Here is a 72089-nt window from a genome sequence, read left to right as displayed (position 1 = left end):
AAGTCTGCATGATTTGACTTTTAAAATTCTCTTCATTCTTATTATATTAAATCCATCTTTGCCTTTACCTTTGTTCTAATAATTACTAAAATGACAGTTTCTCCCTCAAAGCTATTAGATGTATACCTAGATCCATTTATATATCTATAGTTTCTGTGTGTATAAGTGTTTTATGTTTTCCAATATGATGGTTGATATAAATAACCCAGTTAGCCATTACTAAATACAGAAGGCCAACACAGAATTTTAAAAGAATCCAGGTACAGTGGTGCACACCTATAATCCCAGCAGCTTCGGAGACTGAGGCAGGAGGATGGCGAGTTCAAAGCCAGCCTCAGCAACTTAGTGAGGCCCTAAGCAACTCAGTGAGACCCTGTTGCTAAATAAAATACAAAATAGGGCTGGGGATGTGGCTCAGTGGTCGAGTGTCCCTGAGGAGTTCAACTCCTGGTACCCTTCCAAAAAAGTTTATAAGAAAGTAGGAAGCTAACACCACTTCTTCTATTACAGCTGTACCTAATTCTGCTTTTAAAAATAAATAGTTAGATGGATAATTTTGTCATCAATAAATTAGAAATGCTTATGAGCATCAAGACATTTTCAGAAAATATGCATTCCCCACACTGTTCTCATACCAACACCATAGCCTTCTCATAACTTCTATAATAGGTGGGAGAGTTGGGACGATTTCAAATTATAGTGAGTGTTTCAATCAAACAGTGATCACCTCTATGACAGCTCCCAACTTAGTGGAGAGCTTTCCCACTGTTACCCATGCTCCTTGGCAGCACCATGTCTGTCAATTGAAGAAAAAAAGAAAATATTTTTTTTAATACAGTGGCAACATTATGTGAAAAACTGGTGGTCAGTCATTTTTTATGTACAAGACTCTGAATTTACTTTGAGATGCATTTGGAGTCAGGTTTATCATCTACATTTTTTTGTGAGAAAACAAGGAAGAGAAATAGCGTTTACTGAATGATTGTGATCCAGGAAATATGCTAGCTTTTAGTCTACCTTCATGGTGAATGGTCATCTTGGCAGGGAGGTAAACTAAAGTTTGAATCTCATTTTAGCAAATATCTGCTTGTGATTGTACACACATAGTAAAATTTCTGAAGCAAAAAAAAAAAAAAAGAAGAAGAAGAAGAAAGAAAGAAAGACAAAGGAAGATATTACCTATCAGAGATGCTAAAGTTATTAAGAACATACAAAAACTTTTTATGTTAGTAACTGAAATTTATTAAAAGCTCACAAGTGAGGAATTCTTTTTTAACTTGTGAATTCTTTTTTTTTTTTTTGCCCTTAATTCAGTTTGATAATACTTATCAAAAATGTCCTGCCAAATTAAACTTTATCCATGAACATTACTATGTATCTATAATCTACCTCCATTACTTGGGAAATTTTGTTGATTTAAGGCAGCTCCAATTTATAAGGCATTCTTTATTAAAATTTTGCTTCTTTTCCCAATTTTTGTCACCATTTCTTCACTCAAATATTCAGAAGTCTAGTATAAGAAGTAAGTGAAATTAAAATATGGCATTTCCTGTCAGAAATACTCATCTGGATGCCTCAAAAACACCCTGATCAAATGTACCTTCTCAATTCAATTTACTACTCAATGCTACTGCTATGAAAATGCATATTTTGTTGACTATATCTTTGGATTCTATATCTGGGAGTTTAAATTAATTTTTTTCTCTTTTCTTAATCTTTTTGTATAATTTTCAGCCAAGTCTTATATAAATCATAGAACTTACATGGGTGTCTAAATTGAGATCTCCACCCTTTTGCTATTAAACTAGCCAAGCCACAAACTATTCCTCCCTCTATTATTTCAGTAGACTCCTAATTATTGTCCTCTCCATTTAGACTCTTTTCTGATCTATTTTTGCACACTGTAGTGATGTTTACGTTCCTAAAACAGAAATCCAATCATGCTTCAGTCTTTAAAAAGCTTCCATAGCTGCTTTTCATCTCAGGTCTTGTCTGCATTCCAACATGAATTGAATGATCTGACATAAAAGAACTCCCAGGTTTAATGTCAATCCATTCATCTCTCGGTTCTTTTATCTGAAGGCATTTTCCATATGATTTTCTGGCAACTGTCAGAAATTCAGTAGAATTGAGTAGAATCAAATCCTTTCAGCCTAATTAATATTTAGCATGCTCATTATTCTCTCAAAATCTTTTGTCCCTTTTATATCATCATTCAGGTTTCAGATTAATTATACTTTTCCACAAATTAGTCTCAGTCTCTTCTATTTTGCTTCTTTCATTAATGTATCTCCTTAACACTTTATACACGTTCTTATCTCCTCTACTACCAAAAGATTTGGTCTATATCTCTCTTTCCTCCATGGTTTCTCAGATCCTTAAAGGAGAGTGCATTAATCATTAATATATCACAAGAACCTGGCATGGTACTTATAACTAAGAGCACAGCGTCTGGCCCCAAAGACGTAGAAAGAGATAAAAGTAGCCTTATTGAGAGAGCAGACAGATATTCTACATAGTTGCACCCCTGAATATAGAGTCCAGGCCAAATAGTGCAGATTGAATGGAGCTAAACCACTTAAAAAGGAAATCTGATTCAGTCTGGATTGCCTTTGAAACAATCTAGGACAATGACCTCTGTGCATGGTTTTTATTTGAAGACAATCAAAAAGAGCATGAAGTGGAAAGTGGGTAGTGGGGAGAAAACCCATACAGGGTGTATAAATAAGCAGAATACCACTGAAGGAACCTGAGTTTCATTCCTTCTGGGATCTTCTGGAGACCACGTGAGCAGACCTTAGAACTGTGCCATCTAAATAGTGAAACAGATATATCTGACTGTGCTCAAGGCTGATAGCTTCCTGGCACTCCCAGTCTTCCAAGTGCACTCTGACTTTGCTACTGTGATTGGAGGTAGCCCTCTGAGAGAACACATAGGGTTTTGGCCTTGGAAGCCACCAGAAGGTATGAAAACATGGAGTAACTTGGCACCAATAGCATCTGCTACAAAATCCCAGGTGATACGATGGCTTTATATTGGCTCATAATTCAAGAAATAAAGTAAATAGTGTAATATGTTCCTCAAGGAAGTCAAAATAACAGTGAAAGCCAAGTGGGAGAAGAATAAGTTGGATTCTGTACATAGAGAAAAAATTCACATAAAAATCACAGGGTTCTGAAAGGACTTAAATTCCAGGTTCAGGAATTTGGATAGTATGTGTATACCAGGACATAACCAAGTTATTAATATTTTGTGAGGCATGATGAAAATCTTCACTTAGGAAAATAATCTATCAACGTGTTAAAAAAGGAGACTGAAGAAATGTGTAATAGCAGGGTGCGGCTGGTATCTTAGGAACTTTGTGCCGCTATAACTTAATACTATAAACTGGTGGCTTATCAACTGCAGGAATTTATTTCTCAAAGTTTGGGAGGCTGAAGGTCTAAAATTCAGTGGGTATGAATTGTCACATGTCAGAAGAGGCAAGTAGCTCTCTGGGAGTCTCTTTTATACAGTTGCTAATCTCATTCATGAGGAATAATCACTTCCCAAATCTCCATCTCTTAATACTGTCACCTTGGTGGGGACGTTTTCAACACAGGAATTTGGTGAGTGGGGACTCCAATTCTCAGATCATAGCCACCAGTTGGCTAATCATTTTGTATGTAGAAAGATTCCAAAATGCTGTAAATGCCTGGAAAGAATGTATATAAAAGAACAAAATGAACAGATATAGAAAAGATTATAAATGTAGGGACAGTAGGTTGGTTCCATCATATAAAAGTAATTATAATCCCATCCACTAAGACTTCACCCAAACGTGATGTGAAAACAGAATAAAGACATTGTAGAGTTTGCCTAAATTATGCTATAAATTTAACCCATTCACTATGGTAACTTTTTTTTTCTCTCTCTCTAAAATATTAGAAAGTTCATATTTCAGAAATGCTGCTTCCATATCTAAAAAATAAAAGGAATGAAAACTAAACTTTCAGAAGAAAATTTCAAGCCAAATATCCACAAGTCAACTACTGAGGGGCACAAAGGAGCCAAGTCACCTCTAGAATCTCTCCTTGTCAATTGCAAAAGACAGTGCTCTGGAGATGTCCCACCCCATAGAAACTGGCATCTCCGAATGCTTACCTTGCGTAGGATGGGCATCCCACTCCATCTCCACAGCTCTGCCTCTCCTCATAAAGAAGAGCATCAGAGTCACCTTTGGCTGATTTTGTCTGACAAGTTGGACCAATCATTAAAGGAGAGGAAGAATGCAGCCCTATTTATTTTATTTTTGTTCTAATTAGTTATACAGGACAGTAGAATACATTTTGACAAATCATACATAAATGGATTATAACTTCTTATTCTTCTGGTTGTACATAATGTAGAATTACACCTACACCGGTCATTTAATCCTGTATGCACATAGGGTAATAATGTCTGATTCATTCCACTGTCTTTTCAGCCCCATATCCCCTCCCCTCTAATCCAAAGTATCTCTATTCTTCCCTAGCTACCCACTTTATTGTGAATTAGCATCCTCATATCAGAGAAAACATTCAGCCTTTGAGATTGGAGCAGCCCTATTTAAGTGGAAGAAAAGATGTTGGTGAGAATCTGCATTTTTAGCTAAAGAATAAAAATAGGGATGTCTTAGAGATGATGGTGCCGGTGTTATTGACCCCAATATCTCCCATGATTTCTTTTTAAATTTTATACGTATTTTCCTTGCAAATGTCTTTTTATTCTAGAGGATTTAATAATAGAAAGACAGATTAGAAAAACTCAGATTATACTCCTAGAAGACAAAGATATCAAGAGAGGAGTAGCTACTGAAGGAAAAGATCCAGTAAGCATTTTTTGACCAGTTTGATGACAGAATAACTTTAATTACAAGATGATTACTGTGAAACATCATACCAAGAAATAGCTTAAATTTCAAGGTAACCCATAGTTAGTCTATTAAATGTATAGCATAATTCAAAAGTGCAAGCCAGAGGCAACCTCATAATATTTCTTCTGTTACTTTCACATCACAGTTGGACTTGGTTCCCTCCTAAAAATTATCTCAGTTGAATAAGTAAAAGTTTGAAGAATCTATAGTTTTCTTTCACATACATGTGAAAAAATACAATGTGCAGTGATATAATGAAGGCATAAGCAAGGAGCTATGTGAGTTTATAAAAAACTATTTTGTTTTGGAAGTTAGTGGTTGGAAGTAACTTTTATTATATAAGGTTTAGATTTTGCTAACTATTTAACCTCCCTTAGTCTTACATTCCCCCCACCACTACCATAAAGTTAGAGTCATATTAAATAATGGCCTAACTTTCACACTAAATTTGCACATAACCCAAATGAAAAGAAAAGTTGAAAATAATTTATAATATATAAAAGGAGAACCATACCTATTTCAGCTAAAACATTTCAACCAAGAAATTATATTATCTTGTTTGCAAATAGGATTGGAAAATGCTGTGGAAGAAAATATGAAATTAACCAGGGGCAATGTAGGTCAATGAATGCTTGTTACAGTTTGGGTTTTTTTTTTTCTCCATTAGTGTCTCTCAATAAATATGTTTCAAATTATCTTCACTTTGAAGGTTTTGCAATCTATAATGAAAGAACTCATTCTCTCAAACAAAGTTCCAAGAAAATAAAGATCACTGCCAATCCCATCATGCACGGGATAATCTTTTCCCTGTGTTTCCTACAGATTGTCTTCTCTCTTTATTCTAAAACTTTCAGATAACATTATCAGAACCACACCAACTCTATAGAGCATGCCACTTTAATGTGCTTATGTTTTATATAGAAATGAAGGAAAAATTTGCATAATTTTAAAACTAAAAATAAAATCTATAGTTTTTTTAAAGAATATATGTTTTATAGGGATTTATCAGAAATTTGAGGGTTTCCTAGCAGGCTGATGGAAAGATTATAATAATACCAGCTACAGTAAAGGTAGCTGGTAGCACATTTCAGGTAAGAAGACCAACTCCATTTACATTAGAGAGCAAAATTTCATAATAGATAATGGTGTCCTGTTTTTAGTCACAGGATCATGTTAAACTTTGCTACAATACTCAATAGCTATGTGATATTAGGTAATCTGTTTATTTATTTAATTATGAAATTATGATAAAACTTTAATATGTTTCTTATGGTTTGACTTTGCAGCCTTCTACAAGTATTTATTTGGCAACTCTTTGTTATTCTTCTAGACACTGGATAGACAGAAGTGCACAACACAGATAAAACTCCTGCTGCCATTACACATGGTTTCTAGAAGGGGAAGAAATTAATAACCAAATAGATACTAATATAATATGATAAGGTGTTAAAAATGTTACAATTAAATATGAATCATGACAGACCTATAGATCAGTGATTCCAGGGGTTTGAAGACAAGGTGAAGCACAGGAGATTTTTATTTGGGAAGTGAAAATAAGAGATAATTTCTGTTCCCCACACACACAAAAAAAAAAACATGTTTTTTGCTACAAATAACTGTCTCTCATATACTTTGGACTGTATGTTTTTGTTTAAAGGGAGTATGAAATCTTTCCATCTTTGCATTTTGTGATACCTATTTTATTCTACATATGGTTCATAAGTGGAAAAAATAATATTCAAGATATTTTAAAAGGCAACGATAATGTATTCTCAAAATGTCCTTTCTCTCTTTACAGATTTACTACAATTTTCTTCCTCTTTGGGTCTGATATTTCACTTACAAAATTTAGGGAGTGGCATGTTTATTTCCTGGGCTCTACTCAGAGTTGTAGGCTTCCCAGCCAATCATCTTTCTTCCACAGTGAGATTGCTTAGATACCAACCTTTGATACCCTTTGTGCATTTAATGCTCACTTTGGTCACCATCTTTATTCCCCATTTTAAAAATGGCAGTTTGGGGAAAGAAAGGTAAAAGATGTTTATAATGTTATAGAAAAAAAATTGTTTAGGGTTGCATGTACAGATCAAATTCACTGTATCATGGCAACATGATTTAGCATTTTAATATCAATTGCCAATAAAATAGTAGTTTCATATATATTTAATTTAAATAATCAATTCTATACATTAAAAATTTGTTAACTATATTATAGAATGTAATGGATTATATTATATAATGAATTTTATATAGTCGATTGGTATATTCCATATTTTATATGTTATAAAATATAACTGATACATGAAATTGATATATAATAATGATGGATTTATTTAATGTACTTATGTAATATATACACGGTATTGAAACATAAAAAGAAATCTATTTTCCTTTAGGAAACATTTATTCATTATTAAAAAAAAACACAAATTTTTGACATGGTGGTGCTCTAAAAAACTTGATGAAGAAAATGTGTTTCCTGCCATGAAAGAAGGATCATTGTGGATAGGAAATACAGAAAAACAATATTAAGCGTAATTGCTAAATGCTAAAAGAAGATTTAGCTTAGGTTCTTTCTGAGAATACATAGAGTGGTCTTGTTTCCCATCAACAGAACATTAGAGAGATCTCAGATAAAACAAGGAAGACAAAATCAGCAAAACTGGGTCATCAGCTCCATGAAGAAGCCTGAGGAAGTCAGAGAGGACCTCATTGCCATATGGCGGGTGGTGAATAAAGATACCATTCACTGTGCTGGGAAGACTAAAGAAGCAGGCTCAGAGGACAAGAGGGAAATTCTTATTGGGAACAGATTGAATTCAAGATATCTTTGGGTTAGCTGACATTGAATTCATTATGTAGAGTGAAGCACCCTCAAGAGTGCAAAGTGAAGTACAATCAATCATCATGTTAGTTGAGTTGACGTAACTTGGAACTGTCCTGATCAAAGTGATCTGCGAGGCATCAGGAAGACTCTGCCATAGTTTCTTGCGGCAGTGCCACAGGTACACAAGCTCGTGAATGGTTTGGACTGCATGTTTAGTGTGCCTTTCAAGGCTCGAAAACAATCAGTGAAAATTATCAAGAAATTCAAAACAGTATCCAAGGATCCAGGTTCAGGATGTGTGTGTGTGTGTGTGTGTGTGTGTGTGTGTGTGTAATGAAAATTTTACCAATTGGGACAAAGAGACATAGGAAACAATATGAAAACCATGAATAATTCAAGACACACTAAAATCAAGAATACAAATGGAGGGATTGATGTTGAAGATTAAGGATTCTGTGAAGGAAACTCTTTCCTCAATTTTTTCCATTAAAGAGAAAGTTGAATGTATCTATGAGTGTTAAGGGAGGCTGGTATGTCCTTTGGAGTTTAAAGGGTAGGGTAAGTGTTTGAATTTTGATTGAGGTAAATGGGCACTAGGGACTCAGGCTATCAAGAAGAGACATTTAAATCCACTGGAAGAGACTATATCTTAGTTTACTGGAGTACCAGCTATATTTCTGGCTTATAACAGGGTAATTCAGTCAATAGGCTTGTAAAAATCTAATAAAAGTATCACCTATCTTCTCAATGATTTAAGAACATGACAATAGGTACAGGGATTGTGTGTGTACTCTTTCATCTCATTTTCTTTGCAAATCCAAGTTGAATTGAAGGGTATACTGATAGTAATTTTAGAAGCATTAACACTAAACTGAGATTCACAGTCCGAGAGAAATTTTATTTCTTAGAAAATACAGACCTTCCGTTATTTTCAAATCACATGAAAATTTAGCAATACATAGCAGCAATTTATCTGAGATTGGTAGAGAAATTTAAGAAATATTATATCAAAAAATGAACTTTTCTTAACCAGTGTCAAAGAAACTGAATAATAATAATTCCATAATTGTAGGAAGTGTGTATGTTTGAACACTGATTGAAAGTATTCGGCACCTTCTAACTTTTAAACCATAGTAATGCTATACATACTCATGACAAGGAACTCATTACAAATAATCTTGAGAAGACACATTCTTCATAACTGGTGTTTCATCATTGACCTCAACCTCATAAAGACACCCTTTGTGTGCCATGGAATTGCTACTCTGGGAAAAGGACCTTCAGTAATATAGTTCGGCAGGTTGTGTGTGTGCCCTTCCAAGGATGTATGAGCCATATGGACTTTATTATAAATGCAGAGTCAGAGTGTGACAAAGGAGGGACTCAAACTTCAACACGCAAAATTTCACTCAAATCCCTTAGTTTGGGAGAAACATCACAAGTGTCATTCCTGAGCCTGGCTTAATAAAATCTTGTTTTTGTAGAAAATCTCCCTTGTGCTTCTGCAAATTAGGAATAGAAGAGCGGCTTCATGGTTTGGGGGAAAGAATTTGGGAGACCCTTCCTTACAAGGTTTATTAAAGTAACACAGATTTGAAGCTTGACGCTCATCCCCAAGATGCAAATATTCAATGCAAATATTCAAATAGTCCTCTTCAAGGACTGGCACTTTATAAAGGGATCTGATTCTGAGTCTGTTAGGAAGAACTTTCCCTGGCAGCTTGGCCCATGGTGGACATTCACCTACTTTACTTCTTCAAGACCCTACCTGACCCATTTGAACTAAAACAAGGATGTTTTAAATGTGTCTAAAATTACTGATTATGAATAGATAATTATTTAAGTCCTTTTCAAACAAAATATCCTCTGTATGAACATGATATGAAACTAGGGTCAATCCATTATTAGTTCTTTAAACATTACATTTACTACACCAAATAAAAGTTATGCTAATATAAAGGTAAAAGTAATAATAATTAGAAACGTAAAGATTTTATATTGTGCTCAGCACTATTATAATGACATGTGTTATTTGCATAATAGTTCTTTGGGATATACGATTAATACCTAATTTTTTGGAAGGGGCAAAGAAACAAAGTAAACTGTGCAAATTCTCATTTCCAGCAGAACTGAGGTTTTAAAGAGTTTAAATAAACTTTGTTGGTTCTAGGGAAAAAAATAAAGGAAATGTACAGATTTTAAGTAAAAATTTGACAAGTTCTGAAAAATGTGATTATCCTGGCCAATATCTGAAATAAATATACAAAGGTAATCAATGCCTCAAATTTTTCTTGTGCATCTGCTATAAATCCATTACTCTCTTCCCCTTCATCAACCACTGACATAATTTTAACCCTCAAGCTTATTTTTGTTGTTCTTGAACTTCATATAAATGAAGCCATTCGGTATGTCTTATTTTTCATTAGGTTTCTTTTCCTACCCTGGATGTATTGCCATTCATTCGTGTCACTGTGTATTATGTGCTATTGTTTCTATCTTTTTATCTTTTATATTGCTTTCCAATGTGATGTTCTAAGTACCTCACAGTTTATCTATTCACCATTCAATGGATATTGGTTTCCTATGGGTTTGGACTATCAGAAATAAAAGTGCTAAAAACTCCATTGTGTATAAATGCCACATTTTTTTATCCATTCATCTATTGAAGGGCATCTAGGTTGGTTCCACAGTCTAGCTATTGTGAATTGTGCTGCTATGAACATCGATGTGGCAGTATCCCTATAGTATGCTCTTTTAAGGTCAAGAGCTTTGTAATGTTTTGAACAACCAATAAAAAAAAAGTGCTAAAAACACTATCAGGAATAAAAGTGCTAAAAACCTTTTCTGTTAAAAAATGTTTATTTTTCATAGGTTAATATTTGGGATTAGAATTGCTAGTTCAAGTCCGGCTCAGTGAGCTCATTAATCCACAATTGTATTTAATGCCAGACCCAAATTTATAATTTCCAGGGTCTCAGAGGGGACTGGCACTACACCTACATAGGTTCTGCCCTCATAAATAACAGAGTCTCTAAAGAATCACTTTCATTTGAGAATAGCAGTGAATTATAACAGTATCGGAGCCATAGTAATCTACGAAGATGTTCAAAGAGATTTAAGCAAGGGGAAGTTTTGAAAGGCAAAAATAAGAGGATTATATCAAATATTTTGAAACAGTAGCCCTGAGCCACAATGATTAACAGCAGGAAGCACAGTGAAGGTTGAATAGTTTCCAGGCAGGTATCCTCACTGAGTATTTTTTGTGCAATACTGTGGTGGCCTCTGTGGAAAGCGGTGGCTCTGGCAGTCCTTTGTGATAGCAGTTATCAGGGAATTAAGTGTGAAAACCCTTCTTTTATAACCTCCTGGCTTTATTTACTATTGGTCTTTAAAGGTGATGTAAGCAACTCCATTTTGACCATGACAATGTTCACAGCTTGAAGGGAAAGTGAACTGAAATCTCCTTTACTGTATCAGTTTGTCAGATTTGTCATAACAAAATACCACACACTGGGTGGCTTAAATGATAGAAATATATTTTCTTAGAGTTCTGGTGGCTGGAATTTTTTTTTTAATTTTTATTGTTGGTTGTTCAAAACATTACATAGTTCTTGATATATCATATTTCACACATTTGATTCAAGTGGGTTATGAACTCCCATTTTTCCCCGTATACAGATTGCAGAATCACATCGGTTACACATCCACTGTTTTACATATTGCCATACTAGTGTCTGTTGTATTCTGCTGCCTTTCCTATCCTCTACTATCCCCGCTCCCCTCCCCTCCCCCCCATCTTCTCTCTCTACCCCATCTACTGTAATTCATTTCTCTCCCTTGTTTTTTTTTTCCTTTCCTCTCACTTCCTCTTGTATGTAATTTTGTATAACAATGAGGGTCTCCTTCCATTTCCATGCAATTTCCCTTCTCTCTTCCTTTCCCTCCCACCTCTCATCCCTGTTTAATGTTAATCTTCTTCTCATGCTCTTCCTCCCTACTCTGTTCTTAGTTGCTCTCCTTATATCAAAGAAGATATTTGGCATTTGTTTTTAGTGATTGGCTAGCTTCACTTAGCATAATCTGCTCTAATGCCATCCATTTCCCTGCAAATTCCATGATTTTGTCATTTTTTAATGCAGAGTAATACTCCATTGTGTATAAATGCCACATTTTTTTTTATCCATTCATCTATTGAAAGGCATCTAGGTTGGTTCCACAGTCTAGCTATTGTGAATTGTGCTGCTATGAACATCGATGTAGCAGTGTCCCTGTAGTATGCTCTTTTTAGGTCTTTAGGGAATAGACCGAGAAGGGGAATACCTGGGTCAAATGGTGGTTCCATTCCCAGCATTCCAAGAAATCTCCATACTGCTTTCCAAATTGGCTGCACCAATTTGCAGTCCCACCAGCTTACCATCTCTAGCAGTTAGAGAAATGCAAATCAAAACCACCCTAAGATACCATCTCACTCCAGTAAGATTGGTAGCCATTATGAAGTCAAACAACAACAAGTGCTGGCGAGGATGTGGGGAAAAGGGTACACTTGTACGTGGCTGGAATTTTTAATCAAAGTGTTCGCAGATTTGGTTTCTCCTAACAACCTTTCATTTTGGTCTGCCTTTTAGGTGAGTCCTCATATGACTTTTCTCTCTGTGTATGCACATTCCTGGTGTCTCTTTCTAAATCCTAACATCATTTTATATTCCAAAGACATTATATTAGGGCACATGCTAAATGTCTTACTTTTTAAATTTTATTATTCTTCTTTTTAGATATACATGACAGTATATTATACGTACATGGAGTATAACTTATTCTGATTAGGATCCCTTTCTGGTGGTTGTACATGATGTGGACTTTCACTGGTCATATATTCATATATGGACATAGAAAAGTAATGTCCAATTCATTCTATTATCTTTCCTATTCCCCCACCTCTACCTTCCTTAATTCCCCCCTTGAATGGAATTCCAATGAAATTCTATTCTTCTCTTGCCCCCTGCTTCATTGTGTGCTAGCACCCACATATTAGAAACCACATTCAGCCTTTGTTATTTTGGTACTGGCTTGTTTCACTTAGCATCATAGTCCCAGAAAATGCCATAATTTTATTCTTCTTTATGGCTGAGTAATATTCCACTGTGTATACATACCACATTTTCTTTTTCCATTCATCTGTCGAAGGGCACCTAGGATGGTCCAAAAGTTTGCTATAAGCTGCTGTAAACATTAATCTGACTGTGTCACTGTAGTATGTTGATTTTAAGTCTATATATATATATATACCTAGGAGTGGGATAACTGGGTCAAATGGGATAACTCTACTATTCCAGAGTAGTTGCACCAATTTGCATTTTTAGCAGCAATGTATGAGTGTATCTTTTCCCTTACATCTTGCCAACATTTAATGTTACTTGCAATCTTGATAATTTCCATTCTGAGTGGAGTGAGATGGAATCACAGTGTAGTTTTAATTTGCATTGCTCTAATTCCTAGAGATGTTGAACACTTTGTTGTATATTTTTTGACAAATCATTTCTTCTGTGAAGTGCCTGCTCGGTTCCTTTGCCACTTATTGATTGGGTTATTTGTGTTCTTTTGGTATTAAGTTTTTTGAGTTCTTTGTATATCCTAGGGATTAATGCTATATCTGAGGTACACGTGGCAAAGATTTTCTTATATTTTGTAGGATCTCTATTCACATTCTCGATTGTTCCCTTTGCTGTAAAGAAGATTTTTAGTTTGATACAACCCCATTTATTGATTCTTGATTTTATGTCTTGCACTTTAGAAATCTTGTTGGGGAATTTGGTTACTAAGCTCACATGATAGAGAGTTGGGCCTATTGTTTCTTCTAGTAGGCACGGGGTCTCTGGTCCATTGCTTAGGTCTACTTTGAGACAAGTTTTGTGTTGGGTGAGGGATAGAGGTTTAATTTCATTTTGCTACATACGGATTTCCAATTTTCCCAGCACCATTTATTGCAAAGGCTATCTTTTCTCCAGTGTATGTTTATGGTGCCTTTGTCTAGTATAAGAAAACTCTATGCATGTGGGTTTGTCTCTGTGTCCTCGATCTTGTTCCATTGGTCTTCATGTCTGTTTTGGTACCAATACCGTGCTGAGTAGCTATGGAGTATAATTTAAGGTTTGGTATTGTGATACCTCCTGCTTCACATTTTTGCTAAGGATTGCTTTGGCTATTCTGGGCCTCTTATTTGTCCAAATGATTTTTATGACTGATTTTTCTATTTCTATAAAGAATATCATTGGAATTTTAATAGGAAGTGCAGTAAATCTGTATAGCACTTTTAGTATTATGGCCATTTTGGCATTATTAATTCTGTCTATCCAAGAACATGAGCAAACTTTCCATCTTCTAAAGTTTTCTTCAATTTACTCCTTTAGTGTTCTAGAGTCTTCATTGTAAAGGGTTTTCACCTCCTTGTTAAATGGATTCCCAAGATTTTATTGTTGTTGTTGTTGTTTTCTTGTTTTGGTTTTGAGGGGATTTTGAATGAAATAGGATTCATAATTTCTCTTTCAGTTGATTCATCACTGATGTATAGGAATGCAATTGATGTATTGGTGTTAACTTTACATTTTTCTACTTTGCTGAATTTGTTTATGAGTTCTAGAAGCTTTCTGATAGAATTTTTGGGCCTTCTAAATATAGAATCCTGTCATCATCAATAGGGATAATTTCAGTTCTTCTCTCACTTTAATTCAATTTTTTAAATTATTTATTTTTATTTTAACTTTTATTTTTTGATGGTACTGGGGATCAAATCCAGAGCCTTGTATATGCTAAGCACATAGTCGACCACTAAGCTACATCCCAGCTTTCATTTTAATGCAATTAACTTCTCAAAGGCCCTGTCTCCAAACCCAGTAGTATTATAGATACTGAGAATTAGGACCTCAACATATAAGTTGAAAGAAGACACAATTCAGTTTGTAACATATGCCATGATCAAAATACTGAAAGCAATTACCAAATACTGAGGAAATAACAGAAAGTGATACCATCACCTTTAAATATCTAAAAGTGCAATCTCTTCATGTCCTCAACCATTTCATCATTTTAGCAAATAAAAGATCCAGGTGACAGTGCCCTACTGTAAGCATAACCAAAAGTAGCTCCCCTGGGTCAGACAGACTATCATAGATAGGGCAGATCTGACCAGCCGTCCAATGGTACTTTGACTTGAGTTGCTATAGAGTTAAATATAGCAATTCAACTGACCCTCTCCCCCCACCCCCACCTTTTTTTTTTTTTTTTTTTTGAGCCTAACCTTGTTCAGAAGCAGGACATTGTATGTAATGACACTGTGTACAAAATCTTTCCTTGGGTAATTTGTAAACATAGAAACTGGACCATGTCTTAATCTTCTGCCATCATAGAACACAAAGAAATTTATTTATTATCTCAAAATTCCGGAGACTAAGAAATCCAATATCAAGTTGCCAACCTCTAGTGAGGGCTTTCTTGAGGCATCATCACATGGCAGAATAGAAAATGTCAAAAAGAAAAGGAGGCAGAACTCGTCCTTTTATAATGCCATTAATCCCACCCATGTGGCATTATTAAAGGTCCTATCACTTTTAAAATGATAATTCAATTTCCATCTGGGTTCATTTTCAACAGAGTAGAACTCATGGGTCAACACGGGTCTACTGTGGTTTGACAAACATTCAAACCATAATAAAACACAAAAGGAAACCTTCTGGCGTAAGTCCTCCTGTTGATACTAAACCTTGAGAGAGTCTATAGACACACTACTTCTTACTTTTCCTAGTATCAATTCTTCCATCTTAATGTACTGTTCTTTGGCTAAAGCACAATAAGTTTGCCAGCAATATCTTATGAGGTTGTGTGTATATTTATTAAAACCATTTGCAAAAACTGATAGTTTCTAATAAAACAAAACAAATTTATTACAACTTTAAAAATGTATTACTAAGTATATATGCAAGAAAAAAGAATGTGTAGATACCAAAACTAATTTTACAATTATGTTTATGTCATCTTTATTCTTAAGAGCTAAACACTGGAAACAATTCAAATGTACTATATTCACACAATAAATGTGCTATATTCACACAATAAATTACTATATAGCAATTTTTAAAAATAACTATTAATATACATAATAATATGAGTGAATCTCAAAAATAGTATGTTTAGAGAATGGATTTTGTAAATAGAGTTACCCCCACATATTAACAAAAGAATAGTATGCTCTTTCCCCAAATTCTTTCATTAGTTTAAAGGAATTAGGCATCACTAGCCTGATTGCTCAGAACTTGTGAACAACAGGAAATGGTTTATAGTTGCAAATTTTCTACATCTTGAGGGGCAAAACCAGCCTCTGATCTTTCATTATACCTCCTGAACTCAGCAGAACATTTGCTTTGACATCACTTGTGCTTCTAATATCCATGTTCATTATTTGTTTTCTGTCTTGAGCCAGGTGGAGCTAATTCAGGCAAGTTATGAAGAGGGTTTATGGTCCACATGGGCTGGCAACCATAACTCAGGAAGGAAGTAACATACCCAGGCCTTTCTGGAATGTGGAAAAACCTAAGCCTTATAATCTGGTTTGGTATGTTTTTTTCCAACCCAGTCTCAGAAACATTGGATGGGAAAGATGAATACGCATCCCATGATTGTCCATCTGGGTTGCTCATTGATGTGACTCCCAAGTTGATCTGTTTATCCATTGTTCACTACCAAAATGGGAAGAAGAGCTCAATTTATGATGATTATGATGTTGCTCAACTGCAGTTTTATTATATTTTCATTTTGTGTCTAAAAACTGAAATTCTGGACTTATTATATGTTCTTTTTAAGAGACTTATGCTTTAACTACTCATAGCAGCATCTGAAGCATCTAAATGACTATGTTATTCATCATATTCAATAATTTTTCTATAGTTTTTTTCATTAGTATGCTCAACGGTCTTTCTATATATAAATACACATGCATGTGTACATATCTGTGTGTGCATATATATACATATACATATATATATGTAATGAAAAACATGGATTTTAAATCAAAAGTTTTCTTAGACAGTTTGTCTTCAATGTTCAATTTTAAGCAGATCCCTTTCCATTTAATTCTAAGAAAAACTTTCTATTGTACCAATTTATTTTCCATTTTTAATGTGAGGAACCTGATCATCAACATTAATTTATGCCTTAAACTTCAAATCTATATTATGGGTTGTTCACTGAAGGGTTATTTTTGTGACTTATTAATTAATAAGTATGTTAATGTATGTCCATCAAAGGCCACAGTTATAGAAAGAAAGAAAACAATCAAAATGTTGCTTAGGATTATGTGAAAATATGTGAATCTCTTCCGCTCTGTGTATATGTCTGGTCTCTTCAGCACTCAGTGGTTGCCAAGAGGACTTTTCTTTGTTTTTTTCGGGTGCTCTTGTTTCTTAACTCGTACCTGTAATCAAAGAAGCAAAATAAAAACAGATGAGTGGCCAGAATGGATCTGGAGGAAACAAAAAACAAATTTTGGTTTGTACTGCAGTGAAGTTTATGCCTCTCTTACAAATGCGTTGTTACTTCTCAACATCCTTTTGAGCAAGGAGCACTAAATTAGCACCATCGTTTTAAAGATGACCAATACATGTCTCTGAGACCTCATGTAATCTACCCAGTTTGCCACTTAAAAGCAGGTTTGGAATCCAAATCCAAGAGCTTTTTATTTCTAATTCTATGCTATTTTATCTTCAGCGTATTATTTCCACTCAATAAAGATCACCTATTCTATGAAATTAGATATGACAAAACATGAATCACTGATTCCATCTTCATGTAAAACCTGATTGAAAGCAGGGACTGCTACAGTGACTTGGGCTACAGACAATCCTCCCCTTAGCAAACTTTAACCATTATCTCAGTGTTTCCTTAAAGTACTGCTTGGGACACCAGCTTTAGAGCATTTTGGTGATTCTTTCTAGTTTTAATTACACAAAACCAAACTTCTTTCCAATGATGAAGTTACAACAGCCTTCTAGGGTTAGCCAAAGGACTTAAAATGTTAAAACATAGGTTGGGAAAGAAATATATGTATCTTTTATCAGAATTCTAAACAGAACAAGAAATAAAGTTTTCTGGAAACATGGATAATGTGAAGTTGATCACATACTTGCCACTTATAGACTGCCTTCAGATGCAATGTATTTTATCTTAAGGAAAAATATGAGATACTTGCATTGGCAAGGGATAGATAAAATATGAATTTTTGCAAAGTTTGTAGCTGAATTCATATCCTGCTTACATTTGTTGCATATTCACATTTCTCACCATATATCTGGATCTGGAAGATCAAAGTTTGAGACTGGAAACTTGAGGTTTTCCATTTGGGGAGCTAAGAAGCAATAAACTATGTATTTTTGTGAGTTCAATGTTATGAATTTAAGTGGTAATACCATTATCAATCTTCACCCCCAAATGTATTGTTCATTTTGGAATGAAGTTGTTCATGTAGACTCAGTCAAGTGTTCCCACTGACCCACTTCATGGGCTTTGCCCATGAAGTTTTATTTATCCCTGTTAAACCTTCCATTTTCTCACATGCAGTATAGAAACAATACATTTTTAATCAAAGATTACTTGTCCTGATGCTTATGAGAGCACTTTGTAAATATTAAAATTATGAAAAAATATTAGATAATCTCCATATATAATAAATATAGACCTTACCTTTTCTCCATGTCCTTGATGGTTTCAATAAGTGGAAGATTAAAGGACTCTGGCAGAAAGTAGGCAAATGCTGATGCTACTATGGGAAAGGTCCCAAAGAGGATGGCCGGAAGATGGACAAAATACAGCCTCGTTGAAAGTACTAAAGCAGACAATGTTGCTGCTGTTCTGGCGATGAAAAAGAGAATGCCCTGTATCGTTGACCTTCCAAAAGAGAAAACATTTTCTGGAAAAGTTTGAATCTGTGAGTGCAGCCCTTTCTTCAAATTCTAGCTCATGCACACCATTTCTCCGTGCAGCTTACTGAGACCACCCAGAGCCAAAGTGAGGTTTCCCTGCTGTCAATGCCATGGGCTTGGTGTGCATTTACTTGGTTGTTGCTAACTGACCCTTATAAAGCATTTTTTCCATTTTAGACATATCTGGTTTATTTTTTCAGCCACCTGTAAGGAATTTAAAGGTACATTTCTATGTTTTATACAGAATACAACTTATATGTGATTTGGTGATCCCTCATCTATAAAATGAAGAAAGCATGCACTAATTCAAAGGTTATGTAGTGCAAAATTGGGGTTACCTGGTAAAACACAAGATAACAAATTTGAATTTCAGAAAAGAACAACAATATTCTACTATAAGCAGGAATCAGAAAATATTTACTTACTGATGCGTTCATTTGTATTCAAGAATATGGAGTCTGAAATTTCAATTTCATTGGTTTCCCAGTATTCTTTCCATCTCTTTCTCTATTTCTTCCTTTCTTTTCCTCTTTCTTTCCTTCTTTTTTCTTTCTTTCTCTTTTTTTTCTTTCTCAACTAAATCTAGCCAACCTAAATAATCTATGTGAATGTTCCTTGTAAATTTTTATATGAATCCTAGAAAGAAACATTAGGTTTCTTTTATAATATTAGACTGATGTGGAGTTTTTTCTTATACAAATTGATCATTTTAAAGGACAATTTATTGCCGGAAATAAGATTTTTTAAAATAAAGAAATTTTCTCAGTGATTTCAACAACTGATAGTTCAAGTTATATCAACATCTTATTTCTCTACAGAAATTGGGTAGCCATTTCACATATATTTTCTTATGATATCCACAAAAATTTCTATTCTGATATGTGTCATATTTTATGTACTTTTATAAAGGTTGAAACTGAGTCTTGAAAAGATAAAGAAAATGGGAAAAGCACATCAGATCACTCAGGAGCACACATAGGTGGGTGATGAGACAATGCCTAAAGGGTACAAGGTTTCAATCACACAAGATAAATCAGTTCTAACACTTACTTCAGTAGGTATAATACCTATAGCACAGTGCCTATACCTAAAAACACTGCATACTTATGTCACATTTTCTTGCCAGATGTCATAATAATGATAACAAAAGGTAGGAGGAAATTTTGGGATGTGATGGATATGTTTGTGGCCTTCATGATGATCATCATTTTATGGAAGTATAGTTATCCTCAAATTCATAAAGTCAAATACATTAAATATATACAGAATTTTGTATGTTAAATCATACCAAAATAAGCTGCTTCAAAAATTAATTTTTTGAGCAAACCCAATTATTTATACTTGTTGATTTATACATATTTTGTCTGTTGATTGATAGTATGTATCATGCTAGGAATTTTATGAAGTCCTCTACAAAAAAGGAGAAACATGGTATGAAATAAAATCCCCTAAGATATAGAAGAACACATTTCTTCAGATGATTTTTTTAAGATGGATAGAAAAGCATGAAATGGTAATTGATAGTAAAGTGTTTTCAAATAGCATGTAGTATTTGGTAACTTTAATAGAAGAGTCTTCCATGGTTAACTGAAATAGTGTGGCATTAATAGAAAAATTAATCCAAAGATTTACTGCAAAATAAATAATTGAACAAGCAAAGTTTTAAAATACACTTTGCAAAGAAATAATCGAAATAGCTATTTTCCATGTTTTCTTTGCCATATTGTCTGAAATTCTGCTATTGCATTTTTAAAATCTTAGATTATGAAAATTATTCAAGCTTCTATATTAAAGATAGAAATAATTTAGGAAACCAGGCATGGTGGTGCATGCCTGTAATCCCAGCAGCTCAGGAGGCTGAGCAGAAAGATTAAAAATTCAAAGCCAGCCTAAGCAAAAGCCAGGTTCTAAGCAATTCAATTAGACACTTTCTCTAAATAAAATACAAAATAGGACAGGGGATGTGGCTTAGTGGCCAAGCGCCCCTGAGTTCAATTCCCGCTTTCCCTCCCCACCCAGAAAAGGAAATAATTTGGGATGTATTTTCCTGCAAGGATTGAGGATTAGGCTTGGCATATAAGCATAATACCTATGACCCTGTATTGTAAAGACAGTCTTGAACAGGAATTTCTACTCATGGCAGACACAGGTCCATAGTTATGATTTTGTGCAATATGAGTTCTAGTATTATACTTTTGTCCATTCATTACTACACAATATTTTGTTTTTACAGATAAAAGTAACTTTAGAAAGGTGCACCTTTTTCTAATTTGCACAAAGATGTTCTTTGAGCTACCAAAGAGGTTATGAAATAGGCTCAGGTAGGTTATTATTCTAAGTCTGAAGGGGGTAGGGTGGGAAGACAATCATGGACTGTATTTTGGCTAGGAGTTTTGGATACATGGTAATGTGGAGAGAGTTAGGAAAATGTTGCAAAATAATTTGATCTGATAAAACATGTGCCAGGCATAGTCTGTCAACTATTCTCAAAATTCACTGAAGTAACTTTTTAAATAAATTTTATTTACTCATTTAAATCTTCTAGAAGCTTCCATCAGTATTCAACAAAAATTATCAAGATAGAATATTTGCAATTTCTTTTCTTACCTCAGTACTGTGGCTGAGAGTTCGTTGGAAAAGATTAAAAGTATGGATGAAAGGACAGAAACAGATGATCTTCCCAAGAGGTAAACAGTGAGGCGCAGAACATACATCTCTGTGAACAATATTTGGGGGAAAATATTGGGTTGTATCAACATTTACTTTTTCATTCATTTGTTTTACAAATATTTCATAAGTATTTACCAACAGGCAATTATCTGGAATCATACTTTGTTTTAAAGGACTGGGGAAGAATACTTTGTCCTTCATGTACCCTCTGCCCTCTAAGCTTAAGATTTTGGCTTTTATTGAACAAATCAGCAGAGAAACAGATAGTAAGACAGCTTAAAAGAGAGGAATTGCAAAGCTCATACTCTCTCACATTATATGCAAAAACCAACTAGACTGGATTAAAGACTTAAACCTGAAAGTGTAAAAGTGCTGGAAGAAAACATGAGGTAAAGCTTCTCATGTTAAAAAGAATAACTTCTGCACAGCAAAGGAAAATTCAACAGAGTGAGAAGGCAACCTACAGAACAGAATATCATCAAATCATATAACTGAGAAGGAGGTAATTTTCAAAATACATGAGGAAATCCTAAAACTGAATTACCAAAAAAATAAAAAATAAAAAGAAAGAAAGAAATTCTAAGTAACCTATTTTAAAAATGGGCAAAGGACTTCAATAGACATTTCTCCAAAGAAGATATGCAAATGATCAACAGGTATATGCAGACATGACTAATATTCCTGTTCATGAGCAAACTGCAATCAAAACCCCAGTGAGATATTACCTGCCTACTGATTGAGATGGCAATTCTAAAAACACAAAAGATAAGTTTTGGTGAGGATATTGAGAAAAAGGAACCTCTGTGCTCTGTTGATAGGAATGTAAAATGGTACTGCAGCTATGGAAAATAATACATAGGTTTTATAAAAAAATAAAAATAGAATTATCACAAGATCCAATAATCTCATATCTGAGGATATATTCAAAAGAATCAAAATGAAAACAATGAAGAGATACCTACAGTCCCATGTCCATTGCAGCTTTATTTACAACAGCCATAATATGGAAACAGCCCAAATATCTGGATACAGACGAACAAATGAAAAAAAATATATATATGGTATACAATACAATGAAATGTTATTCAGCCTTAACACAAAAGAAATAAATTCTTTCTTTTGAGACATTATGAATGGACTTAGAAGACATTATGCAAGGTGAAATGAATCAAGAAAGAAAGACAAGTTCTGTCTGATTCCTCATATACTAGGAATCAAAAATTTCCAAGTACAAACAGAATGATGGCTGCTAGGGAATGGGGACGTGGGCACAGGAAGTTGCTCCATGGTTATCAAGTTGCAGTTACCCAAGCTAAGTAAGTCCCAGAGACCTGCTGAACAGAGTGGTTTCCAAAGTTTGCAATAAGTTATTGTGCACGTAAAAATTTGTTAAGAGAGTGGACTTCATGTGAAGTGTTCTTACACTCTTTCTGGTGCACCCTTTCTGTCTTTCTTTACCAAGTAAACACCCACTTATCTGTAGTGACTCAACTCAGATGACTTCTACAATAACTGGCTATTTATCAAGACTATATACATGTACACATACACACACCCTTAACTGGGTCATTTGTTCACAATGCATGCAAGAAAATCAGTAGATTCTGGTAATGTTATTTAGTAGAATAAAGGGTCAGTCCCAAAGGAGTTTATATTCAAGTAGAGGAAACAAAGAAAAGTCCAGAGGTGATGGTCTATGATAGTCAAAGGTGAGACCATTCAAAACATGTGGGAGCCCAAGAAAGACACTCAACTTAAAACTGGGCTGGGAGGAAGGCCTTCTTGAAGAAGTGACATGAAAGTAGAGACCAGATAATAAGAGGGACTTGGAAGCTAAGGTGGAAAGACATCTGGAAGATCTTGTCTGAGAAAGAGAATTATTCACACATACCTACAGTTTTTTAAAGTGTGAACTAAAGTATAAAAAACTAGCTACCAGGGACTATATCAGGAGAATAGTTTATAAAGCATATATTACATAGAGCATATTTATAAAGATGCTCATACAAAGAAGAGGTTGGCTAAGGAAAAGTTAAAAGGAGTACAGCAGAATCCGGAGATATTTCGGACACTTAGGCTGCCCTTCAGAGAGGGCATTGGCAGGACTAGTTACAAAATAATTAGAGCTGGGAGTGGTGGTGTGAGAGTTTGCTCTTCATGGATGATAGTCAATAGAGGTCAATGTATAGAAATAGCAATAAGAACAGAAATAAGACAATATACTCAGGATTTACTTAAGTTTATAAATGTGTCATCCTTAGAACACAAATCTATATTCCCCACAGCCTTCTTAACTTTTGCCAAATTATTCCCCTTCCCGCATTTTTAAAATGCAGTTTCACTAAATAACTTTGTCAGAAACATGAAAATCATTTTAACTGACTGATTTTTTTTCTCATTCTTTATTTTCAGTGAATTCCCAAGATTTGGGGATTTTTCCTCCAGAATACGTCTTGACTGCATACCCTGTTTCCTATTCCTAAGGATACTGCCCTTCTTCAGTCCCTCCCATATAATAAGACTAACCATGGCCTGTGACTCTAGCTTCACATTCTTTCTATAAATACACTGAAATCAGCCATATTGACGTTGTCCAAATAGAAAACTGCAGTTTTGATTGATAAAGAACTTCAGTAGCATATTATTAACTAAAGATAAGTGATATATATTCTTTTTAAAAATATATTTCTTCTTTTTTAAAACATTTTTTTAGTTGTCAATGGACCTTTATTTTGCTTATTTATATGTGGTGCTGAGGATCAAAACCAGTGCCTCACACATGCTAGGCAAGTGCTCTACCACCGAGCCACAACCCCAGCCCCAGGTGATATGTTCTTGAACCAAGTCATTACCTATCTCCTACATCCTCAAAATATATAATCTAATAGTGCAATGATCAGGATGTCTCCCAAATACCTTTTGCACATATTTTCTCTTCCTGCTCTCTGTATTTCTCTACTACTACCTGTACCTGTATTCTCTTCCTGTATTTCTTCATCAGGTAAATTCCTACTTTCCTGTAGTGACGAAATTTGGAAGCCATCTAAAGAGACTTTGGAACTAACAACTTGTAATTAGAACAAATTACGTGATGCTGTGGGGCTCAGCACATATTGCTACTTTCAGTTTTCCCAGGCATGACTTTATTTTATCAGTAATATTTAGTGCCTGGTAAAGCTGGTGTAATAGCTCCTGTTCAAGGAAACCATAAAGGTGGACCTCTATTTATTAAGCAATATATGACCCTCAAAGCACCTAGATGTTGAAACTAGACTGCAGCATTCTTCTTGGCATTCGTTGAATGTGAATTCTGTTTTTTATTTGGCCCTGTTTAAAGATTTGCATTTCTAATGAGATTCTAAACACAGAAAAGTCTCACCTTTAGGCACAAATATAGGGATCAGAATAGAAATTCCAAGAATAATGAGTGAAAAACCGCTTGAAGGGCGACGGTTGACATACTTTAATATAAAATAGGAAAGAAATTTGCTGGGCAAGTCTGTTATGCCTAGTAAAAACTGGGTCAGGAATATGTTTTTCCCCAAATTCTCAATATCCAGCAGGAGACCATAGAAGCTGAATGTTGTTGAAAACCTGTGAGAGAAAGCAGAGAGGTATTCAATATACTCAGAAATAAACATCCTTGTGTGTGTGTGTGTGTGTGTGTGTGTGTATGGAAGCACATGTGTGTTTGAAATATGTATTTCCTTCACAAATGATTAAAATCAAAATATTCCAAGTATGCAATGAAATGGAAAGATTTATAAGGCAATGGAATTTATTTAGTAAAACTTGAAAAAAAATGATCACTGAAACAAAGTCTCAATGAATTGAGCTAGGGGTTAAATAACTCAATTTATCAAAAATAAAATGCATTTGGTCTAAGATCTGGATAGGAGTATTCCAAGATCCAAAATGAAAACTGAAAATAATTTAGTCACAAAGAGAAAGAAAAGATGATTTATTTCATAATTTCATAGATCATTATGTTCGTCTAGATTTTTGCATCTCTTAAAAAATAATGTTGACTTACAATATCTTTGTAATTTGAAAAGAACTGACATAAAAATCAATTTTCTGTAATTAGGAAGAAAATATTAGTAACTTTTTATTTGAAATTACTAGTTAAATTGCAGTAAATTAAATTCCATGCATATATGTCAAAATGAACCCAACTATTACATATAACTTATCAATAAGAGCAAAAAATGTCAAATCACTACAGTTTATTAAATCAGTAGAGTAGAATAATAGACATAAGCAATGTCTATACATGAATATCTACATAACCTCATGCTTCATACTAAATTTATATTCTATAAGAATATGAATTTTATGATCATAATATTTTCAGAGTTTGATTTTCTAAATTCATTTATACAGTTTCCCTAGGTAAGAAATAGATTCATTATTTGAGTCTTAACACATTGACTTGTACCTAGTATGCATCCATACATCTAAATGAACAACCAAGAAAATGAGAGAGGAGTTATTTCCCAGAACATGAGGACAAAAAGATAATTTTTAAAAATATCTGTTGTAATTTTTTTAATCTAATATATACTTTTTGTCAATTCTTAAAATACCTACTACAAAGATAAGATGTAACTCTCTCTCCAATTGCCTATAGTTTTTAGGAGACCATAATTATTTTTAAACAGCACTAGAAAATGATGGTAAATTGTTTTAAAACTTTAGAATAATTTTAACATTTCAGTTTATATTTTGAATAATATCATGTTGATCCAGGCCATTCTGACCTGTTTACTTTATTCAGATACTAGAAGATCTCAAATAGCCACACAGGGGTATTTGTTCATACTTATTTGTATGTTTATAATAAGTGTTGGGAAACACATAGCCCTTTTTAGTGATGGTCCCCATATTTTAAGTCATGGGCTCAGTCTGTGAGCTGCCAGATTCAGCATAAGCGTTCACAATAACAGTCAATGTGTCTTTGGGGAAGACATGTAACTTCTCTTGCTCTCATTTTGCTCATCTTCAGATTTGGGCTAATCATACATATCAAATGATCAAGCTATCAATTTTATCCTTTATTGATTTTTGTAAAATGTATCAATCACTTCCAGTGCATCACTTTATCCAGGTTTTCTCATGTAACTATACAATGTATTTTTAAAAAGTGTACATTTAAAACAATTGAAAACCAAGCGGGATAGGATTCCAAATTAGCCTTTGGCAAAACTTGATATGGAATTTGTATCTATATAATTCAAAATATTATGTTATTAACCTTAGGACTATGGTGTTTTGTAGTAAAATAAGATGGATCAATTCATCTGAAAACCAGCTTTCTCTTTCCTCTCATTTAATAGAACTTTGTTGGGGTCTCATTTGCCTTTTCATTTTGATCTTTCTATTTCTCCAGTTTCTATAAATCATAACTATTCCATAGGCCCATTTCCAAAACTTGACATCATATAGGTTTCTTTATCATTTCCTAATCCTCTTTGCATTTCTTTTTCTGTTATTTTGATTAAAAGGGTGGAGGATTTGCACCCTTAAAGCAGGCATTCCCCAAATTGCTCAGCATGATTCTCAAATTGTGAATGTGTGTTCAAAGATGAAAAAGCAAACCACTTACGCTAAAACGGACGTAAAAAGCACTGTCTTGAATACTGCAGGTTTACACATGATCTCTTTCATTCTGAAAGATTCTCTCTTGGTATTCAATTCTTCCTTCATTTTGGATATCAAAATCTTCACACACATACACACACACACACACACACACACACAAAAGCAAGATATTTAGAGTCAGGAAAAAGTTCTTTTATTTCCAAAATTGTTCCTTCTGCTCCCTGGAGCTGTCAACACTCTATTGTGGAATCAAAGAAACAATGATTATCTTATAAAACCACATTGGCATGCATGAAATTTAAAGCACCTAACAATCAATAAGGTGATTTAAATCACTGAAAAAAAAACAATATTTAAATGAACATTTAAAATCATATCACTTATATATTTTATAAAACTTCTCTCCAAGTGATACAAAATGTTGTGGAAAACCTTTTCTGAAGGGTCTAACAATTGTGAGATTATTTATTGCTTGTTAGGATCATTGATGTACCCTTTTGAAAGAGCTCTAATTAGCTAAATCATGTTCACAACTGAACCACAATTATCATAAAACCACCACTAAATTCTTGTTAAGAAAATCCCATTACATTAATTACATAAAGTCATTTGTAGTCCCATGGTGGTGAATCTCCTCCCTGGTGAAATACTTGAAGCATTTCAATTAACTTTCTTTATTGTATTACTGGAGATTTTGATATATTTTAGTTTTGATAATTATTTGTACAATAATTTGATTTTATATATTCAAGAAATATATAGCAATAGACCAGTTTTATAGATTCAAACTTTATAAACATTTTTAGTTAAGTAATTATATTTATCCCTTTTAAAATTTAAAACATTACAGTGTAATCAAGAACTGGGATATTCATATCTGGCTTTTTATCTACTCTCCCTGTGGTCTCAGCCATCATCTCTCAAGCATATTTGAAGTCTTATATGTCTAATACATCATATTGGATCAGTTTCCCATTCAAATGTTATACATTGTATTTACCCCCAGGAACCTATTAATCCTCTTGGTGGTTTTCTTTTCCTAAACGGGGAGAATGATTATAATTGATCAACCATTCACATAAATCTATCACGAGAACCAAAACTCATTAGATGCATATAAGAGCCTAACTTATTGCAGACGGGAGAGGAGACAACACTAAAAAAACAAAACACCCATGATGTGCTTTATTGGATTAGACTTTTCCATCTAGAAAATATTGTTGATAGCTATAAACTGTAAATAATTAAAATACTGTTTTTGGAATCAATTTGCTGAGATTTCATTCAATATCTTTTAAAGGGACCTAAATCACTTCAGGTACATGAGAGACCTGGATAATTCAAATATTACTTCCTCTTGAAGATATCAAAAAAACAGCAATTTTAATATGTTTTAGAGCAACCCATGAGCAGGGAATGTCCTGTCAGAGAATGATAAGAATAGATGTTATTACAGAGAATCAGAAAGAAAGAATATGGATACAACTGTGACTCTTCATTTACTTCAATATCTAGTATGATGAATACTTGTGAAATACCTGTGCACCTGCCTCCAGTCAATTCTTTTTAAATTCCCAGTATAATATAAAAATAATTGTGCAAATCCACAAATACTGGGTATACACAAAGGGTAGTAGTAATAATAATAATTGAATTCAAGTCTGTCCTGACTTCTGTCATTTCTTGGCTATGTATACCTATAATTGTACTCATTTTTGTTTCATCTGTTGATGATAGAGAGAAGTGTATTGAAAGAAGTGGTACCCAGGTTTCCCTTACCTCAGAAGTCAGACTTTCTGCCACCTCTTTCTTTCCATTAATACGAGCAATTCTCTGGAGCTCTTTTAATGCTTGTTCTGTTTTTCCGGTTGCCATGAGCCAGCGGACTGACTCTGAGATCCCACTGTTTAAAAGGAGACAGGTGGAGTTTCTGCAGGGTGATGTCACATTCCAGTCCACAGAGATGCTTGTTCATTCATGGACAGTGCTAATCTTTCCAGAACATTGTTTAGAAAGGGTTAACTGTGGGGTTAATTAACTCCCTACCTACACTTCAACCCTGTTTCCAGCCACTCTATACAGCAGCAACAGGAAGAAGAATGTTTGCATTTTTGTTTGTTTGTTTGGTTGGTTGGTTTATGAGTAAGCTGTAAAGATTCCTTGATTCAAAATATAAATGTTCTTTTCTTTCTCTGTTTCACATTTTTACTTCAGAAATTACTGCCCCTTCCATGTGCGACTCTGAGTTTCTCAATTTTTCAGTGTGAACCTTCTGAAGTTCTTAGAAGTTTTGAATGTTATCAAAATTTTATATTATCATATACTAATTGATCTCTAGTATTTTATCTCTGAGAAGATTAATTAAAATTTATGAACACAAAAATAAGTGCTTGGGAAACAAAAGACCATGTTATTTCTCCCCTAAACATAAACCAGAAAAGGATCTGTCTTCCCACCCTGCCACAGTCTCTCATGTAGCCATGTTTTGCTGTGGGCTGATCTGGGAAGGATCTCAGCAACCAAGCAAAAACAGGATAGAGGAAGCAAAAATTTTAAGCCACAAGCTCACCTAATTTTATTATAAATTTACTAAAGGGTCCATTCTTTTATAATTGAGTTTTCTCTTTTAATTTTAAATAGTTTTTTGGGGTATTACACCTAAAAATGGCCCTGAGAGCAATGAATGGCAATATATCCCTCAGTAGAGATAAACTTTTATGTGTCGTAATCACTTAAGCAAATGGCTCTGTATTCATCAAAGTTCACGTACCAGGAAAAGAGAGAAAGAATGAGATAGGGCAAGGCAATGACCAACTGGAGCATGTGCCAATCCCGGAAAAGGTAAGCCACGCCTGCAAATGATGCCTGGCCAATACTCCCAGATAATGAGAAAAGCACGGTAGCCACTAGTTGCCATTTTGATGAGTTTCCTTCAAAAACTAAAGGAAAGAAAAAGCAAAAGAAGATATCTAAAACCATTTGGGAAAGATGACTGAAAAACTGTCATAGCACATGTGCACAAATCAAGGCCAACTTACGAAATACGCAAGTGTTGCTTAGAACTGCACTCAGGCAGACAGATGACATGAATCTCAGAATACAGTAAATGGTGAAGACCGGAGCGAAGGCACAGCAGGTGCTCAGGATTCCATAGGCCAGGCAACAAGAGACCAGCAGTGGCTTCCGTCCAAACCTAGAGTAGCAGTAGTTAGTGAAGAATCTAGCAAGTGGTTACATGTCATCAGGGCATTCCTAAAGAACGTCCAAAACTGAGTTTCTAGTTTTCTAAGTAACTACAACCATAGTGTCACCCCCATAATGGTCACTCTAGAAATGACCAGTAAACTGAGATTTATTTTTTACTTGAATATTAGAGTCAAGTCACTAATTGCATGCCATTAATACAACAGAATTTACACAATAATGTATTAAAATAATTGTGCAAATCTGCAAATACTGGGTATACACAAATGGTAGTAGTAATCATAATAATTGAATTCAAGTCTGTCTTGACTTCTATCATTTCTTGGTTATGTATACCAATAATTTTACTCATTTTTTTCAACTGTTGATGATAGAAAGAAGTGTATTACTTAAATATTAGAGTTCAAATCACTAATTGTATGCCATTAATACAGCAGAATTTACACACAATACATTTACCAAAATAATTAGAGTGATTTTTTTTTTTAAGACAAAAAAAGGTGCCATGCTCAGTGGTTCACATCTGTAATCTCAGCAGCTCCAGATGCTGAGGCAGGAGGATCGTAAGTTCAAAGCCAGCCTTAGCAAAAGTGAGGCACTGAGCAATTAAGTGAGACCCTGTCTCTAAATAAAATATAAAACAGGGCTGGGAATATGGCTCAGTGGCCAAGAGCCCCCGAGTTCAATCCCCAGCACACAAACCCACCCCCCCCCGCCAAAAGACAGAAAAGGTATAAAGGTGCAAATGGTACCATATGACTGACATTCTGTTCTACTCACTGTTATAGAATGAGCACTGGATTTAAAATATCAATCCACATTGATCTGTGCCTAAAAAGCTTTAGTTCTATGAGTGTCTCCGTAAGCTGTGTAGATGCTGCCTTTCAAACATGCTTTACATATATTTTTAAAACAAGGCACACAATTTCAGGTAACTATCTTTTCTAGTTCTTTGCTCAAAAATCAGCAAACCAACTTTGGGAGAAAAGACTGTTTAGTACTCTTTAAAAAATAATGATTGTTTCCAAAGTATGACTCACAAAGGAATTTAATAAATTGTGATAAAAAGTTCACAAAATAAAAACTTTATTATGATTTTCTTTGTGCATATGGTGGCAGAAATTAAATCCAAGATCCAGTGCGTGCTAGGCCAGCCCTCTACCACTGAGCTACCTCCCCAGCCCTACAATAAAAAAATTATTTTAAATCTTTATCCCTTAGTGAGATAACATTTTACTATATCTGTCCATAGAGCAGCAGAACACTTTACCATAGAGGCAAGTCAATCTTTTCAGTTATGATCTCTTCTCATCTCAATCCCCCAAAGTAAATTTATCCTGTTCTCTTCATAATTGATAAAAGCAAGAGTGATATATTTTCTTTGGAGAACTATAAGTGCAATCTCCACTGTAAGTTCTTTAGAAGTGCTACCCATGTAACTCATGGAAAGAATAAGAAAGCTAATATTTAGAATTTATCATTTCCATTTTATAGACAAGAGTGATAAATATCAAAAGTATATGGAAACAGTGTGGGCTTCTTTCATGCTTTACAGTAAATTCTAGTTCTTTTGAATTTATATTACAACATTTACCCAATGTGCAGTTGATAGTTTATAGATCATACATTTTATCCACCTTCTTTATAATATCAGTATCTGTAAAGGTTGTTATTGATTTGCATATTTGTTTATTTCAGATATACTAGAACTCAGATTAGATAATTTGTCCATTTCTGGTCCTGTTTCCATCAAAGTAAGTACCCTCCAAGTTTTAATGCCTCTCTATATTCTAATTCTCACCTTTGATAGATATTTTTGAGAATTAACTGGATTATTTTCTTCCTTATTAAGATTAATATTCTTAATCTTTTGTTTTAAATCTGCCTTATTATTAATCTGGATCCCTCCCTTACCCTTTTCTCTCTAGTCTGTTTCTAGAAATTTTATCCATGGTTTTCTGACCAATCATCAAAGTAGTAAAAATTTTCCTTCTTTTCATAAAATTTATTAAAGTCTACCCACAAATGAATCTCCCTATATCACTACATTAAGAACACTAGACATATTAAAAAATACAACATGCATGCAATCAGTGTTTTGAGTTATCAAATGTTTCTGGTTGTCCTCACTTCCAAATTAAAGGAGAAAACAAAGATTCAGTGCTCACAAAAAAAAAAAAAAAAAAAAAAAACAGCTTCTTAACTTTATCTCTCAAGGTTACCTTTTTCAAGCTTTATTTGTCAATCATACTTGTTATTCTACATTTCTTAAACATTTTTGCCTCCCTGTTTTTGTTTGTTTACACCTACCTCCATCCTGGGAACTTTCGATTCTTTATGGACAATTCAAGCTCCACTCCTATTGGCCTGTGCCAGGGACTTCAGTCTTTCAACATTTATATTCCTTGAGACATATCCATCTATCATTTGGTTTCCATTTTTTGCATACTTAGATTATTTTAATGTATATAATTATTAATAGAAATGTGTACATAGTCTTTTCAAATGCATATTTGGGTTTTCAAAATGAACCTTATTCAGAAGAGAAATCTCACCTGTCAGAAATGAGGCCACTTAGAGCAGAGCCCACCAAGTGCCCTGACAGGGCGATGGCTTGTGCAAAGTATTTGAATGACTTATAATCACACACCAAGTCCCACTGGAAAAGATTGGATAGAAAATGGAATACGTAAATAATTAAAAATGGCAGTCAAGAGGATGGCATAAACACAACTACTGAGTAAATTGGTTGGTTTTTTTGAAAAATTATAAAAGTTACTTTAATATTGACAATAGCTATATTCTAGACTGTAGACTAGAATCTGGAACCTATAATTACTCAATACTGTAGACAATACTTGTATTACAATAAAGTTTAAATCTTGGTGGCAAAAGAGGAAGGTAATATATACAAGAGAAGTGTATCAATATAACAATTTTCAATGAAAGCTAAGTTCATGATCCTTTTAAATCATAATACAAGTTAGCTTTCCCTCACCATCTAGAAAGTAGCAACAGTTTTCTCCTTTGAATTCTTAGCTATTGGATTTGAGTATTTTGACTGCAAAACAAAAGCCATATTTAATATAAAATTATTTTTATTTATACAACCAGGAAGAAAATGAGTTTTCTTTCTAGCAGAATGCATAGTCAGGTTAAGGTTATAAAGAGAAGATGATTCAAGCGTGACTTTTCTACTTTGCACAATTAGAAACCAACCAGCCAACCAACTAATGAGCTGGAGGGCAAGAGAAATAGAAAGATTAATGGGGAAGAGCACAAGAGATGAAGAAAGTTTAGACCAACTGCATTTCCAACAAGTCTTCTACAATCTCTTCCATCCATCCACACATCCAACTTTTTCCACGCTCAGTGGAGGATGCAATAGAAGCCTATGACAACAACTTCAGAGGAGTACATCTCACAGAGACATAAAGTTTCTTTAAAAACTCTTTTACAGACGATGCCATGCTGGGGCATTGTATCATAGCAGGACAGGTATTGATAAGTTCAGAAAAGCTTTTGTGACTGTCATGAGATCCTAGAGCAACAAGAAGAATCTATAAAAGTTATATGGAATATGCATAAATATGATATATTGACGGAGAAGTCAAGGGAATCAAAAGTCTTCAAGGATAGAAAAAAATGGAATGAAACCAAATAAAAGATGTCTTCAAAACTAGTATGTTGTAGTGACAGTGTAGGTGTCTCCAGTGATGAAACCATGTGGGTTGATACACCTTGCTCAAAAAAGAGCAAGAATCAGAAGCACCCACAATGTGGGCGGTGGTATAGCTTTGCACACTCTCCATCTCTAAGGTCTTGGTGTTGCACAGGACTCCTTGAACCAATTTGTCTTATGAGTGAACTAAAAGAAAAGCTTAAAAAGATGAATTTATGTTATTCACTGAGAACATATCAATAAGGAAGAAAAATAAAAACATGAAAGTAACTGAATTGCAAAAAAAGGCGATTATGTCATAGAATATTACAGATCCTATGCTTAAAAATGGAAACTCAAAGCTAGGCAAACTGAGTAAAATAATAGTAATTTCCAGATGCTACAACTTAATTGAACATACCATGAAAATTCTACAATGACACAAAATGTGGTAACTGCTGGAAAAGAATGTGTAACACAAAAAAGGATTTGTCAGAGACCAACAGATGTCCCTAAGAAGGAAAAATCTTTAAACAGAGACCTGAGTTAGGCATACATGGAGCTAAATTGAGAGGGTTTTTTAGAGGAGGATACATGCCAAATAGATATAAAGTTGGAAGGAAAGACCACAACATTGGTGGTGAAGTTGTGTAGTAGGCAATAAAGTCTCCTGTAAGCAAAAGGCAGTGTGATAAGGAGTGGAAATTACATAAAATTAGAATATAATAAGAGGCCATAAGATGAAGGATCTTGAAGCAAAGTTACATGGAATGCTGCATTGGGTAGAAGGACCCATTAGCCTGTTGATACTTAAAACAGTGTAAAAGTCCTGTCACACCGGAATACTTAATGTTTGTTAAGTTAATCAATAATACCCCAAGGTTAAACCAGGATCTTCAGGCCTTCATTAAATGCAAACTCATACCTTATTAGAAGTGAGTAAACCTAAGCACAGAACAGGGGTATAGAAAGTACTGGAACCACAGTCCCCTGGTTCACTCTGTAACCTTGGATAACTGACCTTTCTCAACAGTTCATCTCTTTACTCTTTACAGAATAAATTTCTTACAGGAGTTATATTGAGACATTATTTGTTCATTTTCTACTGAAATATTAAACTAATTATGGGAAACAACATCAAGCTAAATTTTTGAAGTGAATATAATATTACATAAGAATATAAAGCTAATATAGAATATGTTGATGGATGAATACCAAACCTGCAGTTATTCTATCCATGATAATTGTCTACCAGAACATAACATTTTTAAGCTTTCTATAAATCAATGCAAAACTTTTATAAAAAACATATTAACATAAAGAAGAAGATGGTTTTATTTTAAAATTGTTATTTAAAAACATTATGGGAGTAAACATTTTAATAGAATATGTCAAATATATGGCTATCCTACTAATTGATAGTTTCAAAGTGTATAAAATATACAAGATTGTTTAAGTTAAGACTTGAGACTTATCCTTAATTCAGCATCTCAATATCTAAAGGAGAAGCCAGACCAAGAATAGTAGATGACCATGAAAACCAGATGAACAAAGCACAAATATCTGAAGTTTGTATTCCTAATTTTCATTAAGTTCCCCAGTCATACAGAGTACTATTCTTCTGATAAAATGGGTTATGAATTCAGTACATTTCCTTTAATTGCAAAGTACCTAACTAAACATTTCTACTCAACTCATTAGGAACTTCCCATTTTTCTGAGTTAACATTTAATAATAATTGAGTTTACACTAGAAGGACCTTAGTATGTAGGTGAAATAAGCCAAGGCTTGAAGTGATCCAGAAATGAATGGTTTCCTTATGTATCGTTAATCAGGTATGTGATGATAGCAGAGGAACACAGCCTCTCTTAACATATATTCTCTCATTTCTGCTTTCATTGAAGAGGGCTTTGGTTATACTTTGCATATAATGTACAGTATTTGTCATGTTTCAGATGCCCATTTCAAATATATAAAACAACAATTTAGAACACTAAGAGTTAAATTTGTTGAAGTTGTCTATGCACCAGATTTCAAATATTTTGGGAGAGGAGCAGGGTACCAGGGATTGAACTCAGGGGCACTCAACCAGCCCTATTTTGTATTTTATTTAGAGAGAAGATCTCACTGAGTTGCTTTGCACCTCGCTTTTGAACTTCGGATCCTCCTGCCTCAGCCTCCGGACAGAGCTGGAAGGGTTATAGGTGTGTGCTACCGTGCCTGGCTTCAAGTATTTTATACATATTGTTCCTATCATCCTTCCTAGTGTGAAATAGTCAACATATTATGTGGGAAATTGTGTTTTAATAATTATGCTAAGATAACACTAATAACTTGGGATTTCTCTAAAAAAATAAAATAAAAAATAAGCGGTAAAATCATCTTCTATTAAACATTAGTAAAATAAGACAGAAAACAGCTGTGACAGATTTCAGATTTTTACCTAGACCATCTGAGTTCTGAGATTCACTCTTTTAAATATACGAAAATGGTGGTCCATGTTGCTTTTAGAAATATAAAAATGGATATCAATAAGGCATATATCAAAGGCATAATACTACTGCGCTTGACTTTGAAACCACATCTGTCTGGGGAAAATACACATGTGTATATGAACATGCACATGCGCATGCGCACATGCACACCTCTTTGTGTAAGCTTCTCATCCCCTTTCCTATCTTTGGATAATTTATGCAAATTGAAAACTGTCATTCCTCCACACTCAATTCACTCCCTATCACCTCCTATTAATGTATTACCTCCATAACGATGGTAGAGGTGAAAACACTTTGGTCATATATCCACCCATCCAGGCATGGCTCTGTCTCAGGATCAGTATAATTGACAGCTGACACATTGGGATCTAAGAGTTGCCACTGGGTCTGGCGAAAGCGATGACATTGGTCAGGCTTCTGGTTTGGGCCCACAGGGATGGAGACCCTCAGAAGAGCTTCGGCTGTCAGGTTTATGGTGACATTGGCTTCAAATTTGGGATTGCCCAGGAGGTGGACATGGCAGTGGTGAGCGGGCATGGCTGCTGTAAAGTTCTCAATGTAATCATGAGGATTTGTCAGGATACTTGAAAGCATGAAAAAGATAATTGTCAAAACCTGAAACTTCCCATTGTCGCCTACATGTTGTAGAAGTTCTTCAAAGTCCATGTTTTAAACCTGTGAATATTAGCTGAAGAATAATAGATTTTTCAGGTTAGAAATGATAATTTTAAAAAATCTTGAGTTAAATGATTAAGAGAATGTTTCCCTAAATTAGAAAATTGAAGCATTCACAAATTAATTTTCAAACAACAAGATTATTTTCCCTATCTCCTTAAAAAAGTTTCATAAACAAGGTGTACTATTTTCACTGCACTGAGAACAACATGTTCTATTTCATAATGACAGAGATTCCAAAGAAGAAATTCCCCTAAATGGGCAATTCCGTTGAATTTATACCATTTTTAGAAATTATAGTTAACATACAATACAATGAATTGAATTCTGCACAGCTCTCAGGACATAAAGATATTAATTGGCAAAGATTGTACAAATTCAGGGTACACAATGTAATGATTGCATAACAACTATCATGGCCAAATTAATTAACACATCCATCAGCATATAATGCCTAGCCTCAAATTCCCAGAATTTGTTCACCTTAAAACTGCATTTGTATCCTTTAACCAATATCTTCCCATTTACCCACCACACCCCAGCACTTGGTGAACTCTATTCTCCATTTTGGTTCAATAAGTTCAACATTTTTAGTTTGTTATGGTTTAGGTATGTGGTAACCCTAAAAAGCTCACGTGTGAGGCAACACAAGAACATTCACAGGTGGGATGATTGGGTTATAAAAATCTTAACCCAATTAGTGAATTAATCCTTTTGTAGAGATTAATTGAGTGATAACTGATGACAGGTAGGGTGTGGCTGGAGGAAGTTATTGGGGGCATGCTTTGGGGGTATATATTTTGTATCTATATCTGAAATCTCTTTCTGCTGTTTATTACCAGGTGAGTTCCTTCCATCCACCACACTCTTCTGCCATGATGATCTGCCTTACCTCAAGCCCCAAAGAATGAAGCTGGCTGTCCAACAACTGAGACCTCTGAAACCATGTGCCCCCAAATAAACTTTTCCTCTTCTAAGGTCTCTTAGTCACAACAGTAAAAAAGCTGACTAAAACAGTTTGAAAATATAAGTCACATCATACAGTATTTACCTTTCCATGTCTGGTTTATTTCAAATAGAATAATGTCCTTTAGTTTAATTTGAATTATCAAATACAATAATAATATTAAATTATTGTATTTGTATTGTATTGAAGAATAATACTTGTGTGTGTGTGTGTATCATATTCTTTACTTATACATACAGGTATATTTTAGAATGTTTAATATTGCCAATCATCAGAGAAATTAAAATGAAAACTATTTGGTATATCACTTCACACCTCTTAAGGTGGTTATTGATAAAAAGACAAAAGTATTGGTGAAGAGCCCTCAAACACTGTTGACAGGCATTCAAAGTACTAAAGTTACTAAAAAAAATAATACGGAGTTTCCTCAAAAGGGTACAAATAGAACCACCATACAATCCAGCAGTCCCACTCCTGAGAATAAATCCAAAGGAAATGAAATAGCAAGTCAAAGAGATACCTGTTCTCCCACGTTCATTGCAGAATGAGTCCAAATAGTCAAGATATGGAACTACTAAGCAGGAAATACTACTCAGGAAATAATTTTGATGAAAAATATTTACTCTTGCCTGCTCTGGAACAAATGATAAGCAAATACATATGACAGAAAGTCATATTTTGCAAACAAAAACACACATACATGCTCTGATTTGATGTCTGAAACAAAAGTGTTCCCTGAAGAGTGAGAGCCTAATTAGTTCACCTGTTCAGGGGAGTTATCTTTATAAACCTTCGTTGCAGAGTTGCAGAGGGTTGTCTGGTGATGAGGTAGGAGGAGAGGACTCTCAAGAAGAAGTCATCAGGTTTGAAGCTACTCGGCTGAGAGAAGCCTAACAGCACTGCCAAGGGCCACCTTTAACAGGATCCTGGCTGAGAAGAACCTTGAAAATCATGTACTGGGACTAAGGGGATAGTCCTAAAAGGCTGTCAAGGAGTAAAACAGATGATCTTAAAATATGCATATTTCTCTCTTCTGTACCATATGAATATATGCAGACTTCTGAGGTAGCTGAAACTTCTAAGTATTTGAGATGACTGATATGTTAATCACATTGGTTTAATTATTCCATATTATATTCATAAATTATAAGTTTTTGTTCCCCATAAATATATACATTTATGATTTATTGTGTTACAATTTAAAAAATAAAATTAAAAAAATCCAGATATGCAAAAAAAAGACATTGACATTCAACCAGAATGTGATCAAACAGCCTGAAAGCTAACAATATGAGGTACTTAAATCAATGTTTTCATATTCCCATTAACTACTTCTTATTAAATACTAGGGACCCAAGAGTCGCATCCAACCTCCTCCTATATTTCTGTATATTAAACTCTTCTTTTTGCTTTGAGGACTCGACTCAATATTCTCATGGTAACCATCAACCCCTATGCTGGTATGATAAGAGAGAAGAAGGTGCCTACCTGCATGTGGTCTCTGTTGAACACAGAAGCACACAGAGAAAGATCCTAAATCTGAACTGAAGAATAAATGCCCAGTACAAGTTATGAGAAGTTAATACTTTACCTCTTGCCTCGGAGTACGTCCACAGAAAGTTCAAATCGCTGAAACTGAGTTTCATTTCACTGGGCTAGTTATTATTATCTGCTTGAAGCTAACACTAAGGAATGGGAAATAGAACAAACTCAAGTGCTTCCTTGCTTATTTTCTGTGTTTCTATGTACACAGAGCTCATACTGTAAACTTGTCTGTCATCCCTGCTGCTGTCACCCAGGCTTTATCAACTGTACCTAAAAACGCTAAAATTTTTAATAGAACATTTGTCCAACATAATGAAGCTTTAGAAAAGTTGGCATTCGGTTACCACTCAACCAGAAATTATATAATCACACAATTATACTGGAAAAACTGTTTGTTTAATTGATTTAATGTTAGATCAATATTCAAGTTGGAAAAAATTTAACATTTTCATTCTATGAACATTAGGAGAAAGTAGGGCATCATACTCCAGCCAGGTAGCTCAGTCATGAACTCGTGACCATGGAGATGAGTAGGGAGAGCAGCACCAGAAGTAAACAAGAACTTTCCCCATCTGTGTTCGTATTACATTACTAATGTTCTGTTGACCAGAGTGTCACGGTGAAGCTCAAAAGCAAGGATATAATCTGTGCATCTTCAGTAAGACAAATGAAAAAGTTATGGAGCAAACAATATAGAGACAGGTGATGTATTTAATCCATTGAAATAATCAATTTAACACTAATTTATTAAATGTAAATAAAGCTCTATCTTTTCTTCTAATTTAACTTTAGCTTATAATACTTCACTTCCATTTAAATGATTTAACCCCATGTTTAGTCATTTTAAATATTAATGGAATATTGTGAGGGATTTCTCTTCTCCCAAAGAAGTGATGAATTTAGTGGATTTAGTGGTGGATTTAGTGGTTTCAACTAGCTCTAGTAGTTAGTTTTACACTGCTATAATAAAACACCTGGTTAGATTTAAAAAAAAAAAAAGGTTTATTTAGCTTATAGTTCTGCAGGTTTAAGGGCATGGTACTGGCATTGGCTCAGTTCTGGTAAAGATCCCATAGCAGATGACATCATAAACATCACGATGGCAAAAGGGTGTGCAGAAGCAAGAGATCTTATTGCCAGACAAGAGAGCAATTCAAGAGTAAGGTCATACTTACAACTGGTTCCCATGAAGACTAACTCAGAGTCCCATGAGAATTTCCTTCACATCCTTTCCAAGAATGTGTTACCATTGAAATAAGAACCTCCCACTAATCTCCACCTCTTAAAGGTACCTGCATCTCTTACATCACTATCTCACCAGATGCCCAGACCAGAGGCAAATCTGACACTGCAGAGTCCCAACAAACCAGTCCAGTAGACTTATCCCCCCCACCAAAAAAATGGAAAGAGTAATGATACAAGGCAGAATATATTCAATATAGTTATATTGGGAAGACAAGGAGGATCAAGTGTCCTTGGACCTGTCTTCAGGGCACTGATATAGCTGTTGGGTTAAAGAGAAAGAATTGGACACAGGTCAAGAGGAATGCATAATTCAGCAAAGTTGGTCAAACTGTGGTCTGGTTGATCTTTAACTCATTTCTGGTTCTGAAATATATCTTCAGAGAAGTATAATTGATTGTGGAGACAATTCAATTCCCGTGAAATGATTTATTCTATTTGTGGGGAGGAGCCTCATCATGAGTCTATTTGCAAGGATTCTTTCTTCCTGAAAGATTTTTATCAATGGCTAGAGAATTCCAGGTAACACTGAAGGTTCTGGAACAAGATGTTTGAAAAGCTAGCAGTTGAAAATCTGTCAATTATTATACCCTTGAAAATCTTGAAAATACCTTAGCTACTCCTATCTTGGCATCTTTGGCCTTGAAGGGGGAAAATTACAAGCTTTCAATGGATGCCTCTTAAACTATTTTCTCCCATTGTCCATATGTGAAACACCTATAAAAACCTACCTTAAAAAATAAATATACCAATTATGGTAACTTTGAAGCAATAGTTGGATATTTATTGTGTTTTCAAAACTGAAATGTTGGGACTTAATACACTAAATGATTAACATGACTACATGCAAACTTGAACAGGAATCTGACCCAAGGATTAAGGTAAAAAGGGAGACAGATACAAAATGAAGGCAGACATGCCAAGTTTTCTGTCTGTTTTTAGTTAGTTGTTACAGCTGTTAGGGTGCCTTGTGTTTCTCACCTCTTTGTTCTCACCTGAGAAGATTTCAAGCAAGACATGAAATGTAGTAAAAATATAGCAAGGTTAGAAGGCACTCTCAAGAGGAAGGGAGGGCTCATCTCTGAGAGGAGAGTGGAGAGGAAAGCAATGACTCACTTCCTTGTGTCCCTGTTTTTACTGGGGTAGAAGGGAGATTATTAGAAGTTCCTACCAAAGAGCACCTCTCTTAGCTCTGGATTCATCGACTATGTTGGTTAGCAATGTAAGGTCAACTCTTGGTCATCTTCACCTGGCTGACAGGTCCTAATTGGAACCAGTTTTATGGAGCTTATAGATGGTGGGCTCTGGTCTTAATCTGCTTTCCTAGGTCTGGGAATCTCAGACCTTGTTGTTTGCATAGGGTCTTAGCAATTAGGCCCTTCTGAACAAACATTTACTTATCCTCCTCTGAACTTAACTGTCTTCCTCCTGTTGTAAGAGGGATAGTTTGTAGGGCTGAGATCAGGCAAGGGTCCTGAAATAGGTATCTTGTCAGACACTGTGGTGTCACTGAGGTAGGGCTTTTGATTGACTGATTTGCTCTTAAACCCCATGACCCATTGCTCCTACCTACCCACTACCTAACAATCTGACATCTACAGACACAAGTAAAGAGGCTGCTTTATTAGGAGCAGCTTTTAGGTTCTTGTTGTAGCAACCCTGAGGACCAAGCCTTCAACAAATAAACCCCGGGGAGACAAACCACATCCAAACAATGGCATTCTGCCCACGGCCTCCAAAGTTATGTTTGTCTCACCATATAAAACGCATTTATTCTATCCCTGCAATGCCAAAGTCCATTCCAGTGTCACTCAAAAGTACAAAGTCTCATTAGAGACTCAAGGCAAACTCTTTCAGCTGTGAGCCCCTTTGAGATAAAATATCAGGTTACATGCTTCCAATTGACAATGGTGGGACAGGCACAGGGTAAACATTCCTATTCCAAGAGGAAGACATAGGCAAATGAAAAGAGATAATTTGCCCAGAGCAAGACCAAAATCCAGCAAGGCAGATATTAAAATCTGAAGTTCCAAATCCAGCATCTTGTGTGCACTATGGCAACCGATGGGCCCCAGGGTCTCAAGAAGCTCTGCCCTTATGTCTTTCTGGTCACCATTCACGTAACTCTTCTCTTGGGCTGCCCATGAAGTCAGTGGCTTTCCTGGGTGTGAATTTCATATTGTTGGTAGCTGTACTTTTTGGAATTCCTTGCTGTGGCTATCCTCCCACAATTCCGCTAGGCGCCAAACCACTGGAGCCTCTCTACAGGGGTTTCAACCCTCTGGCAAAATTCCTGTCTAGCCTCTCACGCTTTTTTTTTTGAAACCTTAGTGGAAGCATAACTCTTGGATTCTACATGTCTGCAAAACCAGCTCGTTACAGGTGTTCCCAAATATGCCACTGGCACAAGCCATTTATGGCCTGGCCTGAGCCATGGTTTTGGTACTATTGATGTGCTAGGTGCTAGGCCAGGGGTCTGATTTCAAGGTTTCAACTAACTAGGTCCATCCACTTGCTCCTAAAAAAAAAAAAAAAAAAAACAGAAAAGATAATAGTGAAAAGCAGATAAGCAAATTTTAATCAATATGGATCTGTTCAAAAGGCAAAGTGAGATCCAGCTTCTCAGACCTGTCTTTAAAGTGCTAGACAGGAACTTTAAGTTTAAATAGAAGAGACTTGGAACAGTAGGTGAGAGGAATGCATAATTAAAAAGTCTTAGTCCAATTGTTGCCTGCTCAGGATGCTTGTCTATCAGATCTGTGACCCTGAAAAGGGACAATGACTGGCGATTTGTAGCTGCCACTCCAGGAATCTGAAAGAGGATCCTGCAAATCTTGCCTCAGCCTTCAAGGGGAGGATACAGGCTAAGTAAATTTAGAGCTAAAAATCTTGTATTACTAGTTTTTAAATGAATACTCCTTAAAAGATTAGCATGCCTACATACAGAGCTGAGCAGGGACCCGATCCAAACTTTAAGGTAATAAAGGAGATAGACACAAAATGAAGGCAGAGGTGTCAAGCTTTACTCTGCTTTTAGTTACCCATTGAGCATGCACAGTCACTGCTTTTAGAAAATTTAGCTTCTAAATTCCTGTTACAGTAGTATCCTCAGAGCACTTTTTTTTTTTTTTTTTTTTTGGAAAGATGGAAACTTCAGGCAGCACTTAGCAGTGAGCTTGTGGAAAACACCCAGGTTCAGTCCCTGTGACCAATTCACACTTCTGGGCCTGTGGGTTTGTGATAGCAGGAGAAGCCTCAAAGATTTCTGAAACACCCTCTAGGCCTTTTTCTTATTGTCCTGTTGCAAAACAACTGGCTCCCTTCTCTCCATGCTAATCTCCTTAGTGAGTGGTTTCTTGGCTATCCCCTTAATATTCTTTGTTGGTCTTTCCCTGTCCAGACTTCAGATTTTCCAAATCATTCTATTGTTTCCTTTTGCTATCAAGTTTCATTGTAAATCTGACTAAAAGCAGTTAGTAATACTCACAGCCTGAATTCTTTATTGTTTTGAAATCTCCTCCACCAGATAAATTAGTCCATTATTCTTAAGTTTGGCCTTCCAAAAATCTTAGGACATGAACACAATGCATTTTAGTTCCTTGCAGTTGTGCAACCAGGGTGATCTGTAGTCTAATTTCCATTAAAGTCCTCATTTCCATCTAAGAATAGTTCCCTAGCTCCTTCTCTTCTGAGCCCTTACCAGAGTCATTCATCATATTCACCTTATAACATTCTAGACATTTTCTAACCTAGTCATCCAAAATTCTTCAACTTCTGCCCTTTACTAAAGCTGCTTCCATATTTTTAATTAGAGTAATAAACCCACTCTTTAGTACCAATTTTCTATGTCAGTCTGTGTTCTTGAGGCAGGCTAATCTTTTTTTTTTTAAATTATTTTGCTCACAATTCTGGAGGTTGAAAGTTTAGCCTGTGGTGAGAGCCTAATAAAAGGTGGATGTGTCAAAATGGTGGGAACTTATGGAAAGAAGTCATCATATCGCCAAACAGAAGGCAGGAAGTTGTCCAGGGGTCAGGATTGCTCTTACAATAACTTGTTCTCACAAGAACGAAGTGAGGGTCCCATGATAACTACCTTCATCCACTCTGACAGCATGTGCCCAGTGACTTTAGGATCTTCTTCTATGCTCACTCTCAAAAGTACCACCTCTCACATTCCACACTGAAGATTAAGTCGTCAGCAGATGAGCCTTTGCGGACCAACCATGTCAAACCACAGCACTATCCCAATGTGTCAAAACCTCTCACAGGCAATTGAGAGACTTCCCATGTTGGCTAGTACCTCTTTCTATATATATTGCCCTACAACAACAAACCTAAAATGAAAGTTCAGAGAAGAATGGAGTTTGTAGTCCTTGGATTGAGCTTGACTTTGTGGGTATACTATTCTTTCTGAGGGATGATTTTCTTCTCATTCCCAGTATAAGTGACAACCACAATTTTTTTCCCTGAAATTAAAGGCAAAAAGGCACCAGCAAAACCATTCTTAAAGATTTGGAAAGTAATCTCTTTTCTATTCAGCCATCTGCTTAGGAAACACACGTGTTTATCTATGTCTAGAACTTCAATCCTGTGAAAAATGCAGAAGCAAAGAGATTTACAGTGTCCATGGGATGTATAAGGGATAAGTGTGTTTGTTAGTGTTGCATCACTGTGACAAAATATCTGAGAAAAACAAGCTTAAAGGAGAAAAGGTTTATGTGAGCTCATGGTTTCAGAGGTTTCCGTTCACAGTCACTAGGTCCCATTGCTTTCAACCTAGGGTAAGGATGAAGACCATGGACCATGGTGTGGAGTATATAGGTGAAGCAAAGCTACTCAGATTGTGGTGTACAGGAACCTATGTTGTGGTGTAAACTAATCAATACAATCAATAAGAGTGTAAGTTATAGCTTACAGATTAGTAAAATATATAGATTATAGATATAAGATTTCAGTGAGATAATTATAAACCAAGAACTGTTATAGACAGGCCTAAGACTCCATTTTGCTGCCTTCTATATATAAAAAGAAACTGTTAATGGTTCACTTCATATCATCATCTCCATCTTCATAAATTTTCTTTAGAACATTCATTAATCCCTCACTAGGATCTGTTTTGGTGTTGTATGAAAGCTTTTCTTTCTCTTTGCATTCTCTTTCAACCTAGTCAAGTACTCCCACCGTGTGTTTTCTGCTTTCTTTCTACATAAGATGAGAACTATATCGGTCTTAAGAAAATTTATGGAGATGATGATATGAAGCGAACCATTAATAAAGCCTGGGTGGAACCAAGAGAGAAGCAAGCCAAAGGAGATACAGAATTTTGAGACATTTAAAGTCTTTTTGGGAACTGAGATACGAAAATATGGATGTTTCCAATAAGGGAATGTTGGAGAGCTGCACATATAAATTTGACATAACTATTTACACAGTAAAGGCAGCAAATTCTCCTTTACTGGAGGATTTATTTAAACAGAATGTGCTTATTAAATACTCACTCCAAAGATGGTTTCATTGGTACCTGGTCATTCCCCCACCCAGCACCCCCAAGAAAGACTTACATTTTCATTGAAATGTAAAAAGAAATTTTACCTAATAAAAATGATAAATTATGTATTTTTGTTCAGCTAGAAGTATTTGTTTGCCTGTAAGTTAGTGACATCAGTTCCCACCAATGTAATAAGAGTAAAACCTGAATTTTTGCATAAAATTCAGATGTACTTGTCCTTGGAAGTTGCTGTAGAGTGATTGCTTATTTCCAGCTTAAGCAATGCATTACCATGCACTCAGTCACGTGCTTCTGTGTAGATTTAAATGCATTTGTTTATGAATACAGAATTGACATTGAAACCAAATCAAAACAAGGATAAGCATCATTGTAGGAGCAATTAGTAAGGTCTGCTGTGGATCAGATGGCATATAAAGGTAATAACCATTAAGCCAAAAAGAATTTGAATATCCATCTATTTCTAGGTTCAGTAAAGTCAAGGTTTTATTTGAAAAAAAAAATCTGTTACAAGAGCTGTTTCTGAGAAACTGAAATGAAAGCTGTTTTCTTATAATATATTGTTTTCTGTACTTTGTACCCCACAAAATGTACTCAACCTAGGATATGGTGATCTTGGTGACCCAAGACTTTGAAGTAGATTCTCGCCCCTGCTAGCCACCTGCTCAGACTCAGGATATGGCTGTCTAACACCTGCTCAGACCCCAGATGTGGTTAACTGAGTTGAAAGCTGATTGCTTTTTTCTAACTTCTGTACTTGCTTGCTTGCTAACTGGAAAATTCCAGTCCTGTTTAGGGCTCATGGGTCCCACCTACTATTGCTTTAACTTGGTGATTGGCTTGCTTGTATGATGCTAAGGAAAGCCTCTGAGTTGTGGTTTTTGTCTTTAAGTTCCCAGGACACAGCCTAGGAAATTGCTGTTCTCCAACAGGGCTTCAGTCTCTACAGGTGGATGACAGTCCCTGGCCAGGTAAATAAAGCTCTCTTTGATTTGAATTCGGAGTTAGAGTGTTTTCTGAAGTGACTCCCCATAACAGCTAAAAGAGGTAGACAGGGCAGGAGCCAGTGTCCCAATATCCCTGTTAAGGCACCACCTCTAGTGACCTTACTGCCTTTCACTAGGCCCCACCTCCTAAAGGTTACACCCTCTCTCCAGTATGCCACAGGCTGGAAAGCACACCTTTAGCACATGGCCTTTAAGGAGTATTTCAAATCCAAACCATAATAATGAAGGAATTTCCCCTATGCCCAAAAAGCATGGCAACATGTAGCTGGAACTAAGCAAGCAAAGGGACTCGTACATCTAAGACAGATGTGCCAAGTTTGCATAATTGCACCCTTACAGAGCTTAACAGATGATTCTGGTGGATGCTCAGATGAGCAAAATTCTACTGGAAACATATATAATAAATGCCTTGCTTACTAAGCTTCAGATGCAAATGAGGACTCTCTTGGGAACTGGGTAAGAGACCATACCTGTTACAGTGTGACAAATAATTTAGATCCCTTTGTCCATGCTCTGATACCCTGTAGGATACCTTATATGAAACTTGACTTAAAAGTGATGGATTAATTTACTTTCCAGAGAGGATATCAAGATAGCAACCATTCAGGCAGTGGCATGGGTATGAACAGATGCTGTTAGTTACATTTATAGTGAAAATCAAAAGCAAAAGGCGACAGAGCAGACAAATTTGAAAACTTGCTGTTTGACGAAGAAGAAGTATAAGCAAAGGTGAAGTCAAGGAGAGTGTGGCTGATGGTGCTGATCAAAAGTCTTGTGCTCTATACTATTATATTGAGAAGGACACTTCAAGAGCACATCAGAAATGAGTGAGGCCTCTGCCATCACAAGCTGAGAGATGTAGAAATGCATATTTATTCCAAAGACTTTCTAGGGAAGAATGGTTGGATTCTCAGGTTCACCTTGGGAACTACTTTAGGATTCATTTCCCCATGCTGTTTGTAAGGTACTCAGAGGACACCACAGCCACAGTTCAGATAAGCCCAGATATAAGTTATGCTGGTGGCAGACCTTGGTGTTGAGCTTGTGATGCAGGTTTTTCAGACATGCAGGAGGCAAGAGTTAGGCATCATGGAGGCTTCCACCAAATTTCAAAGAAATGCCTGTGAGGCCAGGCAGTGTGTTATGAGGTTGCAGTCCCTTCAAGCAGCCCCTAGTAGTGAAAAGCATGGAGCCCTGGGAGTGAGGCCAAAGCTTCAATAGAGAGCCAAGGAGGTTAGAGACGTCAGGAGTGTGGAATGCCTGCAAGAGGGAAACTGCCAGCAGTGAGCAGAGCCAGCCCAAGACAGTAGCCATGCAGGCTGAAACCAGCAAGGCCACAGGGGTGGGGTTGCCCAAGGCTTTGGGAGTCCACGTGCTACTTCAGTGTGACCTGGATGCTGAATGGGGAGCAGCAGGATTTGCAGTTTGTTTTGCTGGATTCCAATCCTGTGTGGGGTTTTCACTTCTCTATTCTCCTGTTCTGACTTTTTGGAATGGAAATTTTTACCTGTGCCTGTCACATAATACCACCCTCCCACCCCAGCCCAGCTAAGGGAATGGAGAAGAATGAAACTGAAAACATGGGAAAGAGAATACAAAAAGAAAATGAAGATGGAGACAGGCCTCATGGACCAGCGATGCTTTATTCAGCACTAAAGGGCCTGAGTTTTATAGGATTTTAGCAGAGCCAGTCATGGGAGGAGTTAGTTCCTTAAGGTGGAAACTAATTTGAGAAAGCAGGTCATTGGGGGCACACCCTTGGACTGTATCCTGCCCCTGGCTCCTCTCTGTGTTTCCCAGCTGCCATGAGCCGAAAAGCCTTCCTCCACAAGGCCCTGCTACTATGATGTTCTTCCTCAGTGTTCTGGTAAGCTATTTTGTTGCTGTTATCAGAAGACTTGACAAGAACAATTTAAGAATAGAGAAAGTTTACTCGGAGGCTCATGGTTTCAGAGGTCTCGGTCCATAGATGGCTGGCTTCTTTGCTCTGGGCCTGAGATGAAGCAGAAGATTACAGGAGAAGAGTGTGGTAGAGGAAAGCAGGTCAAGACACTTCAAAAAGCAGCAGACAGAAGGTGTGGGGGAGAGACTCTCCTCAAAGGCATGCCTCAGAGACCAACCTCCTCCAACCACATCCTGCCTGCCTACAGTTACCACCGAGTAATCTCTATTACATCGATTATGTTAAGGCTTTTATAAACCAATCCTCTCACCTTTAAACATTTTTGCATTGTCTTACACATGAGCTTTTGGGAGACACCCTAGATCTAAACCACAACACTAGCCCTAGCCCAAAGCAATGGAGCCACTAATCATTGATTTAATCCTCTGAGTAACAATAAACTTTTCCTCATCAAAGTTGTTCTTTTCTGGTACTTTTATCAAAGCAATAACATTCTGACTAACACACCCATGTTTCTAAATCAAAGTGTTAAATCTCCTCATTATTCTTGACCTAGTTGGAGCACTTAATGCATTGATTACTGCCTCTTTCTTGGGAAGTTGCTCCCAGGATACCACATTCTATTAATTTTCCTCCACTATGGTCATGGCTCCTTTGCAGGCTCTTTACATTGCACTGATTCATCCTTGGTCTTCTTCATTCATACTCAATCCTCAGTGAACTTTTCTATTCATATATCTTTTAAATGCTCTATCATAATCTATTTTCTATAATTCTTCTACCAATATAAAAGGGTTTTAATAGCATGTAAACAAATGTCTACCTCATAATACCATCAAAAAAAAAGAATGGATATGGGAAACAGACAATAGACATGTAAGAGGCAGCACATAGCCATGGATCAAGTGCACATTTTGGAATCACTATTTGTACCCCCTTAACCAAGGAATCCAAGCCATTCATACCACAGTCTTCTCATCTGAGAATGGGAATTACATTAGGACCTCAAGCTTAGCACTTTGAGAACATTCCCTTTTCCTCTTGTGAAGAAATTACTTACCCTTTGCTTTCTTCTCCAGACTTATATTTTGCCTTTCCCAATGCCCCTCAGAGCATATAATCCAAATAATGAATTATATTTAGTTTCTCAAAACTGTAGAGATTTTTTTTTGCCTCAAACTTTCACATAAGATATTCCCTCTGCTTGGCACCCTCTCTTCCAGCCTGTACCTGATGCTATATCACTGTACTTTTCCTGTTGGATTACATCTATACTGCGTTACCATTCTCCATCGATCTCACTGTAGCCTCTATTGGGTTGTAAGCATTGTGGAACAAGCACAAGATCCATTTTTTGTCTTGTTATACCTGGTTTAAACTCATAGCAACCAATTGTTTAAGCCAGCATTTGTTTTTGTTGTTGTTGTTTTTGTTGTTGTTGTTATTGTTGTTGTTTTTGCTGCTGTGATCAAAAGACCTAAAAAGAACAATGTACAGGAGGAAAAGTTTATTTGGCACTCACCGCTTCAGAGGTCTCAGTCAAGAGATGGCCAACTCCATTGCTCTGGGCCTACAGTGAGGCAGAATATCATGTAGAAGAGCATGGCTGAGGAAAGAAGCTCAGGAGGGAGCAACCAGGGAGAGAGAGCTGTGCTCACCAGAGACAAAATATATACCCCAAAGGCACACCCCCAATGACCCACCTTCTCCAGCCACATCTTACCTGCAGTTACGACCCACTTAATCCCTATCAGCAGAGTAATGTACTGATTAGGTTAAGGCTCTCATAACCCAATTATTTTACCTCCAAATGTTCTTGCAAACTTTCTTGCACACAAGAGCTTTTGGGGAACACCTTATATCTAGCCCATAATACCAAACAATAACTCATTTGAATCAACAAATGAATAAGGAGTGCAAGTTTCCATCTGAGCAACCAGAGTGGTTATTACAAATAATTAATGGCAAAGGAAGAAAATATTTATGTGAAAAGATATATATTTCTGGAACATTGTAAATTTTAAATTCCTATTAATGCAAAGGTTATGTTGTCTGGCAGGAAGAGTGAAGTTCAAGAAATAGAGTAGGCATTCTGAAAACTGGGAGCAGTCTAAAGTGGTAACTGAAGATAGACTAGTAGAAGAGATTGCCTAATAATACCACATGAATAAAAATGAGACCTCACTGAAACAGAGTGTTTTTGAGGACACTAACAACAATCCAAATGATTGTATTGTATTAGGTACAAATGGACATTACAGTTATTCAGGATGGGTGACATCCTATAGGAAGGAATGGTGGAATCTCCTAATATCTCAATTAATCTCAACTCTTTCTCCTATTATCCTTCCAATGCTTAAGATAAAAATTAGAAGCCAAGTCCTCCAATTTCTAAAAATCATTTTCTGAACTCAAAATGTTCTTAAAGCAAGTCTGTATCAGCTATTAACACATGGCCCAGGTATGTATACCAAATTACTACATTTCTATCTGAAGGAAGCCTGGCTTATATGTTCTTACCACCAACAAGGTGGGAGTCCACCAAGCTGGTGTTGAAATAAACCTGTAAGAGCCAACATGAAGTGTAACACAGAACTCCATGCCTGACTGCTTCATGTTTAAATTTTATTTATTTTTCATATTTTAACATTTGTACTACCCTAGTCTTTACGTTTTTACCTTGGCTGACCCATTCCACTTTTTGCTAAACCATATTACTTTCTTTTCTCTTTTTCTTTCCTTCTTTTTTTTTTTTGTTGTTGTTCTAGGAATGAATTAAACCTAGAGGCATTCTACTACCAAGCTACATTTTATTTTATTTTATTTTGAGACAGAGTCTCACCATGTTGTTTGGGCTTGCCTCAAACTTGCCTTGGCCTCCCAAGTCGCTGGGATTATAGTTATGCACAACTAAGACAGGTTTCTGTACTTTCTTCATTGATCTGTTGTTCTCTTAGACACCCTTTAATCTCTACTCCCTTGATTAATAATTATGATTCTCTCCTCTCCCCCTCCTCCCTCTCCTCCTTTGTGTTCTTTTTAACATAAACTGGTTCTACCAGCATCTGATGTTTTGCTGCCTTGGGACTTGGAACATTACTAATGGAATAATGTGTGAGTACAAAGATTAATTAATTAGGCTGCAGGTTGATGTATACCTTTGCCTACCAAAGGGAAGGAAGGAGAGAAGATGATTGTAATCAGAAGGCAACATAAAAAAATGGGATTTTTGTGAGGGAAGAAATACTTGAGAGAATACTTGAGAAGAATTCTGAAGGAGCATAAGGACAATTTTTCAATTAAAGAATTGTTTCAAAAATAATTCCTGACATCTAGACATTGAGGAAAAGCATAGAAGGTATGATTACATTTAGAGGAGCAAGAATGAAAAGGCCCAAGCAAAGTTCAACTAAGGCACCATTCCCACTTTTTCTCACGGCCCCCACCTCACTGTTCTTTCCTTCTTCTGTCGTCTGAGTTCATCTGAGAGACTTTTTTGAGATCCAGTTCAACCACTGTCACCTGATCATGTTTTATAGTGCTTTACTCTGATGAACATTGCTTATTATACTTTAAAAACCCTGGTTTGGGATCTTCCCATGGTTCCACACCATCAACTCTGTCAATAGGTCTCTCCACGTTGGTAGCTAATGGATGGTGCCCAACAATAAGGTCAGAACCTATAAATTGAATTATTGGGCATATTTGGCATCCAGCACATTAAACAAGAAAGAGTGGAAAACTATAATCAGGAGTCAAACAAAATGAGAAATTTTCTCAAACTCAGAAGAGCATATGCTAAGAATTTTTGCCCAAGCAAAAATCAATGTTAATTTCAGTGGGAAACCAAAAGAGAAAGTAATATAAGGCAGAGTCAAGATTAATTGCAAGACATCCATATGATATGATGAAAGAATTTTGTGCAAAATCCAGTGAGGAACCTAGAATTAGTATCCAGAATCCAATCAAGCAAAAGTGAGACATGCTGGAAAGGAAATCCATCATAGTGGACACTTCCACACCAGCAACATGGCAGGACATGATCTTGGATTCATCGTTCTGTCTGTGAATCCAGGATCCAAGTGACCAAGAGAACTGTACTCTGATTTTATTGAGTCCCAGAATTAGATCTGAGCCTTCTTCTAGATATAAAACCAGAGACAGGATTTACTCCTGGACTTCCAGGTGGTCTGAACAACTGTTTAAGGAAGGGATTTAGCCTGTGCTGGATATGATAATTAGTTATGATGGCAGTGAACCTCTTGTTTCCAACAACAGCAGAGAAAGTCCCTGGAGAATATGAGTACCTTCATTAAATCAAAACATAATAGCTTTGCTTTCCACATGTTGGCTCCGATCAATGATCTTTTTACTTATGCTGGAACAAGCCAATTCCACCCCCTCATTTTCTTTCTCGCTCTCTCTGTATGTATTGAAAAGCCAAGAAGCTTCTAATACTTAAAATGTTCATAGCTCAGGGCTTCTTCAGGCAATATTAGTTGAGGTATACTTGACAGGACAGTGGATCGTAGAGAAGCTATGCCCACTATGGACAAGAAACATAATTTACCCATAGCTGAATATTATTCTGTAACAATAAGGCAAGATTATTTTCTTAAGGTGAATTAATTTCCTCAGTTTTGTTTGGCTTTTATTGTATTCTCAAAATACACATAATATCAAACAGATGGCTTGAACTAGTGAATAAATAGGTCATAAAAGAGTTTTGTATACTTCATTGTTCTGGTTTATGGCTAAACATAGCAATCAGGTTTTGTTGAAACCCGGATAAAATTGCTAGCTTCACTTTGTTTGAGTTCCAGGTGATCTGGAAGAAATAAACTTCTCCAGGAGCATGTGTTCTTGGAACCCATTTTTCATGTAATTTGTCCAAGAAATTGATTCAAACTTCTGAAGTTTTCCAAACTATAGCTTTCAAAAAAAATAGGCAAATCATATCTTTATCATTGGTCTTCGGGGGGGGAAAACATGTTAACTAATTAGTTACACAGATATTGTGAATTTTAAGTGGTGAGGGAATAAATAATAGAGTGGAAAACACGGGTATAAAAATCTGTGGGGAGGCAGTGTGGATGCTACAAACACTGAGCTTAAATCAGCAAATACATATAAAGCATCTATCAGTTAAGAACAGTCTTTGCAGGGGGGACAATGAACCACACTCAAGTGACCTTCAGGAGAGGATTACATCTCCTCACCTTTCCATTCTGAGGTCAGATTCTGTATTAAAACTGTCAACCATGCCTTTTCTGTGTATAACAAACTGAAAAGGGTCTTTGTTGTGATTTTTGTGAAGAACTCAGAGTATTAATGGAGACATAGAGCCAGAGGCTATATTAAGCTATAGAAAGCCTATCAGTTAAATACCACACTTTACCCTTGAACAACATGGGTTTGAACTATGTGGATATATATCTGCAGATTTCTTTATGGAGATTCTGACCATTTGAAAAAAATTCACAGAAAAATTGTACAGACTAGAAATATAAGAGAGTTACTAAAAATGTAGGTCATAAATATACAAAATATAGGTAGATAACAGCATAATTTATTATTTAGTGCCATTACATGTACACAAATCTCTTACAAAATTAAAATTTATCAAAATTTATGCATGCAAACACAGACTACAATGGTACCATTTTTAGTCAAGAGAAAGATAAACAAACCTAAAGATGCAGTATTATAACATGTCAAATAAAACCAACTGTGGTATATACCATACTACTATAATAATTTCCTAGCCACCTCCTATTGCTTCTGCAGGAGCTCAAGAATAATCCGTATCCACTTAAAATGCTTTGTAATGCTCATCATTGAGTGAGAAGTTCATCTCTTCAGTAAATTGCCTATTAAAAGTAAAAACTGGCCTCACAATTTTTCAAGTATTTTTCACTGTATATAATAGATATAACATATATATGTGTGTTTGTGTATGCACACACACACACACACATACACACACACACAACTCCTCTGTTTGGGTTATACATAAGGTTTCCAGTGAACAGCAGCCTACTAGTAGTTAATAGATCTAACTTCCACATTGTTCAAGGGTCAAATGTAAAATGAATTTAAGATACTTGGGAAGTGGGATTTCAGTGACAGCCAAGGGGTGTATGTCCCTCTAAAAAAAGCAGATGCTGCTCAGCTCCAGCCAGAGCTGTCAGGCATGATTTATCCAGACCTTTTTGTTTTTTCCTAAAGAAACTAGAAATCTTGTTTCCAGATTCCTGTAGGCTAAGATACACAAAGTCTGATTGAACATCTCCTATTCTTATGCTCCCCAATATTCAAACAGGTCATTAGAAATCTACCATATGCAGGCATCACACCACTGAGTGAAATAAGAATCAATGAACCAAGAGTATTCAAATATGCAAGGGACCTGAGTGGTTATCTGGTCAGACAGTTTCACCAGTGTGGAGCCCAACTGCAGCCCAGCATCCCAGACAGGTACACAACTCAACTCTCAATGTGCAACTTCAAGGGATATGGTGTATAACGCCACCTACTATATATATATATATATATATATATATATATATATATATATATATATATATATATATACCATAGTGAATTGAAAAATATTATTTAATGCAATGCTACATCCTGGATTGACTCTTGAAACAGAAGAAAGGTATTGATGAAATTTGTAAAACCCAAATAGTCTAGTTTCTTTAATAGTGTATCATTGTCAGTTAAATCCCCAGTTTAGACAACCATACCATGGTTGTGTAAGATGTTAACCTTAGAGGAAACTGAGTCAAAGGTATATGGGACCTATGTAATACCTTTGTAACTTTTCTGTACTCTAAAGTGCAGAAAATTTCACAATTAAAAATTTCACAATTAAAATATATATTTACTACAGATTTATAGCTGCAGATATCACATAAATGTAGCACCAATGAAAGGAAAAGTTACATAAAACTATACTAAGGTTAACATAGAAATTAGAAAAGAGGTTTCTTAAATAAAAGAACCTGATCCTATTTACTTACTACCATCCAAATAACAGAAGCCATAAACTAATCATACTGGTGAATTAAACATGCCACAATATAATTATCCTTCTTTGCCAACCACTAACTGAAAGCTTACTTACAGTCTTTCTATTATTAGTTGTTTACTGTCTTCTTATTATTAGTTCAATGATTAATGGTGAAATAAACTTATAACACCAGGAACTATTCTAGGTCCTGGGAAATTCAAGGGTAAGCTGAACCAATATGGCACCTCCCTTATGGTGCTCCCATTGGGAACATGAACTCTGAGTAACATAAATAAATTTCTGCTGACAATCAGCCTGAAAGTCAATGGCATAAGCTGTGCCCCAAAATCATGGACATAAAAATTTTGCAAGATGTTTTAAAATAAGCCTATATTTAGGTTCTAATCACCAAAAGCTGAGTGCATGTCAGTGTCAGCCTCTGGGACTTACCAGCCTCTAGAATTGCCAGCCAAAAAGCTTCTTTTCCACATGAAGTACCCAGTCTCCAGTATTCTTTTATAGACACAGAAAATGAACTGAGTAGTATAGTCTCAATTTTTCTGAACACTCATGTAACTCTCTATTATTACGGTAGTCAGAGAATCTCCTACTACAGTTTCTAGTTTGGGTTTCTCATCTGAGAAAAAAAAAGAAAAATAATAATATCCTATTGGTATATAGAGCCATATTGCTATAGGTTTGGTTTTGTTGTCTTGTTTGTCATTCCTACCACTTACTTTAAATTGGTTTGTCCTATCTGTATTATAGGTATCATTATAAGCTTCTATAAATCACTTTTTGGGGGGAAAAAAGAGAAAAAGATGTCTTTTGTGTCGTTTTGTTTTGTTTTCTGTATTGATTTCTCAGTGCTTTTGCAACAAAATGCCACAAGAGTATAACCTAAAATAGCAAAAATTTCTTTGGGGTTCTGGAAAGTAGACTTCTGAAGCCAAGGTGTTGGTGTGTCATCATTTGTCTGGAGGTTCTAGAGAAGCAATCTTCCTTGCACTCACACAGTGAAGAATGGCTACTGGTAATCTTTTGAATTCTTTTTTTTTTTTTTTTTTTTTTAATTTTTTATTGTTGGCTGTTCAAAACATTACATAGTTCTTGATATATCATATTTCACAATTTGATTCAAGTGGGTTATGAGCTCCCATTTTTACCCCATATACAGATTGCAGAATCACATCAGTTACACATCCATTGATTTACATATTGCCATACTAGTGTCTGTTGTATTCTGCTGTCTTTCCTATCCTCTACTATCCCCCCTCCCCTCCCCTCCCCTCCCCTCCCCTCCCCTCCCCTCTTCTCTCTCTGCCCCCTTTACTGACATTCGTTTGTCCCCCTTGTATTATTTTTCCCCTTCCCCTCACTTCCTCTTGTATGTACTTTTGTATACCTCTGAGGGTCTCCTTCCATTTCCATGCATTTTCCCTTCTCTCTCCCTTTCCCTCCCACCTCTCATCCCTGTTTAATGTTAATCTTCTTCTCATGCTCTTCGACCCTACTCTGTTCTTAGTTACTCTCCTTATATCAAAGAAGACATTTGACATTTGTTTTTTAGGGATTGGCTAGCTTCACTTAGCATAATCTGCTCTAATGCCATCCATTTCCCTGTAAATTCTATGATTTTGTCATTTTTTAATGCAGAGTAATACTCCATTGTGTATAAATGCCACATTTTTTTTATCCATTCATCCATTGAAGGGCATCTAGGTTGGTTCCACAGTCTAGCTATTGTGAATTGTGCTGCTATGAACATCGATGTAGCAGTGTCCCTGTAGCATGCTCTTTTTAGGTCTTTAGGGAATAGACCGAGAAGGGGAATAGCTGGGTCAAATGGTGGTTCCATTCCCAGCTTTCCAAGAAATCTCCATACTGCTTTCCAAATTGGCTGCACCAATTTGCAGTCCCACCAGCAATGTACAAGTGTACCCTTTTCCCCACATCCTCGCCAGCACTTGTTGTTGTTTGACTTCATAATGGCTGCCAATCTAACTGGAGTGAGATGGTATCTTAGGGTGGTTTTGATTTGCATTTCTCTGACTGCTAGAGATGGTGAGCATTTTTTCATGTACTTGTTGATTGACTGTATGTCCTCCTCTGAGAAGTGTCTGTTCAGGTCCTTGGCCCATTTATTGATTGGGTTGTTTGTTCTCTTATTGTCTAATTTTTTGAGTTCTTTGTATACTCTGGATATTAGGGCTCTATCTGAAGTGTGAGGAGTAAAGATTTGTTCCCAGGATGTAGGCTCTCTATTTACCTCTCTTATTGTATCTTTTGCTGAGAAAAAACTTTTTAGTTTGAGTAAGTCCCATTTGTTGATTCTAGTTATTAACTTTTGTGCTATGGGTGTCCTATTGAGGAATTTGGAGCCCGACCCCACCGACTGTAGATCGTAGCCAACTTTTTCTTCTATCAGACGGCGCGTCTCTGATTTGATATCAAGCTCCTTGATCCATTTTGAATTAACTTTTGTGCATGGCGAGAGAAAGGGATTCAGTTTCATTTTGTTGCATATGGATTTCCAGTTTTCCCAGCACCATTTGTTGAAGATGCTATCCTTCCTCCATTGCATGCTTTTAGACCCTTTATCAAATATAAGATAGTTGTAGTTTTGTGGATTGGTTTCTGTGTCCTCTATTCTGTACCATTGGTCCACCCGCCTGTTTTGGTACCAGTACCATGCTGTTTTTGTTACTATTGCTCTGTAATATAGTTTGAAGTCTGGTATCGCTATACCGCCTGATTGACACTTCCTGCTTAGCATTGTTTTTGCTATTCTGGGTCTTTTATTTTTCCATATGAATTTCATGATTGCTTTCTCTATTTCTACAAGAAATGCCGTTGGGATTTTGATTGGCATTGCATTAAACCTATAGAGAACTTTTGGTAATATCGCCATTTTGATGATGTTAGTTCTGCCTATCCATGAACAGGGTATATTTTTCTATCTTCTAAGATCTTCTTCTATTTCTCTCTTTAGGGTTCTGTAGTTTTCATTGTATAAGTCTTTCACCTCTTTTGTTAGGTTGATTCCCAAGTATTTTATTTTTTTTGAAGATATTGTGAATGGAGTGGTTGTCCTCATTTCCATTTCAGAGGATTTGTCGCTGATATACAGGAATGCCTTTGATTTATGCGTGTTGATTTTATATCCTGCCACTTTGCTGAATTCATTTATTAGCTCTAATAGTTTCTTTGTAGACCCTATTGGGTCTGCTAGGTATAGAATCATGTCATCTGCAAATAGTGATAATTTAAGTTCTTCTTTTCCTATTTTGATGCCTTTAATTTCTTTCGTCTGTCTAATTGCTCTGGCCAGTGTTTCGAGAACTATGTTGAACAGAAGTGGTGAGAGAGGGCATCCCTGTCTTGTTCCAGATTTTAGAGGGAATGCCTTCAATTTTTCTTCATTCAGAATGATGCTAGCCTGAGGCTTAGCATAGATTGCTTTTACAATATTGAGGTATGTTCCTGTTATCCCTAGTTTTTCTAGAGTTTTGAACATAAAGGGATGCTGTACTTTGTCGAATGCTTTTTCCGCATCTATCGAGATGATCATATGGTTCTTATTTTTAAGTCTATTGATGTGGTGAATAACATTTATTGATTTCCTTATATTGAACCAGCCTTGCATCCCAGGGATGAATCCTACTTGATCATGGTGCACAATTTTTTTGATGTGCCTTTGTATCCGAGTGGCCAGAATTTTATTGAGGATTTTTGCATCTAGGTTCATTAGAGATATTGGTCTGTAGTTTTCTTTCTTTGAAGTGTCTTTGTCTGGTTTAGGTATCAGGGTGATGTTGGCCTCGTAGAATGAATTTGGAAGTTCTCCCTCTTTTTCTATTTCCCGAAGTAGCTTGAAAAGTATTGGTATTAGTTCCTCTTTAAAGGTTTTGTAAAACTCTGCTGTATACCCATCCGGTCCTGGGCTTTTCTTAGTTGGTAGTCTTTTGATGGTTTCTTCTATTTCCTCAATTGATATTGGTCTGTTTAGGTTGTCTATATCCTCCTGACTCAATCTGGGCAGATCATATGACTTAAGAAATTTATCTATGCCTTCACTATCTTCTAATTTATTGGAGTATAAGGATTCAAAATAATTTTTGATTATCTTCTGTATTTCTGAAGTGTCTGTTGTGATATTGCCTCTTTCATCCCGTATGTTAGTGATTTGAGTTCTCTCTCTTCTTCTCTTCGCTATCATGGCTAAGGGTCTGTCGATTTTGTTTATTTTTTCAAAGAACCAACTTTTAGTTTTGTCAATTTTTTCAATTGTTTCTTTTGTTTCAATTTCATTGATTTCAGCTCTGATTTTAATTATTTCTTGCCTTCTACTTCTTTTGCTGTTGTTTTGCTCTTCTTTTTCTAGGATTTTGAGATGAAGTATGAGATCATTTATTTGTTGGTTTTTTCTTTTTTTAAGGAATGAACTCCAAGCAATGAATTTTCCTCTTAGAACTGCTTTCAATGTGTCCCATAGATTCCGATATGTTGTGTCTGTGTTTTCATTAATCTCTAAGAATTTTTTAATTTCCTCCTTGATGTCTTCTATAACCCATTGATCATTCAGTAACCTATTGTTCATTCTCCAAGTGATATATTCTTTTTCCTTCCGTCTTTTATCGTTGATTTTCAGTTCCATTCCATTATGATCAGATAGGATGCATGGTATTATCTCTACTCCTTTGTATTGTCTAAGAGTTTCCCTGTGAATTCTTAGTTTGTAGTGGCATCAATGTAATTTCTGTCTCTGTCTTCATATGACCTTTGCCCTCTGTGGGTCTCTATGTCTATCTCTGCCTCTCGGTGTCAAAACCTCCTCCTTCTTTTTTTTTTTTATTTTTTATTGTTGGTTGTTCAAAACATTACATAGTTCTTGATATATCATATTTCACACTTTGATTCAAGTGGGTTATGAACTCCCATTTTTACCCCGTATACAGATTGCAGAATCACATCAGTTACACATCCATTGATTTACATGTTGCCATACTAGTGTCTGTTGTGTTCTGCTGCCTTTCCTATCCTCTACTATCCCCCCTCCCCTCCCCTCCCCTCCCCTCTTCTCTCTCTACCCCCTATGCTGTCATTCATTTCTCCCCTTTGTATTATTTTTCCCTTTCCCCTCACTTCCTCTTGTATGTAATTTTGTATAACCCTGAGGGTCTCCTTCCATTTCCATGCAATTTCCCTTCTCTCTCCCTTTCCCTCCCACCTCTCATCCCTGTTTAATGTTAATCTTCTTCTCATGCTCTTCGTCCCTACTCTGTTCTTAGTTACTCTCCTTATATCAAAGAAGACATTTGGCATTTGTTTTTTAGGGATTGGCTAGCTTCACTTAGCATAATCTGCTCTAATGCCATCCATTTCCCTGCAAATTCTATGATTTTGTCATTTTTTAATGCAGAGTAATACTCCATTGTGTATAAATGCCACATTTTTTTATCCATTTGTCTATTGAAGGGCATCTAGGTTGGTTCCACAGTCTTGCTATTGTGAATTGTGCTGCTATGAACATCGATGTAGCAGTGTCCCTGTAGCATGCTTTTTTTAGGTCTTTAGGGAATAGACCGAGAAGGGGAATAGCTGGGTCAAATGGTGGTTCCATTCCCAGCTTTCCAAGAAATCTCCATACTGCTTTCCAAATTGGCTGCACCAATTTGCAGTCCCACCAGCAATGTACAAGTGTACCCTTTTCCCCACATCCTCGCCAGCACTTGTTGTTGTTTGACTTCCTAATGGCTGCCAATCTTACTGGAGTGAGATGGTATCTTAGGGTGGTTTTGATTTGCATTTCTCTGACTGCTAGAGATGGTGAGCATTTTTTCATGTACTTGTTGATTGACCTCAGTTACTCTGTTGCTGGATGAGGGACCATCCTAATTCAATCTGACCTCATTTAAACTTGATCATATTTGGAAATGAGGTCACATTCACAGGTCCTGGGGGTTGGAATTTGAGCATATCTTTTTGTGGGACAGACAGAACTTATCTACTCATATGGATGCATAAAAACCATCATAGCTTTTCAGCTTGCATTGCTTTCTAACCAGAAAATATTCACTTTGGTATGATTCAGCAATCATTTAACCTCACTACAAAGAATGCTCTTATTTATAATGTTTTGATATAGTATAGTGATGTGAAAATTGCAGCAGATTTGGAGGGAGAAAGATTGGGGTTTCCATCCCAATTTCCTACTTATCTAAGAACCATAAAATGCAAACCATATGTCAGTTGAGTTGAATTTGGCCTGAACCCCAATCCTGACCTCTTGCAAAAGCACAGAGCCCTCCCCAAGACATGTGCTGATTCTCAGCTGCTTACTTCCTGGAGTTTCTCTCTGACTCAGCATCCCTGTGTCAAATATGTGATATTAGTGCAGCTCAAACCAATCTGAGCTTTTTGGAAATAAATGATGAAATACTTTGAAACGGGCAAAATGATCCCTGGACATCCTGTCTAGTCTGCTCTTCTGGATTATCTGTGCCCTTCTTGTCTTTTGAGTTATTTTACAACTCTGTAAGTGGTATAAAAATGATAGTAATACCAATAGTTCCTGTCCATTAAAGCACAAATGCATTTTGGTGAGTGGAGGTATACTTATTCCCCCTTCCCACTGGAAGAAGCCAGTTTTACATAGACAGTTTCATTAAGTCATTTCAATAATCCCAGATGTTTTATAATTCATATAAATGTTCTGTGAATTTTCCTTTGACTAGTCTATAACATCTTGTTCTCTCATTAGTCAATGAATTATAAAATCTTGGTTACAAGCTTATTTTATTTTTGCACAAGACATACCTTACCTTTTAAATTATCATTTGAAAGGCCAAGCCCGGTACCTTTAATACCAAACAAAATAAATTGACCTCAAGCATTTCAAAAGCTTAAAGGTTTTAAAACAGATGAGGGGGGGAATACTTAGAAAGAGGTGAAGCTGAGTCTTTTCTCATGCTTTTTGATCTTACATTCTCTTCCTCCAGCTTCCTTAACTTGAAAATATTCATCCACAGTCTGTATAAGATTCTACCCATATTCATGTCCTGGAGACTCAGTAACCACTCCAAAGAATCTTAACAAATCATATCCTCAACCAGAATAGATCTCTCAAGGAAAGAACTTGTACTGGATGATTGAAAGAAGTAAGCTTTCTTCTTTTCATTACAGAAAATGGTGTAAATTTTCTGAGCCTTAGTAACTCCATGAAGCTAACAGAGGTATAAAAGATGTAAAGGTTATAATATATATATATATATTTAGAGAGAGAGAGATTTAGAACAAAAGCAAACAAAGGATCTGCAAAAAATTGTAGTTGAAATGAAGCTATTTAGATCATATGTTATAGGGATACAGATGTCAAAAGGGATTCTAACATTTAAAGTTATGTTTTCTTAAAGACCTTGGATGCTAACCATTATTTATTAGCTGTTACTTTCTCAATCAAGAAGAAATATGTTACACATCCATTCCTACCCACCAATCACAAATTTCTTTCCAAAAGGAACTTTTTCCTCCTGTTCTCATATATACAAAACATGTCACTCGTCTGCCAACCAATGCTGCACAATTTCTGTTTAGTCTGAGACAGGCCAGGCCTGACCACCCTCTGTTAGTTATGCCATTATAAAAGAAAAAATATATATCTCCTTCCAAGTCCTCATGTGAACTCAAGGCTTGATTTTTTTTTCTTCCATTAAACTACAGAAACTTCTTTAGAACAGCAGAAGTCAGGGAGTAAGAAGAACCAGGATACCATAAATGAATGACTTAAGGTGGATTTCTATTCCATGTCCCAATCTACTTCTGTGTAGAAATCCACTCCTGGGTCTATATTTCTAAGTTCTAACCCAGTAGATTGTACTCTGGACAATCTTTTAGAATATAAATATTCTCATCTAGAGAAGGCATACCATTATTTTTCATTCTCCTTTTTATTGCTGGGCCTCTAGTGTCATTTTTATCTAAGAATTTCATATTCCAAGAGGACCAAATCTGGAAGTGAAGGGAAAGAGCAAAAGACAAATAATCGTGGTGAAGAAGCTTCAAAGAAAGAGTCTGAGAGGCACTTTCTAAAATATAGAAAGAAACTTGCCATTGGTTGAGGATTGTAACATCAATGCAGCTCAGGAGTGTTACCTATGGAACATCTTTCTATCTGGGATACACTTTATGGTGAAGTTTTGTATAGATGATCACCCAGTAATGACTGAGGATCAGCAACTATGGCTTGAGCAGTTGTCATTTGATTATATGTATGTCTCTTAATTAGAATTAGCCTCTAGTGTCATGAGAAATTTTTATGAAATAATATTAAGCCTCCAATTTTAGTTTGAAATTTTGATGTGTGTATTATAGGTTGAATTTTGACCTGCATGAAATTCCTATGTTGAAATCCTAACTCCCAGTAATTTAGAATGCATTCTTATTTAGAAATTGGGTCATTGCAGATATAATCTATTAAGATGAGATCATTTGCTTGGTGAATAATCCAATAAGATTTGTATCCTTACTAAAAGGTGAGGTTTGGATACAGATAAAGGGAAAATGTTACAAGAAGATGATTGACAAGGTTTGAATATTACTTCTAAAAGTCAAGGAATACCAAAGATTGCAAGACACCAGAAACTTGATAGCAAATTCTTTCAATTTTCAGGAGGAACCAATTGCTAATACCTTGATCTCAGACATCAGCTTCCAAAACTATGGAACAAATTTCTGTGGTTAAGAGCCCTGAGGTTGTTGTGATTCTTTGCAACAATGCTAAGAAACAAATATAGTCAGTTATTAAATTAGGCAAAGTAACTACTGTGTATATCAAATTTTTACAACTATGGGCAGCCAAATCTGTAACAAGAGTTCTTCCAGTCTATCTTTTGACGAGAAAACAGAGTCCAGTCAGCATTCATTATTACTGTACTTAAGTCATAAGTGTCCCATATGATCAGGGCAAACAGTGGGCCATAATTAATGACTGTAATGATCATAGTCTTATTTTGAACATTTTACAGCCACAAATTGATGTGAGATTTTAATTAGATGTGATGTCACCGAATGCCCAAGTACTTTCTAAGCTGCAACTTAAAGAAAATGCAACTTAGAAATCACCATCACAATAATATTTTTCTTCAGTTTATCTACATTCTACTTCCAAGTAACAACTCTGTGGCCATTGAATGGACATGCTTGACAAGAATGTCCTGTAAGTTATCTTAATCAAATTATCATTGCCATCTAATAGGTTACTCGGTTTCCAAATATAATTGTCTAATATGTATTGAAATATCTGCAATAATGTGGCTGGATTTCTATGCTTACAATGATATTTTGTCAACCCAAAGTATTCTGTTTGGATGAGAATAGTGAAAATAAACAAGCTATGCTGCATGTATTATGTAAGAGATTACACACACGTTCCCTGTAGCAAATTGATTGCATCTGTATCCCCAGTTAATGTCCTTTCTATGTTCATCATCTTCATCTGTCACTCCATATTCCCCTCCTTTGCTGGCTTCAGTCTTTGCTATGAAACTTGCTTTGGACAATGGGACAAAAACAAACAAAAGATTTTAAAAGCATGTGTACATTTCCACTTCCTTACATGGACACTGTGACTTTCATGAAAATATACCTGAGTTGGCTCCTTAGAGGGGTGTGCATGTGAAAAGAATCATGTCCTCAGCCACTCAGAGGCTAATAAGATATACAGAACAATGTCTTAAGCCAGTTTTAAGTCAGTAAATTTTGGTGTGGTTTGTTACACAGCATTATTATGATAAGTGAGAACTGATGCACTTTGTTGGTAGACTGCATGTTTTATCAGAACAAAGATCATGCCTATTATATTCACCACTACATACACAGTGCCTGGCAAACAAGAACCACTCTATATACCAATTTTGATTAACTTGGAACTGAGTTGTCATTATGAACTTGAAAAAACAAGTACAAAAAGAAGTAATACTTTCCAAATGTTTGTGATTAAATATGTGACTGATTTTTTCCAGGGTAGATAAGAAAAAGCAGACCAAGGTTAAGAAGAGTGTAAATAAGTTTATTTTGAGGGAAAGAAATGTAGTATTAAGAGGAAATTTTTATGACCAGTTAATGAAAAAGCTAGTTCTTGCAATAAATCCTAGATCTATCAGTTTATAGGATAGACCATAGAGATTTATATGATCTCTCTCTGACCTTCATTTGTCCATAAAATGGTTCCATTACTTCCTAGCCATAATTTTTTGCTTGTTTGGCTTTATCTACTTTATTAATTTATTCTCTGATCTTATTATTCTAATACAGCATTAGGGTGAATCCGAGAGTCCTTCTTTAGAAATTGTCTAGTTAGAATAATTAAGTATGTGAGTGTATCCTCCATAACCAGACATGCAAAACCTATTGACCAAGAATAACCCTAAGGGAGGCTCTTAAAGGGCTGCCTTAAAGAACATGAATGGTCTGTGAAGGATCAAACCATGAGGGTAATGATTGCAACAGTAAAAACCACATCAGACTGTAGATCATACATGAGCAATGACAATGTCTGGCCATATCAGAAACACTGTTCACAAAATGAATGGGCTGGAAAGAGACTGTGTGAGGTTCTTAGAAATCATATCAGGACCTCTAGGTTGCTCAAGCACAGGGTTGCTTTGAAAATCTAGAAGAAAAGTTGAGGTCTGAGAGGGATTTAGGATTTCTAGAACTGTCTATGTGGAGGGAGAATAGGAGTATTCTCCTATAGGGTATCTGAGTTCCCATTTGCTTGACTGTTAGATATTTTAGCAATGGCCCCTTTAACCTTCCTTCCAAACTTTGTTGAAAACTCTTGAGACTACATGAGTCATCTTCCAGTGGAGATATGTTGAATATTACATAATAGAGTATCAGTCCTATTAGTGATGGGAGATTTGGGGGAGAAGTCCTCCTTAGGTAACTGTGACAGTCATGGAATGTGTGTGTCAGACCCTCCATGGAGTGTTTTTGAGACATTTCTTATTTAATTCATACAACAATATGTGATGGGTGTTTTGACCTTGAGGAGGACAAGTCAACCCTTTAGGTTACTGAGCCAGTTAGATGAAGAGCTGGTATTAGAATCCAAGTCTGTCCACCTCTCAAGTCCATACTTGCTCTTTGCATTATGTAGTCTGCATGCTGTTAGAAATAGCCCATAGACAGCTTTTACCTCCACCCATTGTTTAGATTGGACTTCTGATCCAAAATAGTGACAGTTGTATATTTAATTGGCTCGTAACAAATGTCTGGAGATTCTTCTCCTCAATAAATCAAAAAAAAAAAAAAGTGAAAATAGTTTCTTTCCAATCCTTCTTGGAACTATGCATGCCCTGTTTCAATTATTTGTTTCTTCTTCTCAGATGTTGTTTATTTTTCTTTTTAATTGCATGTTTATTATCAGGCACTGACCCAATCCTCCTGTCTTCACACCTTCTATAATGGGAAAAGAATTTTGAGATACTTGCAATTTTCCCTTCCAACTCTGACCACCACTCCCAGTCCATTCAACATACCTGACAACAGTTCTCACCATCATCCTTGAAGCAGAGCATTTCTCTAAAAAACAACCAAGAAACAACAACAACATCCACATGTGTTTTTGCCCTCTTGGGTTTTAAGCACATCCAACACAGATGCTTTTCATGTTCTGTGAATGAAACCCTTTTCAGGAAACTTCTATCAGTCCATTAATGTCTCATTGTCTCATTCCTGCAAAGATATCAGTTTATTCTGTTTTGGGTATACACACACACACACTCATACACACACCCCTGAAAGGGGGACAGCTATGGGAAAAGTCACTATCTGACAAAGCCAAGTGAAATTTCAGAGGTGAAGATAAATGCAAACAACCATCAAAGACAAGACTCCTCTTATTTGGGCACTGATACTGGGCAACAAAGTAGCATAAAATGTAGGCAATCTCACCTAAATAGAAAACTCAATGTGTCCAAAGGTTTTATTCCTAGTGGGATCCATTCTATTCTAGATCAAGTTGTTTGATTGCTGTTTATTAGCTGAAAGGCCTTGTTGATATCACTAGGATGACTGATTCTTCAGTGTAGAATTTGGGTATCCAGAGCAATGTAAGTGTTGTCCAAATCTCTTTGAGCCTACAAAACCTGGTGAGCCCTTCCAAGACCCCTTCTCTGGGATCTCAGGTCACACTGGACTTACTTCCATCTTTGTATCCTCTGTACTTTGTCATCATCTGTGTAGGGATGTGTGTTCTTCAGTGCAGTGTGATCTGGTGGGTTTAATTGTATATGCCGAATATAGAATAAGTCCTCATTGCTTTATATGAAATTTACATATATATCCTTTATTTTGAGTTTGTGGTAAGAAAAAAATTTGAACATTTGTACATTAAACACGAACATTCATCTGAAGTTGGTATTTCATAGATAATAATCTTTTCTCTACAAACCTTCATATTTATTAATCAATGCCTTCTCATCAAGCCATACTTAACTTTCTAAAAACACTCCCATTCATTTTTCACTACATGCAAATGAAGGTTTATTCAAGTTGCCTTGCTTTCAAGAATAATCACACACACACATGTACACACAAACTTATATATACATAAATGTGTATTTGTGAATATATAATTATATATAACTTGTTTTAGTTAATTTTGCCTCACTGTGACCAAATGATATGACAAGGATAATTTAAAGGAGAAAAAGTTTATCTTGGTTCATGGCTTCAGAGTTTCACTTCATAGATAGATGACTCCATTATTCTGGGTCTTATTGGGGCAAAACATCAAGATGAACTTTCAGCCTCACAGAAAGTTTCAAACATGGGCAAAATGTAGACAACTTATTTGCCAAAAATATAACATGAATTGTATAATTTTTTATAGAGTTGTCCTCTGCTGAAACTCATGCAAACACTTGTTACTGTCCGGAGTCCTGTCAGCTCCCACCAGAATTGCCCCTTAAGCTCCACTTACAACATTCTAAATCCTTTCCAGCTTTGATCTCTGAACTTTTCAAAATTCTTTCCCCTGCAAATCAGGAGGTTCAGAAGCAACAACTAACTGTACTTCTTAGTACCAATTCTGTATTAGTCAGCTTGTGTTTTGTTGTGACCTAAGAAGAATTTATTTAAAGGAGTAAAATTTTATTTTAGTTCATAGTTTTAGAAGTTCATTCCATGTTTGTCTGACTCCATAACTATGGGTCAAAATGAGGCAGAACATCATGGTAGAAGGGCATGGCAGAAGGTCAGAGAGAATCATGGCAGAGGAAAGTAGTTCAGGGTATGGCAATAGGAAACAGAGAGAGGGAGAGAGGGGACTGAGAGAGGGAGAGGGAGGGGGAGGAGGAAGGGGGGGAGAGAGAGAGAGAGAGAGAATGCTGAGCTCAACAAGGACAAAATGTAAATTCCAGTCATATGCCCTACTTTCAATTCCTTCAGCCACAACCTAACTGACTGTGGTTATCATCCAGTTAATCCATATCAATGGATTAATCCACTGATTATTTTACACCTCTCATAATCCAGTCATTTCTCTTCTGAAAATTCTTACATTGTCTTACACATGAGCTTTTAGAGGGACATCTCATATCTAAACCATAACATAATTATAGACATATAATCACATATATTTTATGTGTATATAAAATCACTCACTGTTTTTGAGTATGCAATGAAATGCAGATGTCCATAAAATTTGACCAAAAAAAATGACACACTGTCCTAAACATATTATTAGAACTCTCTAGACTCCAGTGGTGCCATGTTTTCCAAATCTTGCTCAAGTACTACCTCCTTCAGAAAGGCTGTTTTGAGTTTTCTAAGATTTTTTTTTTTGGGGGGGGGGGAAGAGCCTTAGTCTTACTCAGAATCATGTGTTTTCATAGCAATTACTAAATGTTTTTTTTTTTAAATCATAGGCCACAGTGTAATATTATAATATTTTTAGAGAGAGTGAGAGAGAGAGAGAGAGAATTTTTTAATATTTATCCTTAAGTTTTCGGCAGACACAACATATTTGTTTTTGTATGTGGTGCTGAGGATCGAACCCAAGCCGCACGCATGTCAGGCGAGCGCGCTACCGCTTGAGCCACATCCCCAGCCCTGTGTTATTATAATTGTTGGAAAATTTCTCCCCCACTAGTCTGTAACACCTTAAAAGAAGCTTCTTAATTCTCCTTCTTTCTATTCCTGATAAATAACAGTTTTCAAATTTGTGAGGATCTATGTCGCTTCAGCAGTTTGGTCCTAGGCCTGACCCTCTAGCTGTCTAAGGACTGTCTGGTAGGGCAGAGCAGTCCCTAGCACATTATCAGTTTCAAATAACATTTTTTGGTCACTTGGGGTTGCCAGAGAATAGAATACATTTATTTTTAACTCATTTAATCCTCCAAACAACCATTATGGATTGAAAACAAAAAATCTCAGACAACCAAAGCAATTTGACTTGGACAGTAGAGTATCAGGACCAGAGTTAAAACTAAAGCATTGAGTTATATTTTTCACCTAAAAGTGAACATCCTCACAGATACTCTGACTTCTATCCTGACCCTTGACTCACCACATCCAAGTTCAAGAGATTTTTGTGAAGAAGTGCATGTTAAAGATTATAACTTGGGAAAGGTTAGGACTTGAAGGGAATTTTGTCTCATCCTTTCTCCAAACCATTGCACCTAGAAGAGTGGCAGTGTGGGATCTAGTAAGCACCTTTCTATCCTAAGAGTGAAACAGACAGTGATATCCAGAAGCAACAACAACAATTTCAGAGATTCATTAAAAATGTACATATGATCCTACATCTTTTATAGGACAGACTTTCCTTCTTTAATTTGTCTCTGTTATTTACATTTATCCATATTTTTATGTTTGTCCCATATTTTTGCTTTCTAATAATCTTCTTATTGATTGATGAATGGCAGCTTATATCTTTCAAGATGCTTTTTAAAAGCCAGCTCAGTTTAAGACCAACAAATGATAAGAGAAACTAGGAAACAAGTTTAGTCTACAGAGCTTTGGTCCTTTTCCTAAGTTAAGTTTGGCTCCATGGTGACTGTTGCCATTTTATATCATCGTCAAAGGTTAAACTAAGATGACAGAGGGACAAGTATCAAAATAGAAGGTTTATGCCTTGACTCCTGAATTTGAGTCCATCAAAGGCAGCACTGAAAGTAAGTTACCTGCAGATTACTTTCTTCCACATCAGTAGTGACTTCCTCTTCTTCCTATGCCATAGCCAATCATGAAGTCCTATTGCTACCACTTTCTGTATATTTTCAAAATTATCTGTGTTTTTCAATCCTTACAAGCACTTCATTACCCCTTCCAGGGACTACTACAATTTCCTGTTGAGGAATTTACCTGCTTTAAATCTCACTACCCTTTCTTGCTCTGTCTATTTTGGAGCAGCCCCCAAAATGCAACCAAAATGTACATATGATCCTACATCTTTTATAGGACAGATTTTCCTTCTTTAATTCATCTCTGTAATTTACATTTATCCAGAAATAAAATAGTATAAGGGTTGGAATTATTCACTAATTTGTAATAAGGAATAAAGAACATATGTACATTTTAAGTGTTTGTGATTTTCCTAATCCCACACTTCTATTACTGTTAAAATGAAAGAGCCTGAATCTGTCTTGAAAGCTACTGGCCCAGCTATTACATTATGTTATTTATAAAAACTACCAGGAGTGGGGTTGGTTCAGGTGATGGGGATAAGAGAAGAAAAAAAAATTATAGGTTTAGTTTGAAAGAGTATTTGAGGAAATTTGAAATAAGAAACTGAAGGACTTTGCATATAGGTACTATGTGAATAGGAAAGGGCAAAAGATGACTTGAGGAACTTTGCTGCATATTATAAATGCAATCTTTACTATTTGTTGGTGTTTT

General features: G+C 35.8%; 1 protein-coding gene across 1 annotated transcript; it reads right to left on the bottom strand.

Annotated features, from left to right (window-relative positions):
• Positions 1 to 17115: 17115 nt before the first annotated feature.
• On the bottom strand, positions 17116 to 36986 carry LOC114102723 (solute carrier family 22 member 22-like). Its single transcript, XM_027948229.2, has 10 exons — positions 36585 to 36986; positions 32720 to 32823; positions 29999 to 30153; positions 29731 to 29899; positions 28740 to 28863; positions 26965 to 27080; positions 24739 to 24953; positions 21297 to 21405; positions 18451 to 18654; positions 17116 to 17185 (listed from the first exon to the last, which is right to left on the bottom strand). Exons 1-10 carry the CDS (start codon positions 36984 to 36986, stop codon positions 17116 to 17118), a joined length of 1668 nt encoding a protein of 555 aa, XP_027804030.2.
• Between the last annotated feature and the right edge of the window lie 35103 nt (positions 36987 to 72089).

The sequence above is a fragment of the Marmota flaviventris genome, chromosome 15 (genome assembly GCF_047511675.1).
Source record: "Marmota flaviventris isolate mMarFla1 chromosome 15, mMarFla1.hap1, whole genome shotgun sequence".
NCBI classification, from domain to species: domain Eukaryota; kingdom Metazoa; phylum Chordata; class Mammalia; order Rodentia; family Sciuridae; genus Marmota; species Marmota flaviventris.
Note: the sequence above shows the minus strand (reverse complement) of the source record. Positions and strands in the feature narration are given on the sequence as shown.

Excerpts from the sequence above, each read along its gene's own strand:
- LOC114102723 (XM_027948229.2), bottom strand. The coding sequence starts at position 36,986 with ATGGACTTTGAAGAACTTCTACAACATGTAGGCGACAATGGGAAGTTT. Across the intron at positions 21,406-24,738 it reads CCCTATATTTGTGCCTAAAG|AGATGTATGTTCTGCGCCTC; the intron begins GTGAGACTTTTC and ends TATTGTTCACAG. Across the intron at positions 17,186-18,450 it reads ATCAAGGACATGGAGAAAAG|GTACGAGTTAAGAAACAAGA; the intron begins GTAAGGTCTATA and ends CTTTGATTACAG.